We start from the raw sequence: 71,042 nt of genomic DNA, 5'->3' as shown, positions 1-71,042 counted from the left end.
CATTCAAATTGTTACTTTCTTTCTTAAGTCAAAAATAATCAATAACATATAATAAATGTAAATAAAACTATTATTCAAGAAAACAAACAAAGCACAAAAACGAAAACTTTAAATATTAAACCACATAATCGGTATATCCTATAAGAGCTTAAGTCCTTCCGTTGCTATAGCTTCTATAAATCACTCTTAGCTTATAGTTTTAAATATATCATAGCAATAATATAATAATGTTGATAATGCACTTTAAAAGAACAAAATTTTATTTTTGGTATGTGTAATTAAATTTTATATATTTTTAATGTAAAATATATAAATATAAAAGGTATTAGAGACATATGCTAATAATAGTGCTAAGAATTCTTCCACAACCTTCCATAATGTTGATTTTTAATTTAAAATAAACGGTTTTTTAGTTTTCTGACTGCTGTAATAGCAAGTGAAACCTCATATATTTCAGTGTACTTTCGTGCGAACTTTGAAACAAAGTGCGAGAATTATGTACTCGGCCCATTGAGTAGCGCGTGTTGCGTCATTAAGCACACAGGATTCGTTATCCTGGGGAGCAGAGGCCAGTGACTGGACAGACCAGACGCAGTCGAGTGCATTTGCATAATTTACAAAGTTTCCAGGAATATTGGTCAAGTTTCTCAATTGTTTTCGATTTTTGAAAGACTTTCTTGTGCTTGTTTGTTAAGTCATCAATTAAAGAAACAGCATAAGTTTCATTGATTTTTAATGCCTCGACTTCCTGGGCATTGTGCACGGTCCGTTGTCCGTTGTCCGTTGTCCATTGTCCATTGTCCACTGACCTGGATCGCAAATATTTGATGAGGCTTAGGACTGCTGCCCTCGAAACGGTAGTTCATCAAGTGATGATATTGGCTCAGTGCTGCATTAAGTGGAGTGCTCGATAAATAGCTCTTGTCTCGGAGATGTAAGCGATGCCTTGTTTACGCAGCTCCTTGTCGGTCCAAAACTCTTCATTTGGGCCATATTTTGCCGTGTTTAACCAGCTTCCTATGCAGATTGGCTCGCCGGTCTGTGGGGAGACCCTTCAAACCCTTCGAACCCTTCGAACCCTTCGATCCCTTCACATAAAATCTAACGACATTGGAGCCGTTCGATACTGGCTGTTGGCAACATTTACATACTTTTCGGCAGGAATTAAAATTCAGCCAAAAACAAAAGGACAAACGAAAAGAATCTATGGAAAATGGCAAAAGTTTAGCATAAACTTTTGGCGCTTTACATGCAAAACTTGCAATTGGCAGTGGCCGAAGCGAACATGTTTTCCATCCCGGGACTGCTACTGCTGCTGCAACAAAGTTTGCGTAAGCCGATAGGGTTCTTTGTTTTAACGACTTAGTTTGCGGTCGGTCGAGGCTTTTGCCGCTTCTCCTGCGAAGCCTGCGAAGTTTCCCCGATTCTCGCTTGTCACTTCAAATCCGATCTCTGACGTGGGCACGTAAAAATGTCCCCCATAAGGACAATTGAAAGGTAAGCCCGATTGGCATAAAATAAATATATTTGTGCTGGATGGAAGCTTTGGCAGTTGAAAGAAATTGGTCTTGTGTATTGCCAATTTTCTTATATATGCACATAAAACTTAAAGTAATTTAAACATGTTTTATAGCCAATTTAAGCTGTTTGGAAGTATTGTTTATTATTTGTAATATTGTGCATTATTGCATTTTTAGTGCAGCAAGCTAATGGGGTGTCATAAGTACCAATACCCATGGAAGTTTGTCTGCTTACCTTGCCTTAAGACTCATCTGCTAAAAATTGTTTGCAATTTATTTTTGAGATTTGTAGTTACCATAAAAAATTCTTTTAAGCTCAATTGAGTTACAAGAAACACTGAATACACTGTTAAAATGGACTTTACATTAATATTAATATATATGTAATCAATATTAACGAACTAAACGTTTGTTCCTAATAAGAAAAACTAAAGGTGTTATTTGAATGCGATGCGTGTAATTTAATTTACTTTGACAGATGGTAAATGTATTAGGTAGTTTTATTCAAAAATTCTTTTTGCAAAACTGAACAATGTAGATGTCAATGCGTTTTTTCTGAGTTTTTACCTTGTTTATGAGTTATTACCTTGTTTTTTTTTTTAAATCATATTACAATTAAGGTGAATTTGGACTTTGTCTAATCGAATACTAAACCATTTTTTAAAGAAAGGTCATACCAATTAAAAAATTCATATGTTTGGATTTTAGAGGTGACCGCGGACATACGGAGTACATTTCTTGTGGTAGAAATGGAAGTAGCTAGATGTATCAACTGAACACTTGGTTCCTGGCTAATGAGCCAATGTGTTCCGCCTAAACGGGTTTTGTGGTTTCAAGGAAATGCAATGTTGTAGTTAATTTGAAGCGATATTTACACACACTCCAACCTCCGAAGGCATGTGTATATGCAAACAGAGTCACATGTGTCGCATCTTTTTTTCATCATCAAACCTGCTGCAATATAATCTCCTTAGCCGCAACGCATTTGAAATGTCATGCTCGTTGTCCCCATTGCTGTTTTGTTCGGGATTCCTCTGATGAGGTCGCAGAATAGCAGCTGACGCACAACGAGGACGCGGCCGAGGACACAAAAGGACACAGCTGCGGGTAAAGTAATAGCTCGGAGACTTTGACTTCTTCTTGATTACATTGTTTTTGAGGCCATGTCTTTGGATAGGAAAATAGAGCTTAAAACAATCTTTAAAAATGATAATACAAATATTACATAATAATATAATACAAAATCCAGATCTTACTTTTTAATGTTTTTTTTTTTGGTTGTGTTTGTTTTTGTATTTCAAACCGCTTTGACTTTCGGGTCCATTTATTAAATTACTTTCAATTACTTTATTACAAAAAAGTATGCAATATATACACCCTTTAAATGGTTTTCAAAAGTTTGATTTTTTAAGCTCACCCAAGTTTTCCGGTTTTGATAATAATTTATATATTTTAGGTATATCCCACCAACCTGGTCTGTTCATTCGATGTGTGCATATGTGTGTGTGTTTGAGAGGAAGTGTGTGAACGTAGTTGGTGCTTTCAATTAAAATTTCAACGTGCACGTAACAACTTTTATTGAAATTACGATTGCAGGCAGGTGCGCACACAGTCACAGAAATGGCGGAGAAAGGAGGAGAAAGGGTATAAAGAGAGAGGGACACGCACACACTCACACTCCCGCAGCGTCCAGTGGCATTGCATACTTTATGGCATACTTTTGAGCGCAGAGCATATGACATGGGCATGCCATACGGGCTGGCATTTGTAGAACATGGCTCTAATGAAGCCCGAATCGTGTTGGCACAATCGGCCTGTTATTCGAAAGGCGAAAACGCAACAGGCGCACGGGAACAACCGAGTGCACCGAAAGAAAGCAAACATATTTTAGTTTAAACTATAAACTTTAATGAAATTATTACAATCCGCTCAGGGCTCTTTAAATTTTATTAGTTGTGAGAAAACAACAAGCACGTTTAATGTGTAAGTAAAATAATGTTTACAATTGCGAAGGACAACAAAAAACATGAATAATATAATTTTAACTGAATTTAAATTGACGTATACTTAATTTCATAAAAAATAAAAGTTTGTTGGCAGGAATTGTTTTTTATGCGTAAAGCCTACATTAATGGTACCTTAACAATTCAGCCGCCTTAAAATGAGGTTCTTGCCAGTACTTGACCCAAATATATGAAATACTAAATCGTTGCTTTTACTTGACAAAATTTGAAAGTTTTTTATAGTGCACTTCAAGGTAGCAGGAGCAGTATTATCAGCGACAATTAATTATGCGGATATTTGATTAATGTGGTCGGCCCGGACAACACATTCGGCATTGGTCGAAGGTTCAAAGTGAAGAACGGACATTAGGGAAGTGTGGATGCAAGTCTACAGAAAACGAACTTCAACTGTCACAATAAAACTTGCCATTCTTCTCGCTTCCTATTCATGTATTCACATAATCCAAGATGAAAAATAGATTTTACCGAAAATTTCACTGCGCAAAATGCTGACAAGGACATTCCTCAGGGGTGGATGGGGCCTTCGGGGGGTGGAGGGTGATGGCGGTTAGCTGGCTGAGTGGTTGGCTGCTCGCCTGGGTTGTTACATCAGCTAAATGGTTAAGCGCACTAGTCGAAGTCGGAGTGGGCAAAAAAACTGCTACAAATTTTATATAAAAAACAAAAAAGGCTGCAGACCGGCGACTGCTCTAAATGCTCCCGAAATTGCTGTTGGTTTTTGCTTTCGCCGTGTCCCCCATTTCACTCAACCCCTTTGCTCTCACCACACTGCTCTTTCTGGGCCGAGTGACTTTGCTACATGACAATGAAAATCTGCATTGCTTTTATTTGGATGCCTTTTTTAAATGCCCTTAAGTTGAGATGCTTGGAAAAGTTATCGTTTAATTTTTATTTACATGCTTACAATCTCAATTGCCTTAAGTGGGAAATGTTATACAACTATTTTATCTTCGTTTCAGCTTAATAAATAATTTGGAATTTCTGTGTAACAACGAATAAATAAAAAGTTTGGTTTAGTTAACTTTTACTTTTGCTTAAAGGGATAGTAAAAATAATTATAGCATCTAAACATTTCGTGAAACAGATATACTTTTCACATTTATGACTCTTCGCAGTACATCCAAAGCACATAAAAACGTCTTATAACTCAATCTTGTTTTGACAGAAATAAAACTTTAAGGATGAACATTAAAAATTCGCAACTAAAAAAAGCGCTGTAAAAAGTTATAAAATTGAAAAACCTGTGAAACCAGTTGTTGAAAATTTAGTGTTATTATTCCGACTGCTTTATTCAACTTAACCTCCTTTCGAAAGCCAAAGAATTTTTAATTCTATAAGTAAGTGCATCTCTAACATGACCAAGAACCAAATACCAGTCGATTTCATGGCCCTGTTTTTGTCGGTTTTGGTGCTTCGTTTCGGAAATTGTCATTTTAGTATTCTGTGTTCGGTATTCCCCAGCTCTGCTGATTTTCTGCTGTTTCTGCACTTTTCCAGCTTCGTTTTTTGTTCGGTTTTCCATGTTTTTTGTAATGCCAACACCCAAACACCCGCCGCCCACGGCCCACCAATCGGTCCATTTGGTTGACATTGCTGAATTAAACCAATCACTACTATTTTCACACTTAACTTGCAATTTGCATAAAATATTACCCAAGACCCAACAGTCAAGCAGCCGTCGCCGAGGAAAAGATTGTGAGTGGGTCGGAAAAGCGGGGCGCAAAGTGGGTGGCAACCTTCGACTTGGGACGAGGCGGAGCTCAAGGGGCGGGGGGCGGGACCAAGGGTCCTTGCAAATACGCAACCATTGACAGTTGCGTGTGAATTTATTTTATTCCTTTATGTATATTTTACGTTCACACACGCTCACACTCGCGCATTTCCATGGAAAATGTATTTCGTGCATTTTCCTTACAGAGCGGATAATATGTGTTGCCTACTGTTCTGTGCGAGCCTTCACAATTTTCACTTTTACCATTTCCCATTGAAAAGACACGAATAAACAGATGAACTTCGCTTACTTTGGTAGATGAACCTTTTAATAAAAGTACACTGTAAATGTATTTTGTGTAGTATTTATTTTGTATTTATGCTGTCTGTATCATATATTACACAGCGGTGCCAAAGAAATCTTTGGATTTGGATTTGGCATTACATTGTAAAGTGTCCTAGAGTATGCAACAATTTAGTTTGGGTCCAAAAGTTCGGTTTTATTACATACTTTGGCACATTTTTAAGACAATTTAAGCCCGTTGAATTATTTTCTACAAATAAAATTTTAATTAAAGAAATTCGTTTAATTTGGATTTATTTTTATTTTGAAGTGGCTTTTTCCAATGAAAAACTGTGCTTTGCACATCAAATTTTGTAACTTTAAATTATTGTTTATATACAAAATTGTTGTCAAGTTTAAATTGTATTATAATTACATTAATATTAAAAAAAAAGTATGACATCAACCAATTGAAGTAAAAAAAATTACACTGTAGTGTTTTTGTTTTTTCAAATTGAGTCTATTTCATGTGCAGTCATTGGCGCAAATATAGCCTAAAACTGTAAACTGAAATCTAGAAACTAGAAACTTAACTAAACTGAACTCGAAACAAAGCCTTACGCTACATTTAACAAATGGGTTAGGCGCCGTTGCAGGCCAGAAGGCTTTAATGTGCCGTGCTGAGTGTGTTCCCCGACCAAGGCTCCTTTGAGGATCTTGTTCGCGGCCAGGACATTAAATGCCCCTTTTGTACATGTCCAAAACAGAGAACGGGCTCCGTCTTTCCGGGTCTGCGTTCTGTTTTTACGGAAGTTGTTTGTGGCCCATGCGAGTGCGAGTGGGCGTGTGTTTTCCTGGGCGTTTCTGCCGTAGACAAAGGTAAAGTGCGTACGATTGTGGCAGCGACCGGGTCCGGAAATTTGCATTTGATGTCCGCTGTAGAGCAGCCGTCAGGACAATCGAATGGTTTGTAGCACTTTTTCCCAGGAACTGCCGAGAACTCTTGCCATAAGCCGCTCCTAATGCCACAGTGGGAGAATAAATGGGCATTAGCCGGCATCAGAGCTGACACAATTACAAATAGTTCAAAAACTTCAATAAAAATTAAGAATTCTTAGTTGTTGTAAGCCTTGACTTAATGCTCGGTGAAATTGGGTAATTAAATGGATAATTAAAATTATCAATTATCAATTCTGAAGTGCCGAATAATTGTTAATTGACTTAACATTTATTTAAAGTTTTGCAAAGATAGCCTTTTTTGACAAACAACTGCCCACAAAATACGCCACCTTGGAATTTTTTATAAATCGATTTTATTTATTAGCTAAAATGCTTTCTGATCGCCCCGAGATTATGAAGAGTATAATATCATACATAATTTTGATGGTTAAAGATTTTTTTTCGTTGTTTTAAGCTATTCGCATCTGAGTGACCAGAACCGCACCAGGAATTTTAAACGCGTTTTTCTCTAAAAACGTTTTTTATTTGCTACAAGTTTCAACCGATTCCAAAGATTTTTAAATGCGAATACTCTCAATACAATCCTCTTGGATCTATCGTAGGATTTTTGCAATACAAAATGTTCTGGTTTTTATGTAATAATTAATGTAATAAAAAACATGCGTTTTTACCTTCATATGATTGTAATTTTGTAACAAGTCCAAATAATAGCGAATCCATACGATAGATCATAGCCAGTACATTTCTTTATATATAAAGACAAAAACTTGATTGTTGCAGTCGGATTGAGATTTGAGATGGCAGCTACACAATGTACGAGGTATACTTGCTCAACTATAATTATCGATGAAAAAAAAAATAGATTTCGGGCTTCCAAGGTGGCGTAACCTTTAAATTAAACATAGGAAAATGGATAATTAATTATTTTTTTGGTTTCTAGAAAATGGATACATTTTGGAAAATGATTTTGTTACAATTCAAACATTTTTATGTAGTGAGGTTCTAATAACTGAAGTGTAAAATACTTTAATTACATTACTAAAAAAATTTTTTAGTGTCGTTTTCTGAATTAGGGAGTCCAACCAAGCTTTCATGTTTAGAGGATTTTGATTATTAAATGCAACTTTTTTATAATTTAATTTCTATTAAGCCAAGGCTCTCTAGTAAATAAATTTCTGATAGAATAAATACATGTGTTAAACCAGAAGGTGGTGGAGGAGAAATAAATGTATATTTAAAAAGTTAAATTAAATTTAGTTTAATTTTTGTGTGTACACAACTGTGGTTTTTGTGTGTGTTAACGAAAAAGGAACGTCAATTTTAAGTATGAAACTTTTGATTTTCCATACACCTGCCAATGGCACCCATCTAAAAACATTAGTTATTTAGATACAGCTTTAGCAAGTTAACTTCTGACCATGCGGATGCTAACTTTATTTACCAAATGTGCTAGTTTCGCAGGGATCATTAAAATGCACAAAAAACGGCTGGCCAACTGAGCTGATGTCGAGCGCTGTTTAAAATGCTGAAAATGGCATTGCCACGCTCACATGCACTCCACTACTTCCACTAGAACTCAGACGAGGGCGAAGTGAACGAGGAGCTTTGGCATTGTGTTAACAAATACACTTAGGCAAACACATAATTTCGAGTATTTAACTAAAATAAACAGGATGTAAAACATTTTATTGCATGTGCTGCCCCGCAGCAGCAGCAACAGCATCGCTTTGCATTTTAACATGGCGCACCCACACTCACACTCGCACTCGCACTCACACTCCCACTCACACCGAGACACCCACACACATGCACACACATCTGCCATTTGCATTTTAGTCACTTGCACTTTTGGCAGACTCTGACGATGGCGATGGTGATGGTGCGTTCAAAGAGCTCAAAGCCACTGAGCCTGAATCTGCGTCTCCATCTGCCTTTGCAGCTGGCCATGATGTCTGTCTGTCAGTCAGTCTCCGCTTTTCGCCGTCTCTTTCCCGGCTTTTGTCCCTCTCCCTCGCACCCCACGGCTCCCTCTTGGCTGGCACTTATGCACATTTCCATTTGCAATTGTTATTTCCTTCTTTGTGCGCATGCATGCGGATGCCCGAAGCGTTTTGCCGCTCGCTTCTGCCCCACACAGAACGAAATCTACACGTTAAATTCATTTCCCTAAAGTATTGATCTTAAAAGGTATCAATCTTATGTAGTCGGGAACTCAAGGAGGTTCAATATAACAAAATTAAGTGCCAGCACTCCCAAATACCCAAAAAGTCTTTACAGTGAAAAAATTATTGTGCCTCCGTTCACCAATCTTTATTATTTTCAATAACCTTTGAAAAAAATTAAAATTAAATAGTTTTCTAGGGTGCCATTATTGAAAATCATTGTATTGTAGTTTCAATGTTTTTAAACATATAAGCGTGTAAATCGAAATTTAGATGTGGCAAAGAATTATAAATGTTTAATACCTAAAAAAGTATATAAACGTTGGCTTGCACAAGATTCCCTCCCTTCTTGTTATTTTTGAAAGAGGTAAAAAAATAAATTTAGAAGGCATTTCCAAATATGTCTGCTAATGTTTTTTGAAGTGCACAATATGCCGCTTTAAGAGCACGCGTAAATTCTCATAAAAACTTGGCATGCAGCTAATTAAAAGAGCTGTAAATTACGCGTCTGTGTGTGGGTCTAAACTAAATGCAAATGCAAACGTTAACTAGGAGAACGAAGCGGTTGCTGCTGGAGAACGGTCACCTTAATTAAAATGCACAATTTTGCACTTTTGGCCAGCGCCGTTTTGTGCTGCATTTGCATTAAAAGCGGCTCAGAACCCTTGACGACATCGTTCCCCAACCGCCTTGCTATTTATTTGCCCCCCACTTTACACTTTGCCCGCTGCCTTCGAAGTGGGGTTTATTTTGGTGGCGCTTGTTTTTTATTATTTATAACTTTGTCCAACAGTTGCGAATTCGGTGGCTGCGGTCTGCGTTCTGCGTTCATTTCGCGTATGGGCTCCCGTCTCCCCAGCTCTGCAATATTCACAATTAAAAAGCTCAACACAAAATTTACATTGTCGCTTGATGGTCTGGTGGGTAAAACTCCAGTCCATGGACCAGCAGTCGAGACAGACATCATCATCATTGCCACAGTCATTTTGCGCCGCAGGATCTGTCCAGATGTGGCAGTAGATGGTTTCGGCCGACCCTTGGGATCGAGGCCTCACAGAGGGCGAGAAAAGAGTGGCGAATGTTCTTAATAGCTGTTTCAAATTTTCGGAAACAGATCAAACAAATTATACAAAATATAAATAGCAAATTTAAATCTAATAATGACACAAGGCTTTTGCAAAATTTGTTTTAGTCATATCTAGTTTTAATGAAAATAACTAGCATTTTTTGTTTGCTATTTGGAAAGCTTTCTAAAAACACAATCTAAGTTAATTATAAAAAAATATGATTGGTTGGAGCGGAGTGCAATCTTTTGTTCTGCCCAACTTGGTTCTCTCAATCAAAAAAAAAAAAAAAAAAAAACAATAACTGCTTTACAAATTGACAAATTAATTAAAAACTTTAATTTTATAAAATTAATGTAATAGCTACAAATATTAATATTGCCTTCGTATTTTTTTTTAAAGCATGTTCTTTTTTCTAGTAATGTTCCCCTATCTTTGAAAGCGTTCCTTTATCAAAGATAAACCGGATTACAGAAGCCCTATTCGATTCCTCGCCATTAATGGGAACCACTATTTTTTCCTGCGGCTCTTCTGCGACTTTGGTGCACCATAAAATTGTAACGCCACTTTATGCGCTTTATGCTTTATGACCACAAATGAGTGCACACAATTCGCCAGACAGACGGGCATTGCGTGGTTGTGGGTGTGTGCGGCTGTGGGCGGTCAACTTTTATGCATGCTCACATAGAATTTGATTATGCCACGCTTGGCATTTGCACTGCACTCGTTTTTTGTGTTGCATAAATGCTGAACTTTTTAATTTTAATTGTTAAAAGCTTTTTTGTTAACGTGGCTCGCCCTTGCTTCTGCAATCTTCGGCCATAAGAATAAAGCAACTCAAATGCATTTAATGCCACTGAAAAGTTCTACCACATGGAGTGTATAGTGCAACAGTTCTCCTTGTCTGATAAATTAAACAACAGAAGCGGCCATCGGACTCTCGCAGTCCGTGACCAGTTTTGCCTGCAATTCAGTCGTTAAACTTTCGCCTGGCCATAAAGCACGCCCCCTCGAACGGACCGCCCCCTTTTGCAGCACCTGCAACTGGAACCGGGAATGCATCTGAATCTGAATCTGAATCCGAATCCGAATCTGGCTCGTGGCATATTTAAGCGGCGCCATGCCTGCTGCACTGCCGTCCATAGATAAATTGTCGGCGCGTTTAATATGAAAAGTTATGGTAGAGGCAATTAAAATCTGGCCAGTGAGTGCGGGCTCTTTAAGAGCAACAAAAGTCAAATACTTTTCGCTGGAAATCTGATATAAATCCGTCATGGTGTGGATTTTTTCGGCCAGCTGCATGCGCAAAATTTCGAGAATAAACTCCCTTTTTTTTATAAAGCGGAGTAGCTCCGCTCTGGTGACTTTTTATAAGTTGAATGGTGGTTGTTTATATTTGTCATAAAGTTTTTATTTATACACATTTATATATGGCCTTTTTCTGATTTTAAAGGCGATTTCAAAATTCATTGTCTTGCTTTTCTTTATTTAAGGAAATAAAGTTTGCGAATTAAAAAAAATAAATTAATATAAACTTTTTGATAAATACAAAATATTCTGTACTAAATGGCTTTTCGTTCCTCAAACAACAAAATAATAATGAGACCATGACCTTAATTGTGTGGATATAAGCTTGACTTAAAGTCGACTGATTACGAGCAGCATTTTACTTTTAATCATTTCAGTTATTGGATTTGTTTGAGACTCTCTGTTTGAAATATAGCTGAATTTCTTCTTTGTAATTATTATTAAACTAAAAAAATACAGTTTTACAAGTGTAAATGGCTTAAAATGTATTCACCAAATTACGCAAGCATAAAGTTTTTCGTTAAGCAAAACAATTAAATTAAAGTATAACAAAAAGAGCCAATAGCTTTAATTGTGTGAATATAAGCTTAACTTTAATTCGACTGAATACGAAGATTTTTGTACTGTACTTACTTAAATGCATACATCTTATTTCAACATTATGGCTTTTAATCATTGCATTTATTGGATTTGTTCGAAACGTTCAGTTTGAAATAAGCCGTAGCCTACTTTTAGGGGCCCCTTGCCACTTGGTGTTTGGTTGTTGTCATAATTATGTTGGCATCCCTCGTTGGCATTCATAACGAATAGCTACACGACTGACAGACACACCACACTAACACACTTACACGCGCACACCCCGCAAAACCCAACACCAACACCATCACACATTAAGGAGCACACATGGTCGGAAGGCGCGTGCTTACAAATTTCGTAATCCTTTAACAAGCCCGGCAACTTCCGCTCTTACTTTTGGCCCTTGCGCACGACTCCCTCTGCTTTTTAGTTCCTGCTCATCCTGTTGTCATTGTCTTCGGCCTCATCATCGCATAATTAATCTTCAAAAAATCATCAGCCGTCGCAGGCATTAATCTTTGTTAAAACGTTTCACGCAACTTTTAGTCCATTGTTACACATACGCCGTGTGAGCCGCATACAAACGAGGCTGCCGCTCGATCTGCACTTCTTCTCCTCTTCTGTCGCTCTCCCCCTCCGTTTCATAATTGTGCAACTCTCGTCTTGGTAGTGGCGTAATTTAATTTGTGCTGCGAGGCGTGCTTTGTTTTTATTTACTAATTTCTTTCGACAAAAGACTTAAAGCCGAGCGCACAAGCGAATAAAATGGTAAGACAAAGAGAATTTAAAGGCCAGGCTTTTTATGGCTGGCATATGCAGTCGATGTCAACTGAGTTCACTCGACTTCACTGGGCTGCAATGATAAATGATACGTCGCCGGCATCATAATAATGCAACTGCTGACGGGCGCGAAAAAGGGCGTTGTCAGCATCTCGGGTCTGTGTGCCCCATTATAATAGAAAATAAATGAATGATATGTTTTTGACACGTCGCTGCTGTCATTGCTCCCACTTCATTTTTACGTCTCACGACGTTTCGCCGTCATCGTCCTTAAGTTTACAGGTCCCGCAGCACGCACGCGAGTCAGTTAAAAAGAAAAGCCATCTTTTGGCATTGACAAGCAGCATCTGCAACAACAACAGAAGCCGGGGCTGAAGCTCAAGCAATCTCCTGCTCTCCATCATGCTCAATTTGCGCGAATTGTGTTGTCTTGTCTTGTTTTCTGTCTGCCGCCTTGTCTCGGCCCTTTGTTCGATGTGTTCCCACGCCCCCCAACGCCGCCGACAATTGATTTAAATATTTTTGACACTTGTGCCAGATAATTGCTAACATTAATCATGGCCCAGCAGCTGTCGCTCCAGCTCACACTCGCTTACACACTCGTTTGTAGTAGGAACTTCGTGATTTCGAGGCGAGTTTTGCCAAATCAAAGTTGTCACCTGCTTAGGGTGGGGAACAGGGGAAGCTTTGGCTTACATTTTGTAATGAGTTCTTTAAAACCAAACAAAACCTTTAAGTAATTATTAAAATTTTATAATGAATAATGTCAACTGACTATGCTGTAAAAGGGGATCTCATATGTGTTTTTCTTATTTCTAGATTTGTTATCATTATTATTTTATTTGGTGTATTTTCAACTGACTATAATGTAAAATGTCAACTCATATATTTATTATTATTATTATTTATCCCGAAGAAAAAGTGAGTGTAATATTCTTTTAGGTATTTTCCTTATTGGTCCCTAATGATTTAAATTATCTCATATATAATTGAAATGGCTTAAAAGAATATACTTGTAATTTATAAAATTGGCATTTTGTTTAATTATATATTGATTTTGTGTTTTGTTATTGAACTATTTTTATTAATAATTGGGTACAATAAATATCGTTTCTGATTCGTTAATCAACAAAATGTGGTTAACAATAAGATCTATAGTTTTCATTTACCAAGGTCACCATTTTATTCAAAATGTATTTAACTATTGTAAATTACAAAAAAAATATTCTGTGTTGAATATAAGGCAGAATCTTAAGATATTTAAATAGATTAGGTTGCTTTAATTTTAAGCTTTTAAAAATATAAAATCCTTTCTTACAAGCTAAGCTTTAAAGCTAATTTCGACCGAAGGCTGAGGGTTTGAAGTGATTTAAGTAAATTCGCCTTGCATAAACAAATTTCTCCTGCTAATTTCAACGTGACTGCCGCAGTCGTAAAACCACAAATCCCCGTATTTACTTGAAGTGGCATCTCATCTCAAGCTCTTAGCTGCTGCACTTTCGCCTTGACCTTTTTAGCCCCCGATGGCGGCAATTAGTCGCAGGTTTCCGACTATCCCACTCGCATGACTTCAATCTGGCAGCAATCTGTTCGCCACTTCGGCTGCCACCTCGTCAATTTATCACCAAATCAATCAAAAGCTTTAGGCAAAGTGAGATGCCTTCTCCGCCCCCCTCCCCACGCCCCCTTTCATGTGTTGATGCATGGCCATAGGGGTGTGTGGGCGAGTGTGCGAGTGGGTGAAAAATGCTGGAAAGCAAGTCCGAGGAGAAAGTCCTTCGCTGCATTCGCTGCCTTTGATCGCTTAGCGTGAAAATTTATTTGATTGCCTGCTATAAGCAACTTCGACTAATATGATACAAGCCGATCGGCTGCTGGTGCTGCTAGTCGCATAGCGAATGACTAATGCCAACTGTCCACAGAGAAAGAAATTGAGAAGAATTTAAATGTTCATATTCGATAAATCAAATGGAATTGCTATCTTGATAGCTACTTAAATATAATACTGTTGATGTTTGCAACACGCAGAGAAAAAAATTAACTTCAAACATGTAAATGTAATTATTAACATGTTTAATTGGTCTATCCAATAAAAATTTTCAGATTTCAATTTTTTTTATTTAAATTTTATTTTTTCATATTTAAAAATAAAAGTTTAACACACATTGATTTTGATAAGTACCGAAAATATGTAATTAAAGAACAAAATATTTGGATTTACCATGAGTTTTCTCTGGATGTAATTTAAAATGACCACCTAAAAATTGCTCACCATGTTTGCTTACTTTTTGCTTTGAACTAAAATATTTAGTGGTATCTAAGTAAATGTTATCTCCTGTAATGTGTATTTTCAAAAACAATTGTTTACAAATACAAGGTTTTTAAGTCTTAAGATATTTTTAATATTTACTCTATTCAACTTGTTGTTTATTTAATTTTACAGCTTGTTAGAGTTGAGAAAACTTTTCTACTGTTTTAGAGTAATTTTAAATTCAATTCTAGTTTGCTACGAGTAAGTAGTTTTTTTTTCCAATTTTTCCGCCAGTGTATGTGTGTGAGCAGGGGCGGGGGCGTGGCTGTCGTCGCTGTTAGTCGAGCTTTATTAACTGTCTGTGAAGTTCTGCGAGGCACACAAAGCTGGCGGGCGAGAAGGGCGCGCAATCTCGGCAGGGCATCTCTATGCCCTGGCTTTCGATTCTGGCGCTGTTTCTGGGATTTGGGATTCCCGATTCAGGATTCCTGGACTGTGGATGGGGCAGGGCAGAGCAGGGCAGGGCGTGGCATGGCATGGCTGTGTTTGCCGGCCAAATTGCTTGTGATGAAGACAGTCAAGCGTCAATCAGTCAGTCACTGGCGTTGGCAATGGCAATGGCAGTGGCAATGCCTCTGAGCCTGACTGAGTCGGATCCTGTCCCCCATATCCTTCTGCTCCTGCCCCTGCTCCTGCTCCTGCTCCTGTCTGCTTCTCTGTCTGAGTCCGTTTCCGACGTCTATGTGGCTGTCAGTTAACATGCCTTTTGCGTTTGCCATCTCGGAGCTGCACTGTGTTTGGTGGGCGGAGAACGGAGGCGTGGCGGGGCACGGTCCATTGCCCATCTCCTGTGGAGAGATAATCACTTTGGGAAATTGCTCATGAATGATTTGTTGGCATAAATCAATTTGATTGATGAGCGTCAATATACTTATATGCCGCTTTGATGTGGGCAATTCCAATACAGCGAGCCCACGCACACATGAGGGCACAAACACACTCAGGCAGACATAGGGGTCTCGTCTATAGCTGCGGAAACGACAATAGTATTAATTACCAAAAGAAACTGTACATTAAAATTCCTTTTGCAAAAAGTTAACTTTGGGATCGGTGTAAAAAAAATAATATTAGTAATACTATTTTTGTCGAAATAAATTGTAACATTAATCATTTTCTTGTTAGATCATAGTAATAAACGTTATCAGTTTCATAGATTTTCAATATTTCAAGTTCGATCTGCTTGTGATAATGTTTAAAATAATTTAATTCTATGGTGCTTAAGCTCATAAAACTTGTAAATATTTCATTAAAATATAGATGCTTTTTTTATATAGGCCATTTTCATAAAACCCAATTCCAATTAAGTAATTTGTACCTGAAATTTTATTTTATACTTCACTTAAGATCAGTCAATCATTCCTAACCTTTACTAACAACATGTCCATGGCTGTTTATGTGTCTCCTTGTGGGTGGGATTTGTGCAGGGACCAACTAATTGATCAATTAAACATCAATTGCTTGGCCATTGAGCTGCGGGTCTTCGACGTTCTTTGATTCTTTCTTTTCCTCATTTTGTGCCTTCTGGGTTACTCCCAACTTCAGCTGTAGGGAAGTCGGGAGCTAAGTTGATGCCCTTCATAAAGCAAGAAACTGGTGAAAAGTTTTCGCTATTTCAACTTGAGTTGTTATGACACTTTTAATAACTTTATTATTGCATTTACATAGTAGCAGGGCACGCCAACCAGCGGCAGCAACACCGCCAACTTGTCCTGGTTAAGTGTGCCGCTGTGACTCCTTGGCATCCTGGTTTTCCTCCCGGCCGCATTTTCCCTCCTTGTCCACCCCTCCATATGTTGGAGGTTTCCTTGAGGTGTGTGTTTGTGTGCGAGTGTTTCTTAGCTGTCTACGCAATTAAAAGTTTAATATAATTAAATGGTTTTATGACTTTGACTGTGCACCGAGTGCTGCAGTCGCCTGCTCCCTTTTTCCCCTTACACACAGAAAGAAGACCATTTGAAATTTTGTACTAAAATAATATATTATAAAATAGTTATTTTTTACCTACATTGATCGGACTGTTGCTTAAACACGTTTGGAACAGTAGAAATGGAATTTAATTGTATTTTATAAAACACAATCAGTTGTGTCAACTTTAGAGCTTCACAAGCAAAAATCGATTTTAACAGAAATAAAAGCTTGGTCCAATAGGGAACTACTTTACTCATAAATTACTTTACCAAGTCCCAAGCAACCTAAAATTTAAGCATTATGTTAAAATACAATCAAATAATGGTAATACTGGACAGAAGTTGGTGATGAAAAGGTTAAAAACTTTTTTAATCTGGCTATGCAACTATTTTGTTTTACTCACTTAATTTTTGTGTAAAGCAGTAATAAACAAAAATATTTTTAGTTGACTGGTGGAACTTGGTATTTTTAGAAACCAATTCAGCTTATAAGCTGAAAAGCCAGGTATTGAAACGACAAAATTGGCAGCACAGTTTGTTTCGGTGCAATTTTGACTGCCCTCAGACACGTTTTTAGCTGTAGCTTCTTAAGACGCTGCCTGGTAGACACGTGCACTTTAAAATCCCCCAAAGCAAATAACAAGCTGATAGCAAACTGGAGCAGGAACTCATCCACCCCTCCTCGCCCCTCTTTCCGAGTCCCCTCGAAGTGATTAAGCCATCAAAGTTTGCTTTCGACACGCAGCATTAACGCTTCGACTTTGCTTAGCTGTGAGCTGTGAGCTTTGAGCTGTGAGCTGGGAGTTGGGAGCTGGGAGCTATGAACCGAGTGCAGTGCCTCGATTGCCGGGAGCTCGATAATTACTTGGCCAGCGAGAAGTTTTTGGGCAGACATCAGCAAAAATTGGCGGGCAGGACGTTTGGTGGGTGATGCCATCGCAGGACCAAAAGATTCTGTCGCAACGTGTCCGTCCGTTTGCGAAGTCGATGTCATTGCCGTTTGTCCTGTTGCTACAAATAAGCCCCGACAGATGGCGCGGCGAGAAGGGGGCGTAAATGATGGCAGCGTCCACGCCCCCATTCACATGAGGACAGCAAATTGCCTAATTTATTTAGAGGAATATAGGGGCTGGAATTCTGGAAGACACTTTCAACTAAATGTGGTAGAAATTTAAGGAGCGAGATAGACATATTTGCTTATTGTGAAAATAGAATCAAAAACATATAATTTGTCGTAAAAACAGTCCAAAGAATATTTTAATTTAGAAACTTAGAACGAACCAAGAGCTAAAGTTCACACTTTATCTGAGAATATATATAAGAGCACGATTGAAAAAAGATTAATGCTAATAGCTTCTAGTCAATTTTGGATACAAAATTGGATGATTCATTTAAAGCCGACCATCTCAATATTTTATTTAATTTAATTAACAACAAGTCATCAAGTATTATTTTGACAAAATGGCCAATGTTTCGCCAATTATTTGCTTTAAAATTGTGATTTTTGGCTCTTTGTTTGGTCTTTAATAAAAATAAGTATTAAATGTATAGAAAAAAAATATATTTAAAATTGTTAATTTATTTTTACATCGGGTTAATCTCATCAGTTCATCAGCAGTTTTTCAAGTGTCCGATGATAAATTTCTCCAAAATTCGCTCCGGCCTAATCTCTGTAATTATTTCAACGTTTAAGGTTTAGTTTCATACAATTCGCCTGTCCGTTGCTGGCCTTTTCAGTCGCATGACCCAAATGTTTCACTCATTTGCATAAACATCTCCAACGCACATTCAAACGGGGAAATGGCATCTACCGCAGAATGCAGAAGGCAATTTTGGGAACCGACAGCCGGTCGGGGACCGAAAGCGATTGTGCCATCAGAAAAATGCTACACAAATCATGCATAATATAAATTAATAGCCATCAACTCTTAAATTTCGGCAGCATTTTAAAATCGGGCCGTGCCTGCAGGCCTTTTGGCGAGCCACCCGCCGTTTCATGGCAAATTAGTAGCTCGTGGGCATTTTAATTGCGTCCAGCAGCGGGTTGGGATCCGGGGTTCCGGGGATTTGGGACAAGGGGCGGTTATGTGCGTCAAAAAATAAAATGAATTCATTTGTACCCTTTTCAAAGCCGTATAAAAGAAGGCTAAGACGCGGCACGCGGTCCCCCAAATGACTTAACTCATTTAATGTGGCTCTAATGGGATACAATTTAAATTTAATTGATTTGCCCGACAAGCTTTTTATGGCCGCAAGAATTTCTCTAAATTAAAAATGCCTTTTTCCCGTGTCCGTTTGTGTGCGGTTCGTGAAAGTGGTGAGCGCTTTAAAGGGCACCAAGATTAATTCATGTTTTGTGCCACCATATTGATTAAATATGCGCAGCGGCACCACCAGCGTGGCTCAAAGAGTGCCTGACAACAGTTTGCTCGCCTTTTTTCGTAGTGGTTTTTTTTTTTGCAGTGGCTCGCTGATTTATTGGTTTAATGCACCCACCAGCAGCACCCGCATAAACAGAGCGCAACAAACCGCAGCGGGGGCGTTGGGACAACCTTTGCTGCCCGCCGCCATTTCTTAGCCTGGCAGCTAATTTATGTGCGCACGCGGCAAGAAAATGCCGGCGAAAAGGATACGCCAGGAGCCAGGAGACAGGAGCCAACGGCGAACAGCCAAAACACGGCAAATAATTTTAATGATTGTTGAAGTTCGATTCGTTGACCTGAACACGCCATAAAAGTATTTTTTTTTTTTCAAAAAAAGTCAAATTTAAGGCTTGCTATTCATTTTACTCATTAAGCACTTTAATTATTATTTTCCTGAAATTTTTCTTATAGATTTCTAAAGAAAAATATAGTTTAATTGGGAGGAGTATTTATTTATTATATTTCAGTAAATAGATGTTTATAAATACTTTATACTTAGAAATAGACATATTTTAAATTATCTTTAATTGCATTTTATTTAAGTTATTTACTTCGAGTTTGTTTTACTTTATAAACAACATTTAACTTCAACAGCCTTTAATATATAATCTTTTATTTTATTAAATATTTAAAATAAATACATAGGTTTGCTACAATTTTCTAAACTATTTTAAGAGAGAATTTTTTTTTTAATCTATCTATTTTAAAGGAAGGTAAATATTTCGATTTATTTCAATATTTTTTCCGTGCAGCGAACATTTACCCACATTTCGCATAGTGAGAATTATGCTTTGAGGGGTAGAAGTTGGGCTGGCAAAGAGGGAGGCGGTTGGCTCGATGTCAGCGAGCATAAAAATTCGCATTTTAATATTTGCCAGTAAGCTGCGCTGCGTTGGCAGCTGATTTGCCATAGGTCCTTCCATCGCGTCTGGAGCTCCATCCCACCTCCTTCGCCCTTCGTCCTGCTCCTTCGGCGTGTTTGCCTGCCACTTTATCTGCGCCCAGCAGCTGGCGTTTGTTTGCGGTTCCATCGCGCGTTGCGTGTTGACTTTTGTGTCTGAGCCACCTTTCAACTGCAACTAATTTATTTTATTTGCCAGCTGGCGACCTGACCGCCCTCCTCCAAATATGATTCAAAACAAGCATTAGAAAATGTATTGCATGGCATGGGGCTGACGCGGACGCTGACGATCCTGCTGCAGTTGATACAAAGTATCTTGACGTTAAGAGCCTCGAGGTGGGTGTCGAGTGGCTCCACTTTGCGCCCATTCCACGATTCTGTGTCATTGCAGTGGACAGGCTGTAAATGAGTTTTGTTATCTGCCTGCCAACAAGCGAACCAATTGCATTACTGTGGGGCTGACCCGAGTGGGCCAAAAGAAAGAGCCTGGTATCTTTTAACGCAAACGGTGCAGTTTCTCTTAACGCCATGATACAGCAAGTAATGGCTTGAATATAGGGAAGAAAACTAAAACCGCAACCTGATTCGATTCAACATCGAAAATGTATTATTAGATAGATTGTAAATTACAATAAAATTACTTAAAAATACATACTTTGGTCAATAAAATAACATTTAGCTAATATCAGAAGCCGGCTTCTGTTAGACTATGTTATGCATTAAAAAAAAAACCAACTTGTTCTTAATTTTTTTTATTTCGAATTTGGTTTACGAACCGGTTTTAGATTCGAAACCAAAACACCAAAACCGAAATGTGATTCAGTTGTATTCCAAGCTTAATATGGTTATATTTCCTAAATACATATCTTGTCGACTTATCCAAAGCTTAAATCTTAAACTAAACAAAATAAATATTTATCTGACGGATCAAAAATATTTTCAACATTAAATTATTTTTAGTATTAACTCATGTAGTTTAATATGCATTGTATTTAACATTATGATTTTAAATTTAATTTTAATTTTTAGCTTACAATTTTAAATTTAATAGTCATTCCTTTTATTTATCAGTGAACCAACAAATTCTAACACGTTCAAATAGGTATCACATCTGGTTATTTTTGACAAAGCTAGGTTGAATAAAAAAGAGACTGGAAATTAATTTATAATTAAACTGTTGGTATGAAATTAAAACAGTTATTTTTAATTTACAATCTCATTTCTAAACGGAATTGCATAAGCATAAAATATTTTGGATTTCGATCGCTCCATTATGATAAGAATAATCTTGTCCAAATTATGGAATGCAATTTGCTTAACTACCATTGAGCATAAATAAGCAAATGACTGCTCAACCCCTTGCGGCCATTATTTAGCGTAATTAAATAAGCGCATGAAAAATGAGTAAATTATGGAATGTGAAATGCTCGTAAATTTCCATCCAAGAGGTCGTTGAGTCCGCTGACCAAACTGTTGCTCTGGTCCTTCCCGACCTTTCGACTGTTGATTTTATTAAAATCATTTCGTTTTATAGTCATTGGATGGCGGCATATACAACAACGGTGTACTTAATTACAACTGCATTATAATAACGTTACAATTATTGTTATTATTTTTTATCCAAGCATCCTGGCCATTGTCCCGACCACATTTATAAAATGCCCATTATTCATGGCCCGCTCAGAAGCTATTAATGTCCGCTGGCCAAATATCGGGGAAGTGAACGCACCATTTCAAAATAAATTAAATTTTTATTCGTGTATGCGAAATATATTAAATGTTTTGCGCATAAGAAACTCCCCTTAATGAGACGCACAATTAATGCATTCGAGTTCGAGTCAGGGGCTCCATAAAACCGATGCCATAAATTCAGCTTTCTGCTTCGGTAATTAGTGGCCAAGGTTAATGGCAGCTGGGAAAACATTCCGTCGACGAGTTCATCAGGAGCGAATGGGCGAAAACCATTTCAAAGTTGTTCTGAAAAAAATAAAACTTGTAATCTGATCCCGGGCGGGTCTTTTATGTGGATTAACCGACTTCATTTACTTCATTTGACAACAGACCACTCATTTTTAAAATTGTATTCAATAAAGATGAAACTCATTTAATTAATTCAATAAAAACTTTAGAATTAATTATTAACCTCAAAGTGAATTTTTGTTTTGAAGTATACTATCAATTTTTTTTAAATTAATTCTGTGCGGTTTCTTGAAATGATTAAGAGGTTTTAATAAAGCAATTTAAATCCTGCATGCTTCTAAGTACGATTCATCATCACGCTGTAAATTATTTTTACTATCTGATATCGTCATTTGTGCGCCAACACATCCACGCGTAGTAAATTGTTCAGATTGTTAATATTCTTGGATAGCTCGCCAAAGCAAATGGCTGTACTGAATTGGACGTCATATTCCCAACCATTTATAGGAAAAGTTGGTTTCGGCCCTTCCTTATGAACGCAATTATTATAATTTGCTAATAATTGTATAATTTAGTATTTAATCGTTCTTGTCACAGTTTTTGTAATTTTTCCATAATAAAAAAACCATTTTTATGATTCAAAAACAGAAAATGATAACAAAATTTAAAAAGATATTAGCATTTGAATTTACAAATATTTGCTTTAATGGTTAATATACATTATTTTCCCTAAAGTTCCCGAAATATAAGTACTTCGTACTTCTTCCTCATACAAAAACAACAAAATAAGAACTTAAAACGTAGCAACAACAAAACGTAGTTTTGGTTTCGATACCGGTACCGGATTTTCAATCGCTTTATTTCAGATACCTGTTCAGGCTATGGTTTTGTTGCCTGGCAAATATTATTATATGTCCTTTTTTTAATTGATAAAAAGATAGCTTTTTTTAGCATTGGTATTTTTTTAGGTGCCCATTTTTGTGGTGAAAACCTAGAAAATTTTAATTTTTGAGCGTTGCATGCTACTAAGTACGGTTCATCATCATCATGGACACGCTGTAAATGAGTTTTACTATCTGCAAAACTAAACGCAAAATTATTAGGCTATACAAACAGTTTTTTACTCACCTGCAAGGCCGTTCTTACGGAAAGCGACATAACTCCAAGTATCTGTATAGTGTGCGGATACTGGGCTTCTCTCAACATCAGTCCAAAAAGCTTTCGCTGCCCGCCATTCAACTCATACCAGTTCACATTGCAGATGCTCTCGTACACCTGGTCAAACTGTCCCGAAAGCATAATAAATTCGTGAATATTTGCAGCCTTCGAATAAACTCACTCCAAACTCAAGAATGGTGCCCAGAATGCAATAGATGGACATGCTGTAGGCGGAGACCACGAAGAAAATGGCCGATGGCATATGGAAACTAGTCAAATTAATGCAGAAGCTAAGCATCATGGCCAAAGCCATGGACAAAACCTGAGTTGCGATCAATTCGTAGTAAAGGGCGTTCACACTACGACAGTAGCTGAAAGTAAAAATTAACTAGTAATAATTGCATTATAAAGATTAAGCAAATGACGGTTATAAGAAACTGTGTTTAAGTTAATCCCAGAGTGTCAATATAAAATACCTTTGACATATACTTTTTCATTTTTCATTTTTTTAAAACCCTTGCAGAGGGTATTATAATTTCAGTCAGAAGTTTGCAACGCAGTGAAGGAGACATTTCCGACCCTATAAAGTATATATATTCTTGATCAGCATCACTAGCAGAGTCGATCTAGCCATGTCCGTCTGTCCGTTCTTTTCTACGCAAACTAGTCTCTCAGTTTTAAAGCTATCTGCATGAAACTTTCCCAAAAGTTGTCTTTCTATTGCAGGTAAAATATAAGTCGGAACGAGCCGGATCGGACGACTATAGCATACAGCTCCCATAGGAAAAATCGAAAATATAATTAAAAAAATAATATAACTTTGCTGTTTTTCATTTTTTTCGGCTTGCCGAAGTTTGCTTTCTTTCTTGTTTTCTATTAAATATATTATTTTTATGAACTCAAGATAATAAACAAATAATTGTCTTTATAATTAAGATGACAGTAAAAAAATTATTTAAGAAAAAATTAACCTCAATATGTTTTATAATAAGATCTCGTAATCATATATTAAATTCACTAAAATTATTGAATTTGTTTAGCTATTTCCAATTTATACCCTTGCAGAGGGAACTATAAATTCAGTCAAAAGTTTGCAACCTGTAAAGTATATACATTCCTGATCAGCATGAGCAGACAATTCGATGCAAAACCTGCAGGACTAAATAAGCTTCGGCTTGTTTGCTTCCATTCTTCTTTTTTAAATGTTTGTCAAATAATTGAAGACATTATGAACGTTGGTTTGTTTTACAGTCAATAAGAAAGGTTAATTCAAAAAGGAATGTATTTAATAATTTTATACTCCGTGAATAGTTGATGCCATTTGATCACTTCCAAGAGTAGATGTTGGCGCATATCCTCTCCTTGTATCTGCCCTCCGATTGCTGCCAAAGCTCTGTTTTCAGCTTTGTGTTCCAAGGCATCATTAAGCTCATTTATTTTCAACTGCAGCACATCGGCAAACGTTAGGATCTGAGTCAAGCCGAGAAAGACAAACAAATCGCCTGCGTAGAACCCTACGCCTTGCACAACCATTGTCACCTGAAATCAACGACAATTATATTTATAACACCTAGTGTGGCCATAAGTCCACTATTAATTTAATTTGAGCAGTACTTACCAACTGAATCAGATATGTCAAAATGTAGCAAAAGTCGTTCTCCAGCGGCAGGCCTGGAATCAAATACTGCATTGCAGTGACCCGAGTTCCATCGTAGAGTAGCATAGCCAGCGGCAGGGTACCCATCATGCAAAAGGCTATTACGTATCCGTTGCGAATGATCCTCATGATACCGAGCAACCGATCTATGTTCGAATTTAGGGTTTTGTGGTAGGACTGTCCCCGATTCTCGTACTCTTCGTAAATACTTCGTGAGTATAGGATGAGACGCCTCATCTCCTGGTGTTTCAGCAGGCAGGTCAGAAATTTTCCTAGGCCATGAAATAGGCCACCGCCCATTAGGCTGGCCTTCAGGCCCACTACCCAATCGCCACCATTGTTAAGTATCGAGAATACTGTGAAGCCCGCATAGTTAACAATCGCGAAGATGGTGGTCCAAGTGCGATAGTTGAAAACCAATTTGGGCGCCAGCACATCCACGCCAAGTAGATTGGTCAAACTATTGATGTTCTTGGATAACTCGCGAAAGCGACTGGCCGGACTGTTCATCGTGATGTAACTGATTTGGATATCCAATTCCTAACTATTTATAGGAAAATTTTTGTTTTGGCATATGGCAGGGAAATTGGCACATTTTGCTGCAATTATTAGAATTAGCAAATAATTGTGTCATTAGGTATACAGTCGTTGAAGCTACAAATTTATTTATTTTCCCAGAATGGCTTAAAGTGTATAATCTGTTGATGTTGGAATTGGTTTTGGCAATCAAAAGTTTATTAAGTTTAAATATATATGTTAATGTATATATTTGAAAAATATGTATTGATTTAATAATGTCCAAGTTACTTATGTTTTTTATGCGAAGTTTTAAAAAAATAAGCGGTAGTGAAAATTTCTAATAAATTTAACAAAGACTGCCGAATTTATGGTAAAAATATCAAACATTTACACACAACCTAATCTAATTCGTAATTCAATAAGAAGCTTAATCGTTTTTAAAGTCATGATAGTCTTGTGCCTCCAACCAGTAATTCACATTGTTTGCATACTTGTACTTATTGCACAATGGGGGAATTTCAAAAGTATTTTGCCTGAGACTTCTGCGCCTTGGGCTGGGCAACCGCAGGATTAATACAATACAATGAGTTCCCTTGCCCTTTGCTGCTCCCTTTATCAGTGAAGGGGCCACCTTCGCCTACAATTATACGCCTTTGTTTCGAAAGTCCTTCGATGGCATTCATCATACGCACTGTTGTCTAATACACTTCAGAGTGCGGCACGTTATTAGTCAGGCCCCTTTGGATGGCCTGGCGGCTATATATGTATGCACTAGTTCATTGTGTGCTTTTTGTTATTAATTTCCAAGCTATAAATTTTGCTTTGCCACATTTCTAAAGGCCAATCCCCAACTAAAACTACTCACTTGTACTTGCACTATGGAATGGGGACTTGGGAATAGGGATTGGGAAATGGGGAATGGGGAATGAGATGGGACCTCACCTTTTGCACGCTCGAACAGCTTTCGGTTTTTGTCTGCGGTATTTTGTTATTCTGGCCGATCCAGCAGCTCCGCCTTCCATCTGCTGCATCTTTTGTTTATGCTTCACAATGGCCTGCCGCAGGTTTTTACTGCCTCCCATTGTGTTCGTGGCCTGTGTGTGTTTGATTTCTATACCCATCCAGTGGGTATGCTGGGCTGGCATCAGATATGTGACTGAAACAAGGCAGTCTCTAAATTGTATAATCGCTAAAAAGTCAAAAATTCCATTAAAAGTAAATATACATTTTCTGTAAAATATGTATGCTAACACATATTTATCTTTTTGCAAAAGGATATCGCAGATTCGGGACTTTTGTGTCACTCGGTTCTTACGTTTTCCTTCTGTTTTTTGTACTTCTTTTTGTCTTCTCCTTGACTGCCTGCCTGCCTATAAAATGCAATGGAATTTCATATTGTGCGAGTATATATCGGCATCAACATAATGCTCTCGGATAATATTCCCTGGCATTTTTGCGCTGCGGCACGTAAAAAATGCAGGCTATATGTACACACACACACACACACACACATGGCACGGCGTTACATGCCTGTGCGTTTGATGTTTAATCAATTGAAAATGCGAGTGTGTGCCATTGATGGTTCCGTCCCCCTCCCCTCCTCAAAATCCCCAAATCTTGGCGCCTCAGCTTGTCTGCCTGACGACCTCGGACTGCATAATACCCAGGCCTGGTGGTATGACCCAAGCCAGGGTCTGATTTCCAACCCGACTTCCGCATCGCCCCACCGGCTGTTTGCCGAGCAAACTGCAGACTACAGACTGCAGTCGGGTCTTAAGACGCGCTCTCTAGAAAAACATTAGCAAGATTGCAAGGTGCGTGTGCGGTAACACACACTCCTACACTCCCACACTCCTACACTCCTACGCTCCCACTTCCTTATTGAAAGGGAATTGAACGCTCGACTGGCAGGACGGCTTCCTTTCGCAGATTTCCCCTTTGCTGCTTGCCGCCTGAATGGCACAAAGAGGAATAAAAATTACAATATCGCCGCTGCCGCCGACGATGCAATGGAAATGGAAGGCAAACAACAGGCACAACTACAACCACACGCGCGTACACTGAACGAATGGCGAGGTATTAAAATATGCCAAGATAATGCCAGGAGACGTTCCCAAATAAGAAAGGTTTCTTTGCCTGTCTTGTCCTTTGAATTAATGTTTTTAAGCAGAACCAATTTAACAAACGAGTATCCAAAGAGAGATGATTTCTTGACAATACAGAGGTAATTAAACAAGTTGACTGTTAAAAGTGCTTATAAAGTTATTAACAAAACATTTCGGTGGCTTTTAACGTATCAACATAGCAATCGAAAGAGTTGTAAGAGGTAGGAGGTTAGAGGCACCATTTCCGAAATATTTTTAAGCTTTTTACGTGACAATACAAAACGAAATTTTGTTCCACGTCAGCGGTTTTAGAAAATGGTCGATTTTTATACATTTTTGATTTTTAAATACTTTAACAATGTGGACAAATTGTTTAAATTTTCTTAAATATTATTACCCAAAGAGTTTGATTACTTGTTTTATTTTCCATATAAATGTTTAAAGAAAATAATTGGAAATTTGAAAGTATAATTTTTCTTCTAAAAACTCCCCACACCGAAAATCTTTAATTAAAATTTTTGGTTTACCAGAGTTTAGAAATAAAATTTAAGGAAATTAACTATAATTTTGGTTTACATATGAACACATGGCATTCCTGATCTTAGACGCCAGTTTTTCGCGCAGTGCACATACACACAAAGGAAAGCGAAGAGCCTTAAGCTGCCTATGAAGGCATTCATGCGTTTGTGTGCGAGCGTGCGAGTGTGCAAGTGTGTGAGTGTGCGAGTGTGTGCGTGGGAGAGTGTTTCTTGTATTGAAACTTCCTTTAATGGCTTCCGGTTATCATTATTGGCACAAGGCATTGTCCGTCCCTCTCCTGCGGCTGCGTGTCTATAAAGATTAAACGCATTGTTCTTTGTTGATTCCTTTCGTCATGCAAAGAAATTAATATTCGCAATCCATTATCGTTTCTAATAGCTCACATACGAGCACACGAGCACACGAGCAGACGAGCACACAAGGAATAACGATTTAATAACCCTAATGGGCGGCTTAAAGCCTTAAAGCGAGCGGCGACCTTTGCCCAGTGTGCCACTGCCCCCGATGCATAATCAATCAATCGAACGCTTTAAGCCGCCGACTGATGTGCAGCAAAAGGACCCCGGACGGGCAATCTCTTAAAGTGTCCTTGCTCCTGGCGCACACCCACACACACACACACACACATTGATAGATGGGCGGACCAGTACGTCAGCGTCATTCGCTCCGGCTAATGATGACAAATTTTTTATGGGCATTATGAGCGCCAGTGACTTAAAGCGTGTGGGAATGGCCGAAAAGCACTGCGAAAAATCGGCGAAGTGAGATTTGCATATTTGTCATAACCCTTTAAAAAACTAATAGAGGTCTGCCGAAAAACCATTGAAACCCTTTAAGAGGTATCTTTTGAAATGCTTTTAGATTAGTGCATCAAAACTTGCAATTTACAATAGCACCTTAAATTCTTTATACTGATGGATTCATCGTGAAAATCGATTTTCTGTTTTCCATGGCATACTTTAAGACACTCATGCAATTTATTTTAAATAACTAAATAATTAATAATTAATTTGATATGATTTGATCAGTCTCTTTTCAATAAAAATACTATATCTTCCACACACATTTTTAGTATATAAATTTTGTAAAAGCAAAGGAACAACAACAAAAACATAACAAAAATTTGTCTAGTCCTGCTCACGAAAATTGACTTTCCTATTTTTCATTGCATAAACACCTATATAAAATATTTAAAAACCCTAGTGATTTCTGTAGCAAAAGATCTTCATTCAACATAACATACAAATGGTATTTTTAGTATATATTTTTTGTAAAGGCGACGGAACGATAACAAAAACATGGCAATTTAAATATTAATGTGAAAAAATTGAGAGATAAAAACTCTTCAAATTTTAATAATATTTAAATCTACCTACATTTTGTTTTGTTGAAGGCTAATTAATACTCATAAGAATAATTGTATCTTATAAATCCAAACTAATTTGCAAAAGTCACGATGAAACATCAATGTATGCACAATGTAAGAACACAAAATGAATTATTGATGGGCAAATGTGGTGCTATTTTCTCGGTGTGTGGACATAGAACTGCTGGGTGTTGTCTGCTGCCTGTTTCGGTTTCGGTTTCTGCCTGTTCTCCCCCTGTTGGCCAACTCCCACCCTTGGTCAGCCCAGGCTCTTTATTAATTTGACAGCATCAACAGGAGCTGGCTGACTTGGCACGCTAATGATTGAAATGAACTCCGGCCGGGCTCCGGATTCGGGACTGCCGGGAAAAGCCAGAGCAACGCCTACCGCCTAACCGCCTAACCGTCTAACCGTCTAACAGTCTAACCGGCAGCAGCTTGATTGATGGTTATCACTCACTGGACGTCGAGAAGAGCCACTACAAGGACGTCAGATTAAATGCTGTAGGTGTGTCATAACTTTTTTCCAGCGCCTCATTCCTCATTGCTCCTTTGCTCCTTTTCTCCATTGTTCGGGCGACATTTGGGCACTTGTCATCCATCCAGCGACACAAGCGTCGCGCCCAGACGCTAAGTATCCAACAGAAAGGAGCTCAACGGTGGCGTCCAAGGGTGGAGTGTGGAGTGTGGAGTCCAAAAATACATCTGCCTTGTCACATGCCTTTCGAAAAGGGAGACAAAAATAAACCGCCATTGGTCATGTTTGAAAGCAAATAAGGCCAATTAACAAATGCAAATACGCAGCATATTTTTGCACTTTTTGTTGAATGACAAACAATACAATTTAAAATGAATCAGCTAAACGACATGTGGGGCAGCTTAAATTATTGTGAATTAGTTGCGCATGTCGATGGGATCACACGTGTTCATAATGAACAAGAATTTTAAACACAAAATGAAAACGCTTGAAATTTTTGCTCATAATCATCAAACTAAATAAATAATCGTTAAAGTTAAAGAACATTTTTTGGATCTTGACTGTTGAAGTGGAAGTATACCAAAAATGTTGTTAATTTAAGTTATGCTAAGCCATTATTCACTTAAATGGCATAAGAAAGGAAGCTGACACTGCAATTTCGAATCCTTTGAAGCTAAATCTGAGAGGTAATGTTAATGTTTAGTGTTAAATTAATACGTATACTTTGATACTATCTGTAGTTTATTTTCAAGAGGCACTTATTAAAACTTTAATTTTATTTTTTTGTAGTCTATAAAACTCAGGTTTATGACTGCAGGTTTGTAAATAAAACAGCTTTGTCGATTTTGAGAGCTGTATGGTACATAGTAGTCCGATCTTTATAAAATTTAAACAATATTTTTGAAATTGTTTACGATTATTATCGGAAGACAACAAAGTTATGCATAAAACCGTATTTCTGAAATTGCAAAACTATATGTGTTTCAATGTAAATTAAAAAGCTAAAAGCTAAAATTTTTTTTTTTATGTTTTATTAATTTTGTGAATGTTTTGCAATAGTTTCATTAATATAACACTAAAAATCAGAGAAAGTTGATTATAATACGTGCATAAAAATCAACTTTTAGTGTAACTGGGTGTTTTCAGAAACTGTGCATCTTAACTGTTACTTATAATAAAATAAACTTTATTTTTAAAGAGCGGTAATGAACTTTAACAAACTCATTGAAAGGATTTGAGAAACTCAACTTTCGCCCAAAACGTAATTTGGGAGTGCTAAGAATGCATGCTTAAATATAAAATGAACTATAAATGCAGGCTTTGCTAGTTTTTCAAACTATTATATCAAGCGTGTCAAAAGTTGATAGATCACATATATTTTTGCACTTGGTTACAAATACACAAACCGCTCTCTAAAATTCCACTCAAAAAAATCCCACAATCTCAAATCTCAAAACTGTGCAAAGAGAATAAATCCCCCAAAGAAGAGAGTGAACAGGATACCATGGGAAAAATGCTCTGATAATACACTCAGTGAGCGGAAGTAGCCCTTCCAGTCCATCGGCTGGTAGGGGAAATTTACTCTTAGTCCTTGGGGAAATTTCCGCTGAATGGAAGTATAAGAGTGGAAGGCTATCTCGCCCTCTCACGAGAAACAAAAGAGAGTTTTTCCCTCAAGTGTTTGAAAATGGGCCAACGGATTAAAAGTATTTCGTTTTGAGTTTCACTTGTTGCCAGCGATATCGGCATTATCCGATTAAAAAGCTGCTTGAGGTTATTATAAGCCTTGCAAAATATTTAATTTAAGCACCCATCCCGCTTTCGAGCGTCCGCAGTCAAGGACATCAACATCAACATCAACATCCACATCCATCGCTGGGCATTGAAAAGTGGGAAGTGGGAAATGGGAAATGGGCAATGGGCGGCAGAACGGAAACGGAAAAAATGAGATTTATGACGTGCACAATGGTGGGTTGAGAGCAGGTCCGGTTTCCAGGTGGAAGGAGGGGGCGGGGCTGGAGGCACTTATAAATAAAAGTATGTGTGTACATACCATAAATGTTGGCTGAATTATTAAAATAAAAGTGAGGCGGAAACGTAACAAAGGTTCGGCGGCGTCATTTATGACAGGAAAACGCGAAACGCAACACAAAGAGATTGCTGTGGCACGCATCTAAAACGAGATATGCCACGCCGGAAATAAGCGCCCCATGTAACACACACTCGCACACACACACACTCTCACTCACTCACACATGGGGTACTGTTGTTTACGCACTGGCAAATCAAGATCCCCCGTAAGTAGGCTTCATTTGCCAAACGAAAATCGACTTGCAAAAATATGATACTGGATACTCTCCATTCCAGTAGGTTTTTTTTGCTTATCACACCAAAATTGTTAATTTTTTTTACATTTTCCCCATCTATATGGATTTATCTCATACCTAATCACATTTTTATGTTCTCTGGAACTTCCATTCATCCGCCATCTTTTGCACTTTGTAAGTCGAATAAATAAATTGGCAATTAAAAGCATAAGTGAATGTTAAATAAATACACTAGACTCACATTAAATTTGTTTGGTGGCAGATGAAGCTTTATTAAAGTATTTTCGACTTTATAAAAAACGAATGATAACATTTTAATAAACGGCATGATAGAAATCATTTTTGAATTTGACAAAATCATTTTCAGTAATAGTTAAACAACAATATTTACGTATTTTATTGACTTTTAAAATTAAACTAATATTACTCATAATAGTTAGCTTAAATTATCAAGCTTTGTTATTCCTGCATTACAATTAAAGTTAATAAATTCTCATCTTTTACTTCAAAAAAGAATTCATCTAATATAAAAATGTTTTTTAATTTAATTGGTTATGCTTGAGATCAGTTACTTTCCTTTTTTTCCAGTATATCGGTATTCTGCGTAATTCGTTCTTTAATTATAATTTTTATATGTTATTTTAAGTTAATTAAATTCTCAACTTGGATTTCATAAAATAATTCATCTTATATAATAAAGTGTTTTAATTATAACTGAGTGGATAGTTACTTTCCTCTTATCCGAGTATATCCGTATTCTGCATAATTCATTCCGCAAGACAAACCATTAGTGTGGACTGCCTGAGCAAAAATAAGAGTATGGACTGGGGGCTGGATTACTAGTCCAACTAAATACAAATGTATGCATGTAAACAAGCGCCCACTTAGGCAACCAGCCACGCCCCCGCCCATCTGCTCCGCTTACCAATCAGCAACCCTGCCCCCGCCACTGTGTATTAATGTTCATTGAAGCGATCAAAATCAAGTCGACTACGGCTAATGCTACGCACATTTCTGGGTTTTTTTTTTTATTATTCCTTGCCCGATCCCAACCGTCGATGGCCCAAACTGCCTGTGTGAACTTTCGCTTGTTATTTGCAATTTGCCTCGACAACAATAACAACAGCGGCGAAAACAGGAGCGAGTGCTGGAGGAAAAGAGGAAGCTTTTGATTTTATATGTGTGCAGGCATTTCTGTTTGTTTTTGCCACTCGTCTCTCGTTTTTCGTTTTTCGTCTTCGACGCTTGGCTTTCGTTTTTTAAGGTCGTTTACAGCAAACATTTCGTTTGCCCAGCGGATGCCAGCGGAGGCGGTGGCGAAGGGGGGCGGGGGTGGCTACCAAAGGGAGGGGAGGGGTTTGGGTGGAAATGTATGTTATTATTATGGGGCATGTTGTTAACTACCCATACGCAAAACTCACTTTTTTCCCGTCTTTCGTTTGCGGGTCGGAGCATGAAACGGATTTGTGAAATCGCTTGGAAAAAATATAATCAAAATTGTTTTCAAATGACTTACAATTGCTGGGGTACGTGCACTAGGAGAAAAATGGTAAACAATAAAATGGGTTAAGATTTAATGTCAAACATTAACAGAAAGGAATAACAAGAAAATAAACAACATCGAGGGGAAATAGAAAGTATTTCGCTTGTTAGCAGTTTAATAAAACAGTCAAATTCAAAGGAATCACTTTTACCATTTATTAAAGCTTTTTTAAATGTTTTCAAATGACTTACAATTGCTGTGGTACGTGCACTAGGAGAAAAATGGTAAACAATAAAATGGGTTAAGATTTAATGTCAAACATTAACAGAAAGGAATAACAAGAAAATAAACAACATCGAGTGGGAAATAGAAAGTATTTCGCTTGTTAGCAGTTTAATAAAACAGTCAAATTCAAAGGAATCACTTTTACCATTTATTAAAGCTTTTTTAAATGTTCAAAATGTAAACAGAGTTAATCATTGATTGTTCAGCAAACAACAAGTCATTCAAATTTAATCTTGCAAGTAATTAATGAAACATTTTTTTATAATTGATATCAAGAACATAAACAGTAGTTCAAACCAATTAAAGCATTTGTTAAAGCGTTTTGAAATGTTAAAAATGTTAACAGCATTAAGAAATCATTGATTATTATCAACAATTAATGTTAGTAACATAAACAGTGGTATAAAACTCTTAGATTTAACAAAAAACCGAGTTAAGTGTATTCCAAAATGGAAACCAAAAGCTGTACTCAACTAATTTGCTAAAATTAGTTTCTATAAAAATCCCATTGGACGAAACCAAAAATCTAATGCTGATTTACTTACTTTCAATTTCTATCGCACATTAAAATATAAAAAGAAGGAATTTCAACCGCATCCTCAATATTTTTGGCAAGTGCTTGGGTAGGCGGATCCTGCCTAGAAACTGGGCAAACATACAATTCGGGAATGTAATTATGCGTCTGGGTCTGGGGTGTCAACTGACAGCCAATCGCCGTAACTTAAGCCACGCATTTGCCGCTGACAACTCGAGAAATTGCCGTTTTTATGGGCCACTCCATGGGGAGACTGGTTGGCCATCGGAAGTTGACCCAAGGAATGTGCCCTTGGCTAGTTTCGGTATGCGTCGAGTTAATAGCAAAAGCCATAGCCATTGTTAGGACAGAGTCCATTGGCAATTACTTTGCGGTCCATTATGCGCTACTACGCACTGTTCTTCCCGGGCAAAAAGAGGAGAGTGCAAAATCATTAGAGTTCTCTGGCCGTAAGTTGATCAACATTCTTTTTCAGGTACGATTTAGCGTAAAACTACTTTTCAAGTGAGCGTTTATGCGAAGCAGCTACATTTTAAGGCATTTTGCGGAAGGAAACACATGTTTGAAGTATTTGTTTGGCACACATATTTGCATCATTTAGTTTAGAAAACAAATCAACGTTAATCAATGATTAATTATTTATTTACTTTATCACTTTCTTATAAAAAAGCCGGCCTTAAATTGGACTTGGCCACATAAAAACGTTCATGAAACAAGCAACATAAACGCAGCACATTAAAGAATCTTTGTATCTAGCTTGCGTTCGCTGTCAGTCCAATATTTTATGATGGCCTCCATTGAACCCTCCATGAGGAGCACATAAATTCACCAAAACGCAGCCAATGTATCGCTGCTTGCGAGACCGAGAATGGGGCCCAACAATGCAGCAAAATGTTGTAGAAAAATGCCATACTCAGATGTCCTCGTTCCGAGCCCCTCATCCCCTCCAGAAGCTCCCCTTCGCGGGCAGAGAAGACAAAAACTACGTACACATCATCATTGTCAATTGCCGGAAGTGGGGTGAGTCTCAAGAAAGAACGGGAAAAGGCGGGGGAAAGTCGGAGAAAATGGGGGAAAGTCGGGGAAAAGCGGGGAAAGCGGGAAAAGCGGGAAAAGCAAGCAATCGCTGCCGCTGTATTCATTGTTGCCACGTAATTGCATTTCGCTATCGCAGATATTTATAGCTCCACTCGGTCAAGAGCAGCAGCAGTTGGTAGTGGCCAATGCTTTGGCAGCAACAGATTTTTCCAGCAAATGCGGTCAACCGCAAAAGCGCAGCGGCAAAGTCGTTACAAGGATAAGGGCGTTAGAGCGCATTGCTTGTTGTTGCTGTCTTTCTGCCGTTGCTGCCGCCGGGCATTAGTCCTACAGTCCTACAGTCCTACAGTCCTGGCGTTCTGGCGTCCTGGCGTCCTGACGTCCTGGCCAGGCAAATAAAAATAAGCAATGTCTGGGCGCCGTTGTCATGAAGCGTATTGAACACGGAACACTGAACGGCGAGCGTGGCCGTTGTCATTGCATCCCGAATCGCAAAAGGCAATAGCAAATGGAAAACCAGTCACTGCACTGCCAGAAAAGATCCTCAAGTAAAAGTACGTTAAAGTTGGAAGATCTACCTCCTGAAAACATAATCTATTTTTTTTTAACAAATCATTTCTAACATGAGATAAATGTTCTATGCTATTTTTTTCATACAAAATATGAATCGAAATTTGTTTCTTCTTAACTTACACTGAAATTTGTAAGTACTAGAATTTTAAAATATACAATTTTATTAAAATCAAGTTGCATTTTTAATTTGAGTTTTAAGTCATAACATTTATTGTTTAATTTAGCCGCTATCATTGTATAAGCAATGGAAATCTGCTACTTCAGCAAGCATATATATTTATATTTTTTTTGATCAACTATTATTTGAAAAACAGCGCAAATTTAAAAAAAAAAGTCAGTAGTATAGGTGTTATTTATTTAAATTACTGATAAAATGTTAGTAAACTCATTCAAAACTGAGCGTTAAAATATTAAGTTTTGAGAAAACTTCACTTTAGTTTTCCTGGGCATTTAGCACTCACAATGTTTTTTCTCACTGGACCGGAGATGCAAGTATACCATTCTTGCAGCTGCTATGCTGCCACTTAATCGCAAAAGTACTTGGCGACTGGGCCGCATTAGTGGCCCGCTCAACAATGGCCACTAGAAGCCAATTTTTATTGAACCAAGCCGTGCCTGGCTGTGATGACCAATGAATAAGATGGCTCCAGCGGTCTGTCTCAGCCTGCAACGAGTGTGATAAGCTTCATTCGAGGGAAGAGAAAATAGGAGCGGGGCTCAAGACAGTCCGAAACCGAAAGAATTTACTCTTATTATAAGGTGCAGTAAATGTGTATTTAACCATTACGTATTCTCTTTAGTAATTCGGCTAACAGGAGAGTTAAATCATATATTAATGAATAATGTAAAGATATTTGAATTATTTCTTTTAAATTATACAATTTTGAAAAAGTGTATACCAATTATAACATTGAATTGGGAATTTATTAATTTAAAGCGAACTAATAACATACAATCATATATACGCAGGTCAATGGAATGCCTAATAAAACTTGCAACACTTAAAAATCTCACAAAACTCTTCTGTAAATCAATGTAATTCTAGCAGTAGTTTTGAAGGACTCTTATAAAACATTTGTTAAATTAATTCGTCGAAGTCCACTTCTTCAGGGCCAGCATTGACTGACTCAAGAACGGGCAAAGCCATTGCTTTCATATGCATAGCCAGTCGAAATGCACTTAATTTGATTACCCTGCCAGACATTTTGTTACACGCGCTGTTTATTCTCGAGCCCGTATTGTGCCGTATTTCCATTCGACGCCTTTGATGTTGAGCTGGGCAAATGTTTGAAATGAAAATGTGACCTCTGGCCTGTTGGCCACCACAAGCGACGATTGGCGTATAAATTTGGCACACACCACACACCCAACCTGGCGCACACACATGCATGTAAATGTTATTGCAAGCATAATTTTCTTTGCTGCCATTTGCCGTGTATTGCTGCTGATGTTGCTGTTGTAGTTGCAGTTGTGTTGCTGCTGTTGCTGCTGTTGCTGCTGCTGCATTGTTGTTGGTGCAGTTGCAGTTTTTGCACGTTATACGAGCCATTTGCAGCAGCAACTACAAGCGACTGCAATGCGGCAGTTGTTGTTGCCGGACCGGAGGCCCAAAGTCGGTGTCGGAGTTGGAGTAATTGCCATCACGTCGCTGGCCAGGAAGAGCCGTTCTAGAAAACGGGCAAGACAGCCAGGGATCTGAGCGAAAAGGATACGAGTGCAGAGGGAGAAAGCACACGCCGTGTTTAAAATCAATTTCACTTTAAAAACTAAAATCTAATCAATTTTATTTACATTTACTTGGATTATTTTTGAACTGACAATTCTTGAATTAATCTAAAATTAATAAAAACAAAATTCGAACTGCTTATTAAACTGAGAAATTGATAAGTAATTTATCTAGGTGTAAGGATTGTACATCCAAGATAATACCGTAATATTTTCGATATTTTAATTAATAGCTAAAAATCGTTAACTGAAAAAAATGTCATTAAGCCAGCCTATTTCCAGTTCTGTTCTTCTCAAAATATATTTTAGTATACAATTGTATTCTTAATAAAAAGTCTTAAAAAGTAAAATTATAAAAGAAAATACTCTTTTATTTAATGTGGGGATGTTTGATGAACACACATTTAAACTTTTAGAAATTTGCTTGTATTTTTTTCTGTGCTAGGGAATGGCCGAGAAAATATTCTAAAAATAACAATGCATAATTTACTTCTGGCCGAGTCCACAACTAATGTAGCAGCAGCTGGCAATGGAAAAAATGCAACTGCCATCTACCTAAATAATAAATAAAAAAGGATATGCGAGTGCTGGCCATGTTGTTATTGCCACTGTTGTCGTTGCTGTTGTAGTTGCCAATGCCATTGTCATTAGCCGTTGGGCAAATAATTTACTTTACCACATTTACTTCGATAACTAACCATTGTGTTGTTGCTACTGCTGCTGCTGTCGTCCATTGGTGCTGTTGTTTTTGGTTCAGGCGCCTGGCCGCCATTGCCACCACACGCTCACACACACACAAGTACACTGGAAAACTAAACTATCAAGAAAAATAGATAGTAAGCTATAGAAAGGTTCATAGTTTGTAGTTATCGTTTGAAAACAATTTTGTTTTGCTGAAAAGTAGTTTCAATTATTTTATAAATATTTACACTATTTAATTGTTCTCTTTTCACAAGTTATAACTTATTAAAGAATGAAAGATAAAAATAGTTTATATTATATTTTGAAATAGTATTTCATTTTAAAGTGCGACTATATTTTAACCAAGCTTAAGGATGTGTATTATATTTTAAAATAAGCCCTATGTTTTTCCTTGTGTATGTATTGATAGCCAAGCGAAGCCCAGGGGGTGGGGGTGGGGGATTTGTTGGTGGTGGCTGTGTGTTCCACTTATTGATTTCAATTAACATGCAACAGCATGTCTTCTCGTTGCAGCTTGCAACATCCCCCTTTGTTGCAGCCGCTTTTCAATCTTTTCATAGGCTAATGTTACACTTGTGCATCGTTAGAGCTTGCCCTCTGACCCCCACCGCCCCCTTTGCTCCCCCGCGCGTCCTTTGTGTTCATTGCTTGCATTGTTGTTGCCAGAATCTAAAGCCTGCTGCTCCGAGTCTCGAGTCTCCAATAATTATCAATTTTGTGTGAGTTTGTATATTTTGTACGGCTCTGTTTATTTACTTGTTTTTTGGTTTAAGGCACTTTGCTGTTATTTTCTTGGCAAACAGTGCGTATGCGTGTTGTGTTTTGCGGTCAGCCAGCTACGATGCCTAGTAAATTGTGGCCAAGAGCCTTTGGATATCAGCCAAATGAAAAATCCCAGCTCTACTCAACTGATTAAAATATGTGTACACAGCCTTGAGAAAAATAATAGCATTGCGAAATGCCCAATAAAGAGTCAACTTTTAAAGCAATGAGCCAATTAAACAAATGGTTCTTGTTGTTCAAGATAAAGAAATACATTTAAGATTTGACTTAAAATGTATAAAAAATTAAAAAAAAATTAAAAAGTTCTTTATTTATGTTCTAGATTAAAAGACCTTTTTATAAAGTACCAGTCTTTTTTAAAGCTCCTTAAACGTTGCCCTCAACTGTAGAAATTATGCAAAGTTGAAGGTATTGTATCCCAATAAATACCAAAATTGCTTCGTGGTCTAGGATGAAGGGTTATCATTTTTGGAAAATCTAAAATCTTCTTTAATTTTAAACAAAAAGTTTCGATTTATTTCACATCTACATAGCTGTTATCTTATAAACTAAACTGCATCTATATATGTACAATACATTGAAGTTATTCGAGAGTCTGGAAGTTATGGACGGTGGTGTGTATGTGGTTTCTTGAGTATTTAGTTAAATAAGTTAAATTTGACTTTTGCGGCCACTGGGGTAACCATGGAATACGCGGAATTCGCCGCCGTCTCATCAAAGGTTTCTCGGAATTCCTGCGAAGCACAAGGGGCTTCCCTTCGATCCAGAGCTAATATAATTGGTTGCTTTAATAATTACTCCAACTTTAAGGTGCAGCGGTGCACTTTCGACTGTTTCTCCATCGGGTTGTTTTTGGGGTTATTCTGTGCTCAGTCTTTAAAAGCAACTGTATGTATTCTGTGTGCATGTTTTATTTGTATGCCTGTGGTATGTGTGTGCTTGTGTATGTGTGTCTTTGCACTGGGAAATAATCAACCAAGAAAGCGATTCTTGACTAAAAGATTTTATATCTTCATGTAATATTTAACACGCTTGACTCATGGGTTGATACGCAGTAGTATTTATCAAATACTCAGATATTAAACAGAAAATTTAAAACAATCACTTGTGAAAAATAATTAACCATTTGGATGAGTCAAGCAGCCATAATATTGTTTGAAAGGATTGGTTCTGAATAAGGTAGTCTTAAATAAGTAGTCCAGGCTCCTGATTTTTTCCGTGTGCATGTGTGGCAAGCATTTTAAGCCCACTGTTATTGTGGTTTCCTTCTGATCCTTCGCCATCCTTCGGCTCCTTTTGTCGCCTCTCATCTTGCCGTCTTGCATTGACTTTCAGACCTCAAACTGCCGTGACTTAAATTTTGTATGTGAGCCGTGAGTCTCTGCCGTATGTGTGCTTTTTTAAAAGCCCAATTTTTTCAGTGCTTTCAGGTCTACATCGCCATAGTAATCCTCGCTGTAAAAAGCAGAAATGGGAGAATGAAATAAATAAAAATTCCTGTTAAATAGCATTCAAGGGAAATTTCGTTTTTAGGGCCTTTCTTGGCCCGACTCTGATTTGTTTAATTAAATTGTTTTGTCTCTTGTCAGTCACGCTCCGAGAAATTTATGCCATGTATGTACATGGTTAACAAGTCAAGGGAATTTGATTAGGCAACGCAAAGGATTTTATTTCTGTGCGTCCAACTTCTGTTTCATTTTGCCCTGGCTCCTCGCCTAAGCTTTGAGCAGTGCCTTGGCTTGTGTTTTAAATTGACAAAGGAAATATTTATTAAAACCGTAATTAAAAATAATATTGTTAAAATCCTGTTACGAGCACTGCGGACGGGAGGGCTTTTGCCCGCTCACAAGGATTTGTGGCCTGGCCAGATAAACTGGCACAGAGGGCCGAGCAGGGGGAAAAGAAGAGGGACAGAGCAAAGCAACAGGACGTCAAGGATTAAAAGACGCTAGCTGGTTGGGCTGCTTCTGGCCGCAATAACAACATTATCAGCGCACAACAAATTGCCTTTAAAGCGCAGGCAACAAGGACAAGTGCGATGGCGATGGCGGTGACGATGAGCAGGCGGGGCACGCCTCTTGCTCCCTGGACATGCATGTTCTTTCAAAATCCTCGCTCCTAACACTCAAACAAAATTTCTTAAACTTTATACAATTTTTCAAATTTATATTGCAAAAGAAATTGAAATTGGACTTATAAAAACAGATTTTGGTTTTTGTATACTCATGTTATTAGTATCACTTCAAAAATAATACTGATTAAATGTATTAAAGCTTTATATATTCTTATATATATATATTTAAATTTCAAAAACATTCCAATAGCAAAATTGTTTTAAATAAGCATACAAAAATACGAAACAAAACATAAGCATTGTCCTCAGATCAAATATTTGCAATCTTATCATACTCTTCTCCTTGTGTATATCCGAACACTTGGCTTCATATAAAATGCGCGCTGTGTGTGCGGATCTGGGCAGCGAATGACAAAAAGCGCAAGGCTATTAAATTAAATTAAATGGAATTGACCAAAAACCAAGGACAGCTCTGGGTGCTTGTTGAGAAGTCAGCACCATAAATGTAGCGGCTTATTCGTCGCCCTGATGAAGATGCGGATCATGATGGCAAGGACAGTGGGCGATGGGGGGAGGGTGTAAGCTGCAAAATATGGCTCTTGTTTAGTGGTTCAAAATTGTTTTTCTTTTATTTACGTTTCTCGTTTTTTCGGGGATTTCTTGGCCAACCAAGCCCAGATCCCTTCGCCTTCGCCCCTGCTGTATGTATATATTGACAAGCAGTTGCCGGCTCATAACTTTTGCCTGCCCTCTAGTTTTATGTCCTGCCTGTGCGTTTATATCATCATTAAAATTAATTAGAGTCAAAATGTTAAAAGGATTTCATTGCCAGGCGGACAGACTGGCAGAGCAGTCCGCTGGCAATTCTCAATCAAGAGTTACTATCCCTTTACTCAACTCGCACACAGCTCGTATCTTCACTGCGGTTTGCAACTGACAGCTGCCCAGCTACTATTACTGCACGGAGAATAAAAACCAGCATTCTGGCATTAAAATCTAAGTTGTTAAGACGGTTGAACAATTACAAACCAAATTATTAAAGTTCTGAATATGAAACTAATTTTGATTATGTGAACGATGTAAGAGAACTAGTGTATTTCCTCAGATTTTAAAAACAAAAGTGATTTTCCCTAATGAAAATTTCTATGTAACAAATAATTAACTTTAAATTTAAATTACAAATAATATTTTCATTAGATATCTGTAGCAACATGTTAGTTTTGTAAGTTTTAACACGTATCATCTGACCTTTAGAAATAACATTTAACTTGATAACAACATTTTATTTCGTAGCAAAGACCATTGGTTGTTAAGATCGATTCCAAAGTTTCTAAGTATCAATCTCTTTGGACGATTAAATAGTTTATATTATTAATTCTTTATCTCTTATTATTGTTCATAGATTGATTTAATTTTATATTGAAGCTTGCTATTCCCTATCTCAATAGTCTCTTAATATTGAAAACATACGGTTGAAACTTTTAAAATAAGATTCATTCTACAGAATCGGATGACTTTATTACAGCTGTTTTAGTAACGACTTGACCATATTATTATAAAATCATAAACATTGATATATACACTATTATGTTATGCTACATCTATTAACATAAGAATTTCTAATCCACATGGGAGACAAACAGTCTATTCGAATGTCTGGTAAAAATAATGATTTTGTCGACTAATTTTTCTCCTAGTGATTCTATTACTTTTCTCTGGTGTAATTTTGTTAAACTTAAATCATTTTGTTTGTAAAACACTTGTAGGTATGTTGTCTGTTATCCGTTTTGAGTCCCTTTTTTGACCGACTAACCTCAGTTGGCCGCAAACATAAGCAGGACGCACTGGATTTCTTTGGCGAATTAGGGGAAGGGCGGCAACTTTTAATTGAAGATTGCTTACTTGCTGCACTTAACTGCCAGCCAGCAGCCACAACGAGAGCATTCCAAAATATATTAAAGTAAAAGATGACATCCAGCGGTTGGTGTGTGGTTCCTAGGACGAAGGATACTGCTCGGTGGAAAATGGCGAGTGGCATTAAGAGCTGAACCAAGAGCAACATCAAACTGAATGGATGCAGGCGACTTTATGCTCATATTTGCCCGAAAATTCCGAGAGCTCCTTACGCGGCTTTTCTATGCCAAAAAGAGCTTATGCGATACACACACAAGGCCATCCTACACTCACACACACACGCATTCACGCACACACACAGGCAGGGAGAGCAGAAAATGTCCTTTAGCGGCAACTTGTGCCTTGAGTTTGTATAGTTTTATAATTTTTATTTAATTAGTTTTAAAACTTTTTTCCAGTGCGCCATAAATGCACACAAGCGCAGATTCACCCACACAGCCATTCGCACACAGTGCCAAAAGTAAAAGTTGCCAGCTTTTATGAGTTAGTGGGGGCACAAGGAAGACCAACCCAATTTCAAACCCCACCAGGACCTTTATCGAGGTGCCACTGCCCACGATTTTGCCTTTTCCCTGTCCTATCCAATTCCCTTTTTCTCTCTGTTAATGTGTGTGTGTGTGTGTGTGTTGCTGGTTCTGCCTGCAATTGTGTTGATAATTTGAAAATTCATTTAAAGTTTTTGTATCGCGTTTTTGTTTATAGAATCTAATGAATAATTAACAAAGTTCTTGTGCATTTGAAAAGACGTCAACGGCGACGAAGGCAAAGACTTCCTGGTCGCCTCCAAATGCCAGCCAACTTTTCATTTGCCGCAAATATGGCTGGCAAAGTTTCATGTTTACTTATTATTTACAGACTTTAAGGGCTGTCAATGTGAAAAAAGCAAGAAAACCCGATGTCGTCAAGTTCCGCGACATTCACAAGCCTCACTACTCACTGCCCTTTTGAAAATACAAACATTTTTTAAATATTGTGTAAATATCCACGAAAAACTTATATAAATTTGGTCTCTACAACATTAATAAGTCTGGGTAGGTCATAAAATAAAATAAGTAAATAAAAACAACAATTTTATGTCGGCAGATGCCGGTCTTTAAAAAAAAACAATTCAAGGAATAAATTGAAATATTTTCCCCAAACTTTTCAGCGGACTACTAAAGTCAATCAGAAATTATAAGTTTAGTGATTGAAAAATATGAAAGAAAACAAAGAGAACCAGATTGTTTTTTTGTTTATATATTTTTTTGTTTTATGTTTTTTTATGTATAAAATAAAATTATAAGCTTATAAACAAGGATCACTTAAATGTACAAATCTCTAAATTTTACGCTTCGTTTTGAACGTTTTCTTTCATTCCTCGATGTTCTCTATATTTTGTTCACAAAATTTTGTTTCATTTTCTTCGAGCCTAAATTTGCGTGGCAATTTCGATAAGTTTAATGTTTGTTGAAAACAGAAACATGAAGAGATAGCAACAGACTCAGGCGAAACGAGAGAGATTTATAGATTCATAAATTAGAAATACAGTACAGAAGTCAACTGAGAAGTAAGAAAATGGCAGGAAAATAGTTTTTGATGTGATTCGATTTTCGATTTGAGGCTGAGTGTTATCTCTCATTTTTTTTTCTTTTGATTTGTGATGTGAGAGGATTTTTGGCAGGATGGGAACTGGGAATCTGAGTTGATTGATCTTGTTGTATTGTTGTTGTAGTTGTAGTTGTAGTTGCTGTTGTTTTTTAGTTATTGTTGTTAAAGTTGTAGGTTCTTGTTGTAGTTGTTATGTTTATGAGGAGGAGGAGGAGGCAGCTTTGGTTTTTTGCGCGCCCTTAGTGCGACCTTCACTGTTCAATCCAGCTAGAAGCTCGCTCTTGCGGATGCTCTTCAAATCCAGATCGCCGTAGTAGTCTTCGCTGTAATTGTAAATGGGACCAAGGTAAAGAGATATGTCAGAACAGGCCAGAGAAATGGATATGTGAGATGTGATATGTGATATGTGGCATGTGTTGAGTATAGACAGTGGACAGTGAAATTCTAAAGGGTGAGGAGTGTGGTGATAGGTGCTGAGAGGCACAAGCTTGGCCGAAAAAGTCTAACAAAACTCAATAAAAAAAAAAACACCTACAAGAAATCCAACAGAAATATCTAAATAAATAAAATCGCTGACTAAGGTGCCTTAAAGTATGCAACAAAATATTTTATCCCAGTTATTTATTATTATGCAGCATATCTTTAGGCCCTCCGTAAAGCGATTTTAAATATCTAGATTAATTTCTGATATAGATGTTATCATTTTTTGTATATGTGCACTTGTGGTCTTGTTTGAAAGTATTTATTTTACTCGTCAAAAAATAGATATGTAATTTGTAAAACTATTCAAATTATACTTAAAGCGAAAGTGTGCCTATTATTTCGATGCTTACATACTCATTACAAGGCGCAGAATTTCTAATGATTAGTGGAAAATTCACTTAAAGCCCAATACTTTAGGTAGTAGCAAAACGACCTTTGTTGCCCTACTAAATTTGACAACGGTTTTCGCGGAGAGTGCAAAGCAAGAAAAATCAAACAGGAAGAAAGAAAGTGCCACTTACCATCCGGGAACATCCTCGGGATCCTCGCAGTTGCCAGTGCCATCACTGTCGCCAATCTTGAAGACTGTGCCGATGGGGCATCCGTATTCGCGGGCCACGCCCTCCAGGCAGATGTAGTACTTGCGGCAGTCCTCGGGGTGGGCGTGGCGCGAGAAGGATCCGGCGTTGGCCAGCTCACCGGCCGCCGGGCAGGAAAATCCGTTGGCCACCTCTGTAATCGCAGCAATATTAAGTCATTTCATCTGCTACATCTGAAGCACTAGCAACCCACCTTCGTTCTTGCACTCGGGCACCTGATCAGCCCACATGCACACACGAGCATCGCGATCGTAGGCCAGTCCGGGGGAGCACTGGTATCTGGAGGGCTCGCCGTTCCAGCAGTTCCAGAACACGTCGCATTTGTTCTCGTCGGGGAAGATGCCATACAGACGGGAGCAGTGAGGCGTGGTGATTGGGGGCTCTATATTTATAAAATTGATGTATGTTAAAGTACTGTTTTCCCAAATGACAGGGCTTATAACTCTCAAAACATTAAAAGGGTTTTGAAATGACTTCAAGATGTGTCAGAATGTGTAAGAATACAACAATGCAAACGATTTCTATATTTTAAATATATTGTTGCATACTTTTACACACCCTTACACTATTGCTTCAAAACCCAAGTAACTGTGTGGCATTTCCACACATTTCCCATTCATCAGCCCTCTATTTTTGTCAAAAAGTCATCAATCATTTTCAATCTTAAGGACATCTTACCAAGCTCTGTGCGATCGCCGCAATCCACGTTGTGCAGATAGTCGCAGTTCTCGGTGAGGTATTTGGAGTCTGTGGCATCGAAGGCCAGACCGTTGCCGCAGGTCTTCAGCTCGGAAACGCCATTGTCGCACTTCCAGTATTTGTCGCACGAAGTGTCGTGTGGATAGAATCCAAAGTCATCGGGACACTTAAAGCTACTTTGAGCCACAGCTGAAAAAAGGCGATATAAATTAGATTGAGTTTGATTGGTACTAATTTAACAACATGGTACCACTTGCATCAGTGCACAAAAGGATGAGTGAGCTTGGATTTTGAAAATTGATTGTACAAAGTTATAAATTTTCCGCTTATATTTTATACATTCATTTTGCAATACGTTTTTAGAAAACTGAGATTCTGTTATATATATTTCCTTTTTCATTGTTGTCCAGACTTGTGAGTCACAAATGAAACCAAAAAAAGAACTCAGAGAAAAGTCATAGACGAAATAAGGAATCCCAACGATTGCTCAAGCCAAGCAGATGCAGATACACACGTATCCAAGCTGCTTATTATCATTATGACGGCAAAGACGAGCTCGACGATGATGACGCTGGGCATGGCCATTTGTCATCTGGCCCAAAAGGCATTCACTTTAAAAAGTCTGATGTCTGACAGAGAGACGACGGTTGCCAATAAATCTCGAAGGCAACTTTCAGCAGTCGCAGACACACACGGATCGCTGACAGCTCAGGGCCAACTGCATTTACTTTTGTTTCGTGCGATTTTTTTTCCCTCCCTCGATTTTGGGTATGAAATTACAGCGAACCCTGTGACAGAGAGTTGAAGCACCTGAAATGCGCAGCCAAGGACTTATCCCCCTCCTTCGACAGCGCTCGATGTCTGTTTTTGTGGAAGCTGAGCTCAATCCAACCGCAGGGCGTAACGAACTAAATTGCATTTGTACAACTAACTAATGCGGTATTTGCCGGCATTTTCTATATATTTGGCATGGAAAATCGAATGGCAGCAGTCAAAAAATAATTACCCACGTGCAGTCTGGCATTGAAAAAGAATGCCGCTCCCCATTGATGCCCCTTGAATGTGTGTGATAATCTAATTGCAAAGCCGCAGAGTTGCGGTCACGTTTCATTTCCAATGTTCAATCAAAAGTGCGCATCAATTGCCTAAGCCGTGGGCTAAGTCCGGGGTCAGGCCCCACGTTGGGCGCCAAAACGGCTGTGGACAGGACCCACGTTGGGCGCCATTAAAACAGGTGCAAAGCGCATGGGAAACCGCATGAACGCAACAATTGAATGAAAACATAGAAAAATCAACTGATTCGCTGGCCTGAATAAACAACATGCAATTTTCATTTTGTGTGTAAACTAATCAAATATCAAATTTTACAGTTACGCAGTGGCTGCGCTCACGAATGAGCCTCGAATAAATCACAACTGTGGCATCCATAAAATTATTTGCCGACTTTAATTAAAAACTGTTATTTTTGCTGCGTATTTATTTTAAGCGAATATTGCCATGTATATATGGTTAGCTTAGGCAGTCATTTAGCCAGTTCTGATTCGCACAAAAACATCGATTGTTTATTCGCTTTACGTTTTGCGATTCGCATTTGTTTATTGTAATTTTGTTAATTACGCAGTTTGATCGCCGCCTCAGTTAAAATTTAATAACGCAGCTGGCACGATTGCTATAATTTTTAAATTCAAGCAATTTCAATTTATCACCGCTTGTTATGGGAGTCTTGCGATTAGTCTGCGACATCAATTAGCCGGGCATTTCATGCTTCGAGGACGGCGAGCACTTAGCCGTGTGGCATTCGCCACTCGAGAATAACTGCAATAACTTTGCCATTTACCTGCAACTGTGCGGAAAGAGTGCAATCTGGCATTCTTGTTGCCTGCAGCAGCCGCAGGAATGGACCGCAGTCCTAATGCCTTCGCATACACACCTGCTCCGGGCAATGATTGTGCACTTACAGCCGTGTGTGCTCCTCGCCACATGTTTTCTAAGCAATTACAGAGGCACCTGGGGCACCATGCGTATGAGTAATATTTTGCACAGCCTAATGTAGCAGAGAGACTGTCATAAAGGGCCGCCTGAGATATTTTAGATGCGTTGTCGTTCAATAAAAAATGTGGAACCTGTATTTCTTGAGATTCTTTAGAAATTAAAACAGTCTTCTAATTAATTATTTTATCTTCTCAATCTGAGTGGTTTTCTGGCTAATCAAATAATGGGTAAACTACATCGGTAAATGGGTAACAACAATAAAATTGGCTGATTCTAAAAGCAGTTCGCAATAACCAGCGTTCTAAGGCCAGCCCAAAGTGTGACTCACATATCTACCAGTTTGTCGGAATTCGGTTGAAAGCGATAGCTTCTAACCACATCACGCGCTACTTTATCCATTATCTAACAAAAGCCGAGATGCTGTTGACATGACATAACGGCTAAATTAGCTTGGAGCCGAATGAAAATGAAAGCCAAGAGCCCGGCTAGCCCACATTCTCGTTGCGAACCGGTTCGGCCAGATTCTAGACCAACTACTAACCCACTCTGAAGTCTGGCAATCGGGCTGTCTTTTGTTCTCGACGGTGCCGCCCGGCGCACCTTGGAAATGAATAGTTTGACCGGCATGCCAATGCAATGCTATATGTGCACTGGTGGTACCTGGAGAACATATACGGCACAATCTGGTGTGACCACGTGAGCCAGCGAATTATTTATAAGCTAGTTAGACTGATTGCCTGGTGTGGCATGCTATTTAATTTACTGTTCGGCCATAATTGGTTTATCTATCAGCGCGGAGCGCTTAATTACATTTTTTGCTCCTTTGGCGCAAACAATGCGGATGGGTGTCTCTGTTTATGTGCATTTAAATAATACATTTTTATTGACATTTTAACAGTTAAACCGACATTTGTGTCGGTCTTATTGGTTGATTGCACACCATTGGCACTGGCTGACCCCCACTCGCTGTTTATCATCCGTACATCCGCTCGTCCATTAACATAATCATTTAATTAACCAAAAATGTACACAACACCGCTACAAATTAAAAACTTTATACAGCTCGATAAAATGAAATTAATTTATCTGTTACTTAAATGACAGACACTGTCAAGATGCAAATGAATTCATAATTTAAAATGAACAAAAGAATGCGTTAGCGAAATTGCAAATAGCCCCGTGTGTTTTCAATAATTCATTGCCACATTCTGTAATTAGATGCGAGTGAAATGTATCGATATCGACCGGCTGGGGAAGGACATCCTTGGCTTTTCCCCAAGGCCTCGATATCTCCTATCTCTTGGTCGCCTGGCCGGGAAGATCCTCGTATCATGACAAATGATGACAAATCCCCATCGCATGCCGGCCAACTCAGTTGTCAGCCCATAAATACCAGTATCAGAGCAATGAACCCCGCACTCGGCATGCTAGCAAACAAATTCAGAGGCATTACGAAGGACCCGGGACTCATAATCGCCGCCAGTCCCTGCGGTTGCAATCACAGGTTGGCGTTGCCTCTTTTTGTGGCACTCGGCGGCACAAGTGTGTTGTGTATCTATCATTTGCTGGGCTGTAACTCGGGCTGTGCGGTGTTATTTTTATCGCTGTTTGTCTAGTTGTCTGCCAAGACATTGCCGCCGTATAAATCAAGAAAATTGCTGACATTTAAGCACGTTCCGTTTGGGGAGCCTTTGGCCCGTTAGGTATTTACCCGGCAACAACAGCACTCGAGCATTTCCGCTAAATGTTGCCGTCTTCCAAAAACAGTTTTTGCATACGGTGCGCCGACAACATCGTAATGATATTTAAATATTTACCCACATTGTTGGCGGCCCGGTCCGTATGTGGGTTAATCTGCGTTTGAATTGTTTTGTCTATTGTTTGTCTATTCCTCGATAGTTGTCGGGTGGGAAGTGTGCAGAAAAAAAATTTCTGATATTATTCGACGACCAATTCGATGGTATTTGGAAATATATGCAATTACTTCTTTAATAGGTTGATTTAATTTATTAAGTGTTCTAAAATTGGAATTTTACTTCTAAGCAAAATATCTATTTTAAATGTAAACAAAAGTTCGACTAATATTGCCCTATAAATTGGAAAGCTTATAGCTCGAAAAAATATGTGAGTGAGTGGTAAAAAAAAATTTGTTTCAAAAACAAATATTGCCTTTGTTTTGAATTTATGCTCTATGGGTGAAATACAAAGTCCTTTGTTTTGGCTTGTTGCAGATCGAGCAATAAATCGTTTAGCTCAAGAAGTCGGCTTAGCCGCTGTTCATGTATTTACCGCTGAACAGATATGATTTTTCAAATTTAACGCATCGACGCTGCCGCTTTTGACAGAAATTGATTTTCAATGCATCGCAGGACCCGCCGAAAGTGGCATGCAAATTGAGTTTTAAAAGCGTTGTATTTTGGAGCTCCTCGTTCTCGTTGTTGGCCATAAATCAGCATAGATAGCCGGAGCGAGTGTGTGTGCTGTTGGCCTAATGCAACCCATAGAATTCGGCACACTCAGTTGCATGTCGGCAGCGGCCCTTTTCATTTGATTTTGCTGCCACAAAATAAAAACTTTTCGAGCGTGACTTGCTGCCGCTGCCGCCGCTGCCACCGCTGCTGCAGTTGTAGTCTGTGTGGCAACATAAAAATAGCAACATTTATTTTGTTTGTCTTTGGCCAGGCCACATTCTTTTCGCAGCTGCGGTTGGTGTTAGTTTTCGATAGCGAACCGCAAGAAGGGAAAAATAATCAAGCGTCGAATGCGGAAATTTATTGTGTGCGGCAAATCTTTGCCCCGCTCAAATTGTTTATCGCCGTGATTAGCAGGCTGGCTGTAACTTTTTCGACCCCCACTTAAAGGGAAGTGCTGGCTGATGGCTTTAAAATCGGCCAGTCCAGCCGAACAAGTGACCAGTTGAACTGGCAAACTGGCGAACTGGCGAGTGCCGTTGCATAATGAATGCCAACTTGAACTTGACAATGTGCGGTGGCTTTCCATCGAAATTGGCCCATTAAAGCATTTATGTTTCGGCCCGTTGTTAAGTTTAATAACTTGGAAATTGCTGGCAATTAAAATTGAGCTGCGAAATAGCTATTTACGGCCATGCACGACTTGGCAGCAAAAATGCATGGCACGCAATTCGCAAACAATTTTAGGTTGAATACCCAAAAATGCGAACGGGTTTTCGATGTGGATTTTTGGGAGCGGCTATGACAGTTGCGTACTTAAAATTCCCGTGCCTAGCCCATTCATTAGGCATCTTCTCAGGCGGCTAGCTAAAGAGCTTTTCAATGTCAATGTCAGAATTGGCGAGCCTCGTCTCATTAGCTGCCAACCACACCTTGGAATGTTCGAGATTGAAGCCAGAAATCCAAAAGCCAGGCTTTGGGCTGGTTATCTAATGCAGCCCGAATCTAAATATCGCTTACAACACCAAGAGCGATTTCGCAATCGAGTTGCAGCGGAGCCAGACGAGCGTCGCTGTTGTAACCTCTCCCAGCTTTTAAGGCGGCTTCGATGAGGTAATGAAATCGAACCAATAGATGCCGAGACTGCAGATACAGATACAGCAACAGATACAGATACTGTATCTGTGTATCTGCGTGGAAAATGCAAGCTGGGCTGGGACCTGCTCAATTACATTTCCCTCTGGCTGGTCTCGCTTCTCGGTTCGAGTTCGATTTCGAATTCGATTTCGTTTTCGCTACTCGCTATTAGCTATTTGCTAGTCGCTTTTCCCCTTTTGCTTTTCGATTTCGCTGCGATCGCTGGTAAAAGTGGAGCAGTGATTGTTGATTTACCCGTCGTTGCACAAGCACACTCTCGATTTTTGCACACTGATTTTCAGCACTCAAGTGTCCTTCATGTTGCGCAAGCGGAAAAGCATTTTCCACTCGCCGCCACTCCTCGTTGGCTCAGTTATTTTCTTTTCATTTCATTTCATTTCATTTCACTTAGCTAGCTAAAGATACATACCGGCTCCGAATAATGCCACAAACACCACGAAAAACTTCTTCATATTGCGAGTGTTGTTATTTTTTGTTGTGTTTATTTTGTAGGTTGGTACCGACGGAACCGCACTTGAAAAAACTGAAAAGTCTGCTGAAACTGACTGCGCACCGACGACTTGAAATGTGTGTGGTTTCTGGTGGAGCGGTAGCTTTTTATACCGCTGCGCATGCGCGACGACGCGAACAATCCACACGTCGACGTCGACGCAGGCACCGGCAGCGGCAGTGGCAGTGGCAGCGGCAGCGGCAGCGGCATTGCAACGGTATTCGTAGCAGCCAGCTTTTCGTTTGCTACGTGTCCGCCTCTCTCTTTCTCTCTCTTTCACTCTCTGTGGCCTTTTTCCACCTTAGCTTACCTGTTTGGTATGCAGGCAGCGACGGCGACTGCGCTGCCTCAGTCGCTGCCGACGTCGACGACGGCGTCTATTGTTGTGGCCCAAACCATTTGTCAATTGATCTTTTTTTTACCATGCCTGCGCTTTGCATTTTTTCCTTTTCTTTATTATTTTTTATGTACTTTTTAAGGTGGGGGTTGCAAATGGAATTTTTGCCTGAAAAAGTTCAGAGCACTGTGAGTGTGTGTGTGTGTGCGAGTGTGGGCAACTAGCATTCAATTTGTATCTGCAACTAATCACTGCTGAGGGCACGGCATCTTGCAATCCAAAAGATAGTTATATTCATGGCTGAACTTCACCTTTTCTGCGGATGAGTCATGCTCGCTTTCTTTTACTTCTATTATCTATTTAAAAATATTTATTTATCTATAAGTAATTACTTTGCTGCTTCAGCTTCCTGAAAGTTAAAAGCTAGTTATAATCATGGATAAACTTTGCCATTATAATGTGTGAATCATAGAATTAAATTATTTTATGCAACCACTTAACATTTATCAATATAAATATGGCCACATAGTTATTTTTTATCTTTTTTTTTTTAAATCGCCACTGTTATTCTGTTCATTTAATGATTTTGTTAAGTGGATGTTGAAATCTAAGTTTAAATTGGTTAATCCTCAAGCTTTAAGTTTGGCGTACTCTCTTTTCATTTAAAGGATCTGATCTTTTGTATTTGTTTTCAATATGGAATATTACTTTTATGTTGTTACTTCATTGCACAAGTAACTATTTCTATGGCCAGTAAACAAATTGCGTATACGCCGCATCGCCTGCTGCAAGCTTAAATTTAATCAACTGCATTAGCATGATTTCCTAATGCGATGGTCAACCGGTGGCCGGCAATGCAATTCGAATTATGCATCGATCTGCCGCTCGCCAGCTCTCCCGTGAAGTAAATGAAAATAAACAAACGTCGAGAGCCATTTAGCCCATAGTCACTCAACTGGCTGGCATTTAAAACAGGCCGTCATCTCGAATGCAGTGCGTGCCAGTAAAAGGTAGGCCAGCCAGTTGACGTGGCTGCTATTTGTTCGCTGTTGCTTTAGTTGCAGCAGCGGCTATTAAAACTGACCCAACTCGGCGGTCAACGGCAGCCACTCAGCGGCGCCTTCGAGTGCCAAGAGGCAAAAATCACAAAAAATGTGTGCAATTAAATGCAAGAAATGTGATTCAAGGTTTCGGAATGCAGGAAGAATATGAAATTACAGTCAGCGACTGCTGCAGAAAAACTACAGCTGACGATGATGGCAATTCGCACAGAGAGCACTGAGAGAAATGTTCCACGTCAATCAAAAGAACAAATTGAATATGCACAGTAATTAGGTTATAAAAGAAAGTATATACAAGTTTTGAACCTAAGAAGTATTAATATATATTTAAACTATAAAAATGTTTTTAAGAATTTGTTGTTCTAAATATCTTATTAAATTTCCAGATAAGTCATAAATGTCATAAACCTCATATATATTTTTATGTTTGTTTTTAAATAAAATTTTTACCACAAGTGTTTTATAGATTTATAGTAAAATTTGTCTTAAATTCCTTAGAAGTTTTGTTAAAAGTCTGGCCTTTAAAACGTGCTGCTTGCCAAATGTGTTTTTTGACTTATTACGGTCTTGCAATAATTAAGGCTATTAATGAGCTTAATAATTTGTGTAACAAATTACTTTAGCTTAAAGAGGAGGAATTCTTTCTGAAGCCTGCACTCCCGAAGTTATTTAACTCGAACGCTCTTAAAGAAATTTCGAGTTATGAGGCTAATTGAACAAAATTGATTAAACGTGATTTTCTGCTTGTTATTTCTAAAAAACTAGTTTGACTAATAGAGATTTCGAGAAGTTTGATTCTGTTTACTGGCTATTATTTTGTATTTATTAACAGCCCCAATGTTTGAATATTTTTTCCTGTGTTGGGCCCGAGTTCAGTTGGGTTCGGTTGAGTCGAGTTGGCTGGGCCCGTGTGTTATTGAAGTGGAGGCTAGAAGACTTGCGGCTGGCTGACAATCTGGCTGGCTGGCTGGCTGGCTGCCTACATGTCCAGACAGCGAACCAGTTTCAGAAGTGCAAAAGCAACGGCAGCAGCAGCCCCAACAACTACTGGATTAAGTGCAGCAAAAACAACCTAACCACCTTGTCAGCTATGCTTTCGCTTTCAATAGCAGTTTGCCACCGCCGCCGGAATAGTTACTCATAGCCCAGTTAGCTTTTTCTTGCTTTTGTTTCAGGAGCTGGAGCCCTATATTTTTCGGGTTCTGTTAGGGTTAAGAAACTAGTTTGCCATGCAGCTGTATTCGTTTTTTATTTATTTTTTCTCCTTTTTTTTGCAACAGGGCGTAGCTATCCAATTGAATGCCAAATTATGCCAGAGCCGTTTGAAATTCGGCTGTCTGCTGTCCAGTTAAAACTATCATAGTAATTTGCAAGCACAAAATTAAAAAAATATTTGAAAAATGCAAAAATTGCATCAGATGCAGGCGGGAGATTGTGAACGGTTTTAATTGTTGATTTTAGCAGGCCATTTGTGGGTGGGTGCGGTTGCAGTCTGAAGTCTGAAGTCTGCAAACGCCATCGCCATCGCCATCGCATGTGCAACGCGGAAGAAAAGTTGTTTGGCCCGAACCACACACTCCCTTCCCCCTTCCCCCTTCCCCCTTACCCCACCCCTTTCCACTTACCACTGCCCCTCACACGTGGTAAGTGCATGCCATTTGTATCGCACAGATACTCAAGCTCACAGATACTCACCGACTGAGTGATTGTGAGTGCGCTGCGATCGGTGGATTATTTTTAGTTTGGCTTATTTGGCCAAGCGGGTTCTTGGGTATTTGGCAAGTGCATTTGTGAAACGGTAATTTGTCGTCGAGTCGCGTTCGTGACTGGAATCTTTCGAGTCCCCCAAACCCGTTAGAACGGTTTCCATTTAATTACGCCTATTTGTATATACCCCCGCCACGCTGCTCATTGAAATCCAACTCGTTTCGACCCAATTCGGTGGGTGTGGTGGAAAGTTAGGCCGTTAATTGCATCGGGAGGCTAGGTGTCACTCCGACATCAGCTGCGAAGGTGGAGTGAATATATAATATCAAGACTGTTGGCTAAGGTTGCATGCAAATGCCCGAGATACTAGGTCAGAGGCAAGGTCCAGGCCGGATATGGCCAAGGAAAATGATACAGATTAGAAAATATTTTCATGAAAAACAAAGTGATTAATTATTTAAAGAAATATTAATAAAATTAAAATAAATAAAACCCCTCCCGATTTTATCTTAATGTTCAAACGGTTTTTGTCATTTGCAAAATGTCAAATATTTAATTTAAGTCCAATCAAGCACCATTACAGAAGGCAGTACACCTACCCCAGACTTTGTTTTGTAAAGTGTTAACAGCAGTGAACTTTTGGATAGAAACAAATAACTTTCCTTGTTTTCTGACCTTCAATATTTGTAACAGCATTGTTAAAATAAAGTTTCAAAGAGCTTGATTCAAAATAACTTATAATGCTGAAATCCTATAGTACAATGGTTATATTTAATATAACTTGAAGTACATTTGAACTTATGGTTAATGTAATGTTAGACTAGATAAGATCCATAAAATTCAGGTGTTTTAAAATAGAATTAGACACGAATACATTTTGAGTTTAGTAACTCCAGTTGTTTTATGAAATATGTAAATACTTTTTGGGAATTAAAGCAACTTAAAAATAAGTAATAAATCAATATGAGCAAAAATATGTATTGCCTAGTTTTGCGAACTTTCGAGCTCAACCTTTCTTACGATTTAAAAGTATACAAATTATACTGTTATTAAGGGACATTGAAAAAGACACCAATTACTCTTGGTAAGCCCCATGTCATCAGGCTTAATCAACGTTAATTGGTGACCTCAACTCTGGACCCATGAAATAACTGACCATCCTGCTTATAATCCATCATTTTAGCAACAAGATAATAATTTGACAAACGTTAGCTCCGCAGTCTTGACAACTGTGTTGAGTGTTTGCTCACCTTGTCTTCCGTTAATTTTTATGTCACTTAGTTTATGGCGGCTGATGGCCGTATTTTTACATAAGCCAATCTCGTTGACCAACCCCACGGGGACGGCTGGAGATGGGAACTGAACAGCCGCGGGTCAGTGGAAAACTGCACCTGGCGATGCAGCGGCAAAGCGGCGTTTTATCGAAACGTAACGCCATGATTTCAATATATTGAACAATAGCATTTCTTATTTTCGTTTCTCATTTCACAGCTTACAGATTTCGTTTATTAACTAATTTCGGATTTATGTAATCCCCAAGTGGCAGGCCTCGGTCTCGACCGATTACACGCAACCACAGGCCGAGGTCAATGATCAGTGAAATTCACTTTCAAAATCTGTTGAAAAGTGCTTACTGCCAAAGCTAATGTTTCTCCCAGGGCGGAAGCCCGTGAGACTGCTGCGCAGATTAATGTGTAAGATCGAAAACTGAAGTTGAGTGGAAGAGCTTTTAGGGTGTTCCGAAATTGGGCACAGCCACCGCCCAAAAGCCGAAGCCCATCAACCCATCGTCATCATCATCATCATCATCATCAACAGCATCATCAATGGCAGCACACACCTTCATTAGGCGGGCTGCATTTTACCACACTTGAAATCGCAACACAATGAATAAATCTGCATAATTAATTCCCACCTAAGATACTGAGTTAATGAGCTGGGTGTTTTGCACCGAATTGAAGGCAACAAACACGCACAGGTTGTTGACTTCTTCAATGTTTCGCCAGCTCACTTTCGATTTCGATTTCGGTACGGTTTTCGGTCCAGCTTGGACACACATAAAATCCACATGCCGCCTAGATGTATTTTTAATTATGGCCATTTCACGTGGCACCGGCACCCCTCGAATAGCGAAACCCCAAATTACCCAAAAGCTGAAAGGCAGACTGTAAGGCTGAACAGCTGAAAAGCTGAAAAGCAGAAGCAACCCCGTTAAGTATAGCTTTGATTTGCATGCGAAATGTGCCGAAAATTGCACAACCCTGATGTATTTTTAATTATATTTGCCAGGCCCAATTTGTAAATGTCATTAAACGCAGCTGGCCTGCATTTAGTGGCAAGTTCAGTTCCCAACGGAGCCAAGGACAGGCCCATTGTTATCGCCCCGGACATCTCTCAGTTTTTATCAAAAGGCCGGTTTATGTATTGAACACGAATCGAATCGGATCGAATTCGATTTTCGTTTCAGTTTCAGCTCCAGCTCCAGTACCAGCCCCAGTTTGGGTTTTCGGTTTCGATTTCTTTCTCACCATAAAACACTGTTGCCAAAAAAGAAGACAACACAAAACGAATGAACGCGCCCTGGCAGAAACTGGGTTATAACCTTGAAATCTCGCACACAAAAGAAACGCTTTTAAATTCCAGCTTCTCAATAAATTCAGCGGACTTCGGAGGGGGAAGAAAGGCGAATTAATGCGACAGGTCGCAGCCCTGCCGAAAAATGTATTCAAATCTATGCTGAGCTGAGCCGAGCACAATGAAAATGCTAAACACTGTCTCGGGATCGTTTTGAAATCGCACACCAAGTGTTGCCAAAGTTGCAGGCGGCTGCATTTCGAATTGCCAAAGGTCAGGCCCCACTGCATCTTCATCTTCATCTTCGTCTTCATCTTGCCCACCGGACAGTCCAGTTTTCTGCCGCCGGTGGTGCTGATTTCTGTACTAAAGCACGGCGGTGTTGTGGTGGTGCTGCTGCTGTGTCGTCATCGTTGTCATCACGGTTGCCCCACCGAAAGCCGTTTGGCAACCACTGGCGGCGGCGGGGAACAAAACAATTAACTATATAACGAAAATTTGTCCAAATTGCGACTGTGCGAGAGTGAAAGAAGAGAGGAAATCAAAAACTGGATTTATCATTTTTACGGCCAAACACGCAAGAAAACAAGCCAAGGTCATTGCGAAGAAATTGTGAGGGAAACGTCCACAGAAACAAATTGTAATTTTGCTACAATATGAATTTTATATCAATATAAGAAAGTTATTTGGTGAACATTCGTTAACTATAAATATGTATTTTCAGTTTAAGATCTGAAATTTAAAAACATAAATAATATCTCTGCAATTTATATAAATCGGTCTAGCCAATCTCCAAAAAAATTATGTTTCTATTTCTATTTCTCAAGATTTGTATTCAATGAATCTGACTGGAACACGAATTTTTAATATTCACACAAGTGATTTTACATTCTCCTACTAGTTTACCAAAGATTATTTTTGTCACTAGATTCGCAAAACTTTAAAAATACCTAATCTAATAATAAATTAAAAATAGAAGTAAATATTAGTGAAGAAAAAAATAAAACCAAATTAAATGCTGAAATTTAAGTCGGTACTTTTTAAAAATCAATTGAATAGATGGATTTTTTGTCAACTAAACTACTTCATACAAAATGTATTAAAACAAGAGGTATTTTACATATTTGTACATTATTGTCGTCTCTTAATTTTTTTTTTGCTGTGTCTGGGATTCGTGGAAGTGGAAGGCAGTTGTTTTTGTTGACTGTTTGTTCGATCTGGCAGAACCACTTTGGAGTTATTTGCTGTTTTGCCCACTTGCAATTGCGTCGATGAAGATCTCTTCATCGGACTGGGATGATGCGACGTGTTTTGTTAAACATGTTTTGCCGCTCGCCGAGCTCAATAGCCAAAACCCGAATCCGGTTGCTCAAAAATGCGTAAAGTGGGACGATGTCGCTCCTTTACAAGCCGGCCGCACTGAAAATACATTATTAAAAGCCCGACAAGTGGCCGGGCAAAATGCCAAAACAAAAACACCAAATCAATTAACGGCATTCAATAGCACCACAATTCCAGTGACTGCCTTCGTGGCCCCGTTGTCAGGTGTTGATCAATAAAAATGCAACTGGGCAGCTGGCCCATCGCCATCGATCTGCGATTTGCGACCCACGGTTCGTTGCGTAATCCCCACTGAGATTCTTTGCGCAATTAAGCCCGAAAACTTGACCCAGGCGCCTTGATTAGGGCCCCCTTATCAGCCTTTCAATGGGCAGCTTTGGTTTGAACTTGAGTTAGCCGTAAATGGGGTTATCTATAACAAGAGCGACAGAGGAGCACACTGGAAAGAAAACCAATTTTTAATAATTTAATATTATAGAGTGACTAAAAAGATGCATGTTGTTAATACTTTACAAACCTTCATCTGAGGGGATGTTTTTTAAAGCAAATCCGTTTAATTTGTTTTCTGTACTTGCAGAATTGCGCAGCTTACAAGTAATTACAAATTTTAAATGCGTTTCGTTTATTAATAAAATAATAATTGCCTTTCTTTTCAAATAAATCAGGCGGAAAGCAAATTACTGATTAGACAACTATGTAGAGCTCGAACTGAGAGAAATGATTTCGTTTTATACGCGTTACTATGATTATACGCATAATACAATTTTGTTGAGTCATCTATGTGGTGCTCAGCTTAATAGTTTATCTAAACAAAACAATGTTGCAAGAAAGCAGTATCTAAACAAAACAATGTTGCAAGAAAGCAGTTTTCTGAACATGTTTCAATCTTGGGTAAGTATTATTAAACATTTAATAATCATTATTCATAATTGAACCACTTTTCATGGTGCTTTCTATTTTGCACTCTAATTTTTTTGAGTGTTTAATGCCCAATGGCAGCGAGGTGGTTGATGATTTTTCGCCTGAGCTCCAGTATTTAATCCAGCACAGAACGTGTAAGAAACTACTAGAAAAATAAAGACACATTAAATCATGCAAAGGCGGAGCGGATTATTAGTAGCCATATGCCTATGGATTTCCATGGTAGGACAAGTCCGTCAAATGTGAGCTTCAACTGTAATGTAATATTTTTATTATGAAAGAATGGAAGCCTTGCCTTACTGGAGCATGAGGGCGAGTCCATCAACAAGTGCATTAAGAAGTACGGTGGACTAACTCCGGAGATCGGCGAGCGTCTCGAACGCTTTAAGGAATGGTCAGAAGGCTACGAGGAAATACCCTGCTTCACGCAGTGCTACTTAACGGAGATGTTCAATTTCTATAACAACCAGACGGGTTTCGACAAGGTCGGAGTCGTGCGCGCCTTTGGAAGCCCAGTCTACGAAGCCTGCCGCAGCAAATTGGAGCCAAAGTGGGGTTCCAGTCCCAGCAGCTGCCAACATGCCTATGAGGGCTTCCACTGCATCACCAACGTGAGTAGACGGCGATAGGACAAGAAGCCCAATAAAAATGTTAGGAACATAATTTTTCAAAAGATTGCTTCCCAATCTGTGATCACAATCTACTTTTTATATTCAATTATTTTTTTTAACAACAATGGCTATTAAGCCTTTATAATATTAATAATAGGGTTACTACAGCTATATTTGTAAAGCATTAATGGCTTCTCATGCATTGGAAACATCAACTAAGATAACTGTTAAAGTAATTTAAAAATTTTATATTTCATAATTAATTTCTTTTAAACCTAGTATGTTAATAAAATCATTTACATTAACAAAACTATCTCAAACTATTTTGTACTACCACGTTATGTTCGAGTCATAAAATGCCGTTGGATGCAAAAAAAAATCAGCCAAAAAATATTTTTATAAAAGTTGAAAATACTAAAAATATTTTCAAAGAATTTGTTTAATATATATTAATTTGCATTTGATATTTTTGAAATTATTAGTTATTAAAACCATTTATATTAAAAATACTTTTTCAAACTCCAGATTATTACACGGAATTAATTGTTGAATAGAACTTTAAATAGTTTTATTTGTTTTTAATGCTTCTTTAAGATATTTAAAAAGATATATCTTTGATAAACATTTACGAAAATAAGTTTATTTTTATGATAATTATTTATATAAACGTAAGTTTAGCCCAACTACACTGATACTTTTACTTCGCAGATGGAGAGTCACCCGTTCACGTTGATCGATGGTATGTCGAGCCTCTCCCCGGCGGCCAAGGATGCGATGAAGGACTGCCTCCAGGAAGTGCACCAGGACGAGTGGAGTAGCTTCGCGGCCTTCGCCCTAAATCCCGTCAACGAACCGATTCCATGCTTCACTCGCTGCTTCGTGGACAAACTGCGCATCTTCGACGAGAGGACGCGGCGCTGGCAGCTGGAGGTCATGAAGCAGGAGCTGGGCGTTCCGGCCAAAGGAGCTCGCATTTGGGGCTGCCACCGCCAGAGTGGCAGGGATCGATGTGCCACTTACTATAAACAGTTCACCTGCTACGCCTTGGCCGTCTAAGCAAAATGCCCTCTCCCAGAAGTGCTTATCAAGTTCAATATACAATTTTAGAATTGATTACATAATTTTAATTAAATCGATCATTTCCAAAGATTGTCCTAAACTTAAGGGTTCGAATAAAAATCCTAGGCGTGTTTAAAATAATTTTTGGTTTGAGAGAGTGTCTTGCAGGACACTAATACCACTGAGGTCTTAAGCAGAAGCCTTCATCTCCTCCACCAACTCGTTTCCGTTTATTCGCTCCCAGCACTTGTACTCCTGGTACATCCAAGAGCACTTGTCGCCCGCCTCTTGTCGCTGTTTCTCACTTAGGCGGCAGCCACTGTAGTCCGCTGCGGAGGAGGGATCCTCATTTCCAATGGGTCCAAAAGCCTGTTGCCAATTGGCCAGTCGCCAGTTGCCTGCGGGGTCGTAGAAGCCCATGGCATCGGCGAAGCACTGGAAGAGGCACGGAATGGGCTCCTTGGCCTTCAGCTTACTGTACTGCAACAGCTCCACATTGGTGGCGTTCAGCTGGCGGGAGCACTGTAGCAGGCTGCTCAAGCTGGTGCCGGCATGCATCTCCGCCTGCTTCAGACACCTGAGCCCGCGGTAGGCGAAACTGCAGCCATCCGAGGATGTGCGTCGCAGCTCGAACCTGCAGTAGTTGTACACATCGGCGCCCAGTTCGTCGGTCAGCCGCTTGAGCCTCCACTTGTTGGCCTCCGTGTCGAACCAGCCCTTCTCCCTGGCCAAACAGCGCATCAGGCAGGGCAGCTCCTCGCGCGTCCACGACGGATACCGCTCCAGCTTCTGCAGGTCGCCGGCGATGTTCTCCGGCGAGCTCAGCTCCCGCAGGCACTTCTCCAGCGTCTGGGCATCACCAGACAGATCAGCAAGCACCTGTGAAATGTACATCTTTATAGTAAAATACAATGCAGAAAGAGGGGCCAAAAGAAAAATATAAAATTCACGAGTGTTGGGACTGTCTTTTACATTAATTTTTAATACTTTAATGTTGTAGTTTTAATAACATATACATGGCACAAGTCAAACTTAATAATCTTAGTAAAAGTTAAGAAGCTTAAAGTTTTTAAAGAGAGTTCACTGAGAGTGCACCTAGTCCTCGATTGATATGATATTGATATAAAAAGTTGCTATATATATATATATATATATTTTATTTTTTAATAATTTAAAATTCAAGAGTTGAACTGCATGGACTGCAAAACATGTAATAAATTTATAAAAAAAAATGAAATAATATAATAAGAATATTGTTTAAATAAAAATCCTACGCGCTTAAGAAATTATTTTTGGTCTGAAAGAAAATCTTTTAAGTTAGCCTAACATGACACTTATACCATTAGGGGGTTAAGCTTTCTCCATTATCTCCTTCAAAATTGACTAACTTTTTTTGAATGCAAATCGTTTGAAATACAGAAAAATGTATATTTTATTTATATTGATTTATTTTATTTATTTATTTGTTTTGACTATTTTTTTTTCTGACTATGTCAGTATACATGAGAAAAGCCACATAGCTTTTGAAAGGTTGCATCACAAAATGGGTAAATTCTTTGGCCTGAAGGAACTTATTTGCTGATTTTGTGATGCTAATGTTGCTAATATATAAAGTACTTGCGACTTTTACTTAGACTTCTCTGATTTGCCTCACCTTGCTGCTGATCAGGAAAAGACCGAGTAAAATCGTCCACGGGGAACTGGAACTCATCTCTCTGCGGGCGATGCACAAACTGAACTAGCTACGAAAACATCCGCCCGGCGCAGTCAACGATCAGCTGCCTGCGATGCAGCGGAGGTGGAGGTTATCAGTGAGTCGAGATTACGCCGGCGGGTTCAACGAATGCCAGCTCATCCGCTGGAGAATGGATGTGGATGTAATGGATGTGAATGCACAGAACAGAATCAATAGCGCGTGGCCCGATCGCCTTGGTCTAGGTCAGTTCTACTCGGACTGCGATCAGTCTATATTTTGAAAATGTAGGCCGAGTTTGATTTTAGAAAGCTGAATAAGCTGGGAAAAATTGTTCACAAAACAAGGCAATTAAGGCTTGGGAGTTTACGAAACCTTGTTTACTATGCAATTAGTAAAGATGTTGACTCGTTTTCTACTGCAAGCCGGATAAATAAGCACGAAAGGCAATTGTTTAAGAGACGAAAAATGTTGTGTAAAATGTATTAATAAATTTTTTTATTTAGTATGGGTTGCATACAAATTTTGATCTTAAGCAAAAGATGATATCTTAAATATTGAATATCTTGATGTGGGTTAAAGAAAAATGTTTTATGTTTATAAATTTATTTAACGCGGAAATACAGTACCAAAAAACGACGTATTTTAACAGCGTGTTGTTATTTTGAGTAATTAAAATATAGCTAGGGTTAAAGTTTGATAAGACTGAAACAACTTTAAAATTAGGACAAGAGGTGCCATTGACTATGAAACAAATTTCTTAGTTGTCACAAAATTCTTTAATTCTTTGTTCTCCCCCTTTAAAAAAAAAAAGATTGTAACAATAAGAACAGGTTGAACCAAGAAAGAAAGCAGAGTTGAGCAATATTTAATATATCAGAATTACAGTTTTAATTTTATTAAATCGGACGAATATATCATATAGTTTCAATAGGAACAATCGGCTAAATACAAAAATAATCATAGCATCACTGCTTAAACATAAACGTTTTCAAATCAAAACATAGTTTTATTTAAAGAATATTAAAATTTGGCATAAGCTGCTAGGGTAAATAAGCTTTATTTGCTGAAGCTAGCTTTCTTTCAAGTTATTGATATTTACCATTTTTTTATAGGAGCTTATTAAAATACGTCCGATTCGTCCCGTCCCGAAACATGTATATACTACCTGGAATACTTTTATTTTATAGGGTGGGGGACGTTTAATAATAATACCCTCGGCAAGGGTAGAAAAAGCTTTTAATTATTATTATGTGAAATTTCTTTTTATAATCGGTCGCCAAGCATTGGGCAAAAATAAATCAGTAATGAGAATAATATAAAAAGTTTCAAAAGCACAAAGTAAGTCTGGAAACTAAAATTGTTTATTTCTACAATATTTTCGGAGGTGTACAAAAGGGAGGACTATATCACATTGCAGTTAGGCGAAGACCTTGCGCACCACGTGGCGGTTGATGGGCAGCCAGCAGGAGAAGACGCGGTTGGCCCAGGTGCAGACATCCGACTCGGCCTCGTTGTGGTCGATGCACTTCTCCAGGCCGTGCTGCACCGTGGACAGGTCCTTGCTGCTCTTGACCGTGAACTGCGAGATCATGGCCCTCTCGTTGAACCCCTTCTTCTCCGAGAAGAGCTCGAGCTTCTCCAGGAAGCACTTGACGAAGCAGCTGGTGCGCCGGTGGGCGGGGAACTCGTACTCCAGGTACTTCTCGAAGATGTCGTCCGGCACGTAGAAGTCCTCGCGGCACTCCTCGAAGGCCTTCTCGGCGTCGTCGTGGTTCTTCACCTGGAACTTGGCCGCCGTCTGCAAAGTAAGGAGCGGGTAAGGAGTCGCCTCCATCAGCAAGGGCAACCACTGGGCACTGACCTGGGCCACCAGCAACGTGGCGACGGCTGCGATCAGCAGGAGCGATTGGGACTGCATTTCTGGCTCGGACGAGGGCTCAAGTGCGAGTGTGCTAACGGGTTAAGCGACTAAGTCGCGCCAAGATTTTCCATTATCTTTATATGCTCTCGCTCGATGGCCCACACGAATTTCTCGGGTCGGACCAGATTGTAGACCTGAGTTGGCACAGTAAGGCCTGGCTAGCATGGATCGCAAGCGTATGCTTTGTTGATTAGGGCATTGTTTTTTATTATTATCAAATATGTTTAAGTACACTGGTGAAAGAAACGTGGTAAATCCAAATACTTAAGACTCAAATAAAATATTTATCGCTTTGATTTTCAACCAATTTTAAGCATGAAAACATTAAATAAATTTCTAACACTTATTGGCTATTTTCGGAATAATTTGTAACACCTAAAAATGTAAATTAAATTTAAACCACATTCAACTTAAGTATTCCTTTAAAACAAATAGGACCAATTCTAAATCAAATAGTTTTTACATTAGCTCAAATATTGTTATATTGAAAAATTCAATTTAATATGTATTGTATTTAATATTAAAATGTTAAATTAATTTAAATTTAATTTTTTTTAATTTAATTTATTTTAATTTGTAATTCAATAGCTACCCATTTATTATTACTATTCCATATTTTTGTCAGTTTACTTAACATTATTTTGCATAAGATGTATTATTTTGTTTTCAAACATTCTATATTAATTGACCTACATTCGTAGGTATCTTTAGGTTTACTCAACTTGAGCTGTGTTTAAATAAATTTATATTTAAAATTACTTCTATCATTTTATACATTCAAAAATGTAGTTGGAAAATTAAAAAGCATAAAATTTGTTCATCTACTACTAAGCGATTTTCCTATTAATTACGTATTGCCCTTTTCTAGACTAATTTTCGCTAGTCGTTATAGCCGAAGTCCACTGTGCTAACACGCAAAACCCGTTGCTGAGTGGCTTCGCTCCGATCGGTGGTGCGGCGGTGCCGCTTGGTGGTTGGCGCTTGTGGTTGGGATGGTGGTGTGGCACCCTTGCGTCAGTTTGCTCTTAAAAAACGAAGCAAACAGATCGACGGAGTTAAGTGAAGCAGTCGCCGCGATGGCGGAGTGAAACTGGCGAACTGCAGAACTGGTTTATCCACAGTCGAAGTCGAAGCCGAAAGTCGACGCCGCTGTCAACAGCTTGGCTGTTGGGCTGAGCTGGGACCTGGACGGTTATATAATCGGCAGCGGTGCGGCCGTATAATGGTTACGTTTTGCTTAAGCCAATTAAACGATTTGTTTTCGTTCCACAAATTTACTTGGCCTGTGCCACACATTTGTGTGGCTCTGAAAAATGTGTTTGGACCCGTTTGCCATTTGTTGTTTGGTTCGCTTCGCTTTTTTTGCTCTGCACCAAATTCTAACACCTCGATGTCAGCTTGCTGCACACTTCCGCATCCCGGACAAATTTTTTTCACACATTTATTTGCCCACCTGCCACACACACGAGGGCCGGACTGAAAAATAAAACACTTTGTTTGTTTACTACTTCTTTTTCTGTCACGCGCCGGCAGCCCCCGAAAATAAATTAAATAAATTATTCAATTGAATTTATTTATTACCAACCAATTTGGACGCTCAACGGACTTTTGCATTTGTGTAATTAACGGCAGTTCGTGGAATATTGTGGAATGTTGTGGAATATTGTGGAATATTGCCCAGATTGTAAAGGCCCTTTTGGCCAGGTTGGAATATTGAGAGCCGGTTCCATTGGGCGACGTCCATTTTGTTTGGCTTTTACTTTCGCGGCATGTCAATGACATTGGTGTGGGCACTTGGACCCATCCAGGAAAGGACACGCTGGCCAGAAGGATGCACTCGAAAAAATGTCATAAAGCTACCTTAAAAGTAAAATTTGTCTTAATAGACAAAGTGCTGAAGCACAAACCTTAGTACTTACATAAACAAATTTAAATGTTAAATAATTTCCCTTTAACAATTTAAACATATTGGTATATTAATTAGGAAATACAACAGGAGGGTAAAACAATTACTTAATAAAAAAATTGCACTATAATTTTAGTGCCTTAAATTAAGCTTTGGTTTTCAAAATATTTATGGATGCATTTTGTTCATACAATTATCTTTATGTTTAAACATATTGGTCGAATAATGAGGAAGTTTTTCATATTGTAAAACAACTACTTATTGAAACCAAGAACTTTATTACACCCAATTATTAAAACAAAAATAATAACACTATAATTTTAGTGCCTTTAACTAAACTTCGGTTTTCAAGTTAATTTTGCGATTATCCATATGTTTAACAAGCACCAATCATTTTTGCAACCCTTTATTTTTAAGTGCGGCATGCGTGTTGGCTGAAACAAAAGTTAAAGGCTCCCGAGGGCTTAACCTTGGCCTACGTATTTACTTGAGATTATCGCAAGTGTAAACTGATATTCCCAATATGTGAAAGCACCAGGCAATTTAATCAAATAATTGGCAAAAATCCAGTCATAGCCCGGAGATGATTGCACAGTAATGTAGTTTGAAAAATTTAACATAGATTAGGTTATAAGTTGAAAACAAAAGTCTTTGCTGATAATAAATACCAAATACCTTTCCCATTTTCTGATGTAAGGTCATGACAAGGTTTCGTGTGCGAATTGGTTCATAATATGACGCGTTTAATGCTAAAACCATTATTGAAGCTAAGCTCTCGTTTACATACCAGTTACTACCATCGAAATTGACCGGAACCCAGAACTAGCCTCCTCCTGGGAAATAAATAAACAAAACGGAAGTGTTTGTGCAGGGCAAAAATTTAAAATAAATATTTGAATTTTTGGAAACGTCGACACACGGCAGTTTTATGGGGCCTGCCATTCCCAGTCAACGTTTTTTCCCACGTCTAACGTGAATGCCATTTTTTGGCTTGGCTTTCGTTTTAACTTTTGCTGCCATAAATTGCGCCAAAGTGCAGCTGCCCCGCCGGCATGTATTTATTTAAAAGTGCTAAAATATTTGCAAAACGCTTCACAATTGCATTTCGACCCGGACCGATTCCCATTCTATCCGCGTCGTTTTTTTACCACCTGCTGAGGGAGAAGAATTTTGCGCTGTCCCGCAAAAAAATATTGAATAAAAACCAATCGCCTAAACCCATTCAATAATTGCGTTAATATGCAGTCAAGAAAAAATGCCAACGATATTTAATTAAATCCAGTCAGGGCATAATTGATTTTCCCTATCGAATGCTGAAAAAACGGCCAACCACATGAGCTGGCCAGTTCGGTAATGGAAACCAACTACTAAACAGCGCTTACGGGAAATAAAACACGGCGCAAACAAAATCAGAGCTGTGGTGTGTTTTGTGTGTAGGATTTACGCAGATTATAATTAGGCCAGTTCCTGATTGAATTTGGCCCATTCGATTGGAATGTGGGAGCTGCGGCCTTTGGCTTTAAAGCATTCAGGAGCTACGCCTCGCTGACCAGCGAGTAAACATCGTAGAATTTTATTATTGTTATCCCAGGGTGTCCTCGAGAGCACAAACAACTTCCAGCTCAATTAAAAAAAAAGACACAGAACAACAGAGCAACAGAGGAACGAAAACAAATGCCAAAAAGTTGCCAGCAAAAAGCGCACGATGCTTTGAGTGTTTTTGTGTTCTTCTCTGGCAGCGTACAACATACCAGCTACAACCAAATGTAAATTCAATTGCCGACCCTGTGCATGCGGCAGGCTGTGCGCCACAGGATATCCGGCTGGCAGCCATTTTTAGGCATATCGCATGCCTTGACCGCCCGGCAAACTAAACAATAAAATTTCATGGCCTTTGGCTCGAAGTGCAGCAGAAAGGGCAACACTTGCAAGCCAATACGCTCCTTCCACAACCGGGAGGTGCTCCAGTTCCAATTCTTGCGCTTCAAGGCAGAGCCAATGTCCATAAATCACAAATTGAGCTGCGGTGTCCACTCACTTTGGGCTGCGACCGGTACCGGTTGCCGCCCTGTCGTCTGTGGCTCGTATATTATGAGCTCATATTAAAACATTTTACACACAATTTCGCCTGCAGTCTCCTGGCAAGCAGTGGCAGCCTCCACTCCAGGCATAAATTATTATGCACCTAGGCGTATACGCAATGTTTAATTTTCAACTCGAGCAACGCGCTCTCCGCTCACATAAATTCCTAGGGCGGCCGACAAACGACTTGTTCAATTTCTCCCCACATTCAAACATACATATGTATATACTTTCCCATCCTGAGTTTGGCCCCTCACGGACAAGTCACGGAAGCATCTAGGATGCACTTAGAGAAAAAACACTCTACATTTCAATTTACATCTCCTTCAAAGTTGAATTTTTTTTAGACACTTCCAATGGCAGGGCTTGCTAACTGTCCAGTTTTATTGTCTTTTCACATTATTATTATTTGTTGTAAACATTGTGTTACATTACTTATTTGGTGGTAGATAATGTAACGATAAAAATCATCTAATAGATGCTACTATTCTAATCTCTGAACTCATGTAGTTGTGCTTGGCAACAAAGTTATTAATAGAAGTACGTTTGTGCTTGAAAAAAATCGGAGACATTCGAAAGGTATTAAAATCTTGCTGAGTGCCTGCTGCAACTGTGTGAACTATATATGTTCAGTAGAAAAGGACGGCGAAGGAAAGTGACTTTTTAGTGGCATGACCAGACTACTGCTGATGGCGAACCACGTACACATGTCGAAAACTAACTGCAGCCTTCGCTGTCCTTGCCGCTCCTTCGGTCCTCGTCATCATCAAGAACTGCAAAAATTTCAGCCATTTGTCCTGCATGCTTGCGGCATAAAAATATGCCAGGGCCAGCATTTTCATGCGGGTCATCTACTTGGGACCCAGACTCCCGACTCCCAACTCGCAACTCCCAACTTCAAACTCCGATTGCGACTGCAGCTGCAGCGCCTGAAAGTCAGGCTGCTACGTGTGTGTCTGAGCCCTCAGAGAGTTTTGGGTTTTTTTCGGGGCCAGCAATTCTCTGCTGCAACTTTTGGGGGCAGGGCAAAAATCACACAGAACCGGACAAAAACAAAACTACTCCTAGTTGGCTGGAAAATAACAAAGGGGCGAACGAAAAGGGGGAGCTCAGCAAATGGACTCTGGCTAAAAACGCTGCTGGCACTTTCGCAAAACATTCCAAATACAAATAAAAATCCAAGGCATGTGACTCACAGCAATCATTTCCAATGCAAAATAAAATTTCATTTTGTTTTACTTTACTTTGCCTTGCTTTGCTAGCCAGCATTTGTCCGCCGCCTGTCTGTCAGTTGGA

General features: G+C 38.8%; 5 protein-coding genes across 6 annotated transcripts; 1 reads left to right on the top strand and 4 right to left on the bottom strand.

The window, feature by feature from the left end:
* Positions 1-22,833: 22,833 nt before the first annotated feature.
* Positions 22,834-25,174, bottom strand: LOC128252479 (putative odorant receptor 83c). Its single transcript, XM_052980222.1, has 5 exons — positions 24,626-25,174; positions 24,308-24,546; positions 23,189-23,378; positions 22,978-23,133; positions 22,834-22,925 (listed from the first exon to the last, which is right to left on the bottom strand). Exons 1-5 carry the CDS (start codon positions 25,172-25,174, stop codon positions 22,875-22,877), a joined length of 1,185 nt encoding a protein of 394 aa, XP_052836182.1. The 3' UTR covers positions 22,834-22,874.
* A 14,434-nt stretch (positions 25,175-39,608) lies between these two features.
* Positions 39,609-52,623, bottom strand: LOC128251657 (protein obstructor-E). 2 transcript variants are annotated; one of them, XM_052978738.1, is made up of 5 exons: positions 52,450-52,623; positions 46,459-46,668; positions 45,974-46,162; positions 45,703-45,913; positions 39,609-40,578 (listed from the first exon to the last, which is right to left on the bottom strand). In XM_052978738.1, exons 1-5 carry the CDS (start codon positions 52,490-52,492, stop codon positions 40,524-40,526), a joined length of 708 nt encoding a protein of 235 aa, XP_052834698.1. In that variant the 5' UTR covers positions 52,493-52,623; the 3' UTR covers positions 39,609-40,523. The 2 variants fall into 2 exon arrangements, with proteins under 2 accessions (XP_052834698.1, XP_052834697.1); XM_052978737.1 differs by lacking the exon at positions 39,609-40,578 and adding an exon at positions 44,332-45,021.
* Positions 52,624-60,535: 7,912 nt separating this feature from the next.
* On the top strand, positions 60,536-62,282 carry LOC128251659 (uncharacterized). The gene is made up of 3 exons (XM_052978740.1): positions 60,536-60,693; positions 60,753-61,082; positions 61,791-62,282. The coding sequence occupies exons 1-3, from the start codon at positions 60,643-60,645 to the stop codon at positions 62,136-62,138; spliced, it is 729 nt and encodes a 242-aa protein (XP_052834700.1). The 5' UTR covers positions 60,536-60,642; the 3' UTR covers positions 62,139-62,282.
* LOC128251658 (uncharacterized) lies at positions 62,184-63,951 on the bottom strand. Its single transcript, XM_052978739.1, has 2 exons — positions 63,796-63,951; positions 62,184-63,020 (listed from the first exon to the last, which is right to left on the bottom strand). The coding sequence occupies exons 1-2, from the start codon at positions 63,850-63,852 to the stop codon at positions 62,331-62,333; spliced, it is 747 nt and encodes a 248-aa protein (XP_052834699.1). The 5' UTR covers positions 63,853-63,951; the 3' UTR covers positions 62,184-62,330.
* A 1,225-nt stretch (positions 63,952-65,176) lies between these two features.
* LOC128251660 (general odorant-binding protein 99a) lies at positions 65,177-65,855 on the bottom strand. The gene is made up of 2 exons (XM_052978741.1): positions 65,699-65,855; positions 65,177-65,635 (listed from the first exon to the last, which is right to left on the bottom strand). Exons 1-2 carry the CDS (start codon positions 65,753-65,755, stop codon positions 65,255-65,257), a joined length of 438 nt encoding a protein of 145 aa, XP_052834701.1. The 5' UTR covers positions 65,756-65,855; the 3' UTR covers positions 65,177-65,254.
* Positions 65,856-71,042: the final 5,187 nt, after the last annotated feature.

This window comes from Drosophila gunungcola, chromosome 3R (assembly GCF_025200985.1).
Source record: "Drosophila gunungcola strain Sukarami chromosome 3R, Dgunungcola_SK_2, whole genome shotgun sequence".
Lineage (NCBI taxonomy): Eukaryota > Metazoa > Arthropoda > Insecta > Diptera > Drosophilidae > Drosophila > Drosophila gunungcola.
This window is presented reverse-complemented; position numbering and strand designations above follow the sequence as displayed.

What these genes read in the sequence shown, in the direction of transcription:
- LOC128251657 (XM_052978737.1), bottom strand. Translation starts at nt 52,492, where the DNA reads ATGAAGAAGTTTTTCGTGGTGTTTGTGGCATTATTCGGAGCCG. An exon ending in TGTGGCATTATTCGGAGCCG is followed by an intron (nt 46,669 to 52,449) that starts GTATGTATCTTT and finishes GCCTTTTTTCAG; the next exon opens with CTGTGGCTCAAAGTAGCTTT. An exon ending in GCCCGAGTGCAAGAACGAAG is followed by an intron (nt 45,914 to 45,973) that starts GTGGGTTGCTAG and finishes CTGCGATTACAG; the next exon opens with AGGTGGCCAACGGATTTTCC.
- LOC128251659 (XM_052978740.1), top strand. Translation starts at nt 60,643, where the DNA reads ATGCAAAGGCGGAGCGGATTATTAGTAGCCATATGCCTATGGATTTCC. An exon ending in TATGCCTATGGATTTCCATG is followed by an intron (nt 60,694 to 60,752) that starts GTAGGACAAGTC and finishes TTATTATGAAAG; the next exon opens with AATGGAAGCCTTGCCTTACT. An exon ending in GCTTCCACTGCATCACCAAC is followed by an intron (nt 61,083 to 61,790) that starts GTGAGTAGACGG and finishes TTTACTTCGCAG; the next exon opens with ATGGAGAGTCACCCGTTCAC.
- LOC128251658 (XM_052978739.1), bottom strand. Translation starts at nt 63,852, where the DNA reads ATGAGTTCCAGTTCCCCGTGGACGATTTTACTCGGTCTTTTCCTGATC. An exon ending in TTTTCCTGATCAGCAGCAAG is followed by an intron (nt 63,021 to 63,795) that starts GTGAGGCAAATC and finishes TACATTTCACAG; the next exon opens with GTGCTTGCTGATCTGTCTGG.
- LOC128251660 (XM_052978741.1), bottom strand. Translation starts at nt 65,755, where the DNA reads ATGCAGTCCCAATCGCTCCTGCTGATCGCAGCCGTCGCCACGTTGCTG. An exon ending in CCACGTTGCTGGTGGCCCAG is followed by an intron (nt 65,636 to 65,698) that starts GTCAGTGCCCAG and finishes CTTACTTTGCAG; the next exon opens with ACGGCGGCCAAGTTCCAGGT.
- LOC128252479 (XM_052980222.1), bottom strand. Translation starts at nt 25,174, where the DNA reads ATGAACAGTCCGGCCAGTCGCTTTCGCGAGTTATCCAAGAACATCAAT. An exon ending in TGGCATCAACTATTCACGGA is followed by an intron (nt 23,379 to 24,307) that starts GTATAAAATTAT and finishes TTTTACTTTCAG; the next exon opens with CTACTGTCGTAGTGTGAACG. An exon ending in CCGTAAGAACGGCCTTGCAG is followed by an intron (nt 22,926 to 22,977) that starts GTGAGTAAAAAA and finishes TTAGTTTTGCAG; the next exon opens with ATAGTAAAACTCATTTACAG.